Source organism: Gossypium hirsutum, chromosome D13, assembly GCF_007990345.1.
Source record: "Gossypium hirsutum isolate 1008001.06 chromosome D13, Gossypium_hirsutum_v2.1, whole genome shotgun sequence".
NCBI classification, from domain to species: Eukaryota; Viridiplantae; Streptophyta; class Magnoliopsida; order Malvales; family Malvaceae; genus Gossypium; species Gossypium hirsutum.
The window spans coordinates 53791774-53863217 of NC_053449.1; the positions used below are offsets into that span (position 1 = coordinate 53791774).

General features: G+C 32.6%; 6 protein-coding genes, 2 long non-coding RNA genes and 1 pseudogene across 13 annotated transcripts in view; 3 read left to right on the forward strand and 6 right to left on the reverse strand.

The window, feature by feature from the left end:
- The first annotated feature begins 5922 nt into the window (after positions 1-5922).
- Positions 5923-9634, forward strand: LOC107919778 (elongation factor 2). The gene is made up of 4 exons (XM_016849152.2): positions 5923-6101; positions 6469-6518; positions 6633-6720; positions 7020-9634. Exons 2-4 carry the CDS (start codon positions 6516-6518, stop codon positions 9458-9460), a joined length of 2532 nt encoding a protein of 843 aa, XP_016704641.1. The 5' UTR covers positions 5923-6101; positions 6469-6515; the 3' UTR covers positions 9461-9634.
- Positions 9635-10726: 1092 nt separating this feature from the next.
- Positions 10727-16046, reverse strand: LOC107919779 (serine/arginine-rich splicing factor SR45). The gene is made up of 12 exons (XM_041109127.1): positions 15635-16046; positions 14919-14987; positions 14305-14393; positions 13325-13371; positions 13168-13248; positions 12911-13076; positions 12606-12819; positions 12466-12525; positions 12027-12143; positions 11529-11595; positions 11347-11384; positions 10727-10943 (listed from the first exon to the last, which is right to left on the reverse strand). Exons 1-12 carry the CDS (start codon positions 15880-15882, stop codon positions 10880-10882), a joined length of 1260 nt encoding a protein of 419 aa, XP_040965061.1. The 5' UTR covers positions 15883-16046; the 3' UTR covers positions 10727-10879.
- Positions 16047-23128: 7082 nt separating this feature from the next.
- On the reverse strand, positions 23129-24427 carry LOC107918539 (uncharacterized). The gene is made up of 2 exons (XR_001690143.2): positions 23754-24427; positions 23129-23474 (listed from the first exon to the last, which is right to left on the reverse strand). It is a non-coding gene; the product is annotated as an uncharacterized lncRNA (long non-coding RNA).
- A 4857-nt stretch (positions 24428-29284) lies between these two features.
- LOC107919098 (uncharacterized) lies at positions 29285-35171 on the forward strand. The gene is made up of 5 exons (XR_001690360.2): positions 29285-29589; positions 29714-29802; positions 31057-31177; positions 34109-34486; positions 34565-35171. It is a non-coding gene; the product is annotated as an uncharacterized lncRNA (long non-coding RNA).
- Positions 35172-35908: 737 nt separating this feature from the next.
- On the forward strand, positions 35909-43580 carry LOC107919221 (protein PAT1 homolog; annotated as a pseudogene).
- A 506-nt stretch (positions 43581-44086) lies between these two features.
- LOC107919089 (BTB/POZ domain-containing protein At1g04390) lies at positions 44087-50098 on the reverse strand. 5 transcript variants are annotated; one of them, XM_016848613.2, is made up of 8 exons: positions 49815-50094; positions 49583-49709; positions 48429-48933; positions 48217-48350; positions 47671-48113; positions 46374-47492; positions 45990-46142; positions 44087-45017 (listed from the first exon to the last, which is right to left on the reverse strand). In XM_016848613.2, exons 1-8 carry the CDS (start codon positions 49925-49927, stop codon positions 44573-44575), a joined length of 3039 nt encoding a protein of 1012 aa, XP_016704102.2. In that variant the 5' UTR covers positions 49928-50094; the 3' UTR covers positions 44087-44572. The 5 variants fall into 5 exon arrangements, with proteins under 5 accessions (XP_016704102.2, XP_016704104.2, XP_016704103.2 ...); XM_016848615.2 differs by lacking the exon at positions 49815-50094 and adding an exon at positions 49217-49328; XM_016848616.2 differs by having other exon boundaries at positions 44971-45106; positions 49815-50098.
- Positions 50099-52560: 2462 nt separating this feature from the next.
- On the reverse strand, positions 52561-56151 carry LOC107919097 (uncharacterized). Of its 2 annotated transcripts, XM_016848626.2 has the most exons (5): positions 55387-56151; positions 53499-53613; positions 53324-53405; positions 53037-53088; positions 52561-52846 (listed from the first exon to the last, which is right to left on the reverse strand). In XM_016848626.2, exons 1-5 carry the CDS (start codon positions 55729-55731, stop codon positions 52784-52786), a joined length of 657 nt encoding a protein of 218 aa, XP_016704115.1. In that variant the 5' UTR covers positions 55732-56151; the 3' UTR covers positions 52561-52783. The 2 variants fall into 2 exon arrangements, with proteins under 2 accessions (XP_016704115.1, XP_040965063.1); XM_041109129.1 differs by lacking the exon at positions 52561-52846 and having other exon boundaries at positions 53032-53114; positions 55387-55885.
- Positions 56152-64410: 8259 nt separating this feature from the next.
- LOC107919094 (uncharacterized) lies at positions 64411-66323 on the reverse strand. Its single transcript, XM_016848623.2, has one exon. The coding sequence runs from the start codon at positions 65794-65796 to the stop codon at positions 64702-64704; it is 1095 nt and encodes a 364-aa protein (XP_016704112.1). The 5' UTR covers positions 65797-66323; the 3' UTR covers positions 64411-64701.
- Positions 66324-68530: 2207 nt separating this feature from the next.
- Positions 68531-71444, reverse strand: part of LOC107919092 (renalase) — a 3474-nt gene continuing 560 nt past the window's right edge. The window contains exons 3-9 of the mRNA XM_016848621.2: positions 71158-71341; positions 70208-70280; positions 69935-70114; positions 69357-69451; positions 69176-69264; positions 68887-69060; positions 68531-68807 (exon numbers count right to left, since the gene is read on the reverse strand). Coding sequence (XP_016704110.1) covers positions 68624-68807; positions 68887-69060; positions 69176-69264; positions 69357-69451; positions 69935-70114; positions 70208-70280; positions 71158-71341 — 979 coding nt within the window. The 3' untranslated portion in view covers positions 68531-68623. The remainder of the gene's footprint in view (positions 68808-68886; positions 69061-69175; positions 69265-69356; positions 69452-69934; positions 70115-70207; positions 70281-71157; positions 71342-71444) is intronic.

Below are 71444 nucleotides of genomic sequence, written 5' to 3' on the forward strand. Positions count from 1 at the left end.
TTCAACACATCCCTAAGAGGGAAACTTGCAGCAAATTGAAGAGAAACTCTAATTGAGTTAATTCATAGTCATTAAATTCTCCTTAATTCACGGACACGTTTTGGCTCCATTAGTCAAAGATTTCCAAAAAATTATTCCCTTGAATTTATTTTAAAAACCTAATAATCAGACAGGGAAGATACATACTGAAATTTTCCAAGTTTTCGAGATATCTTTTCCCTGCGTATTTTTTCAATCTGTTTTTCGGTGATAGACGAAGGCAAGGCTATTGTTCGTTGATCACTACAACCATGCTACTGTCGTACTCTTCTTGTTGTTGTATCCTGGGAGACAGTCGACCAACGTTTCTCCAGCACCAAAAGAGCAGTCGAATTTGTCTTAAGGAGACTGTTAAAACAGGCCTCAACTACTAATATAATATTTCAATCTAATTTTATTTTCTGTTTTCCAGTTTCATATATATATATGTATGTCTATATTTTGCTCTGGTTCGATCTTGTGATTTAAATAAATCTTTATATTACTATTACTTTACTAACATTTAGCAACAAATATAACTTATATATTAATTAAAAATTACTATATTTATTAAATATTTTACTATTTTATTGAATAATATGAATATACATATTACATATTGAATAATAATTATATTAAATTATGAATAAAGTATTTATTTTTATTTTTATTAAATTATATTTAATAATAAATTTATTAAAATTTAATAACAATAATAATTATCTATCTAATTTTTTTTGCTAAAGGTACTCTAATCATTTTAGCTTTTTTCTTTATGATATTACAAATCTATTTCATTCAACCAAATACAAGAATACTTTTATAGCTCTATTCTATTCCGTTCAACCAAATAATTGAATTACTAATTATAGTTCTATCCCATTACAACTTTATTCCATTTCAGTCGTATTCCATTCCAGTGAACCAAACATGGTGTAAGTGTCTAACTTGTGTCAAATCAAACCAATGACTCAAATGGTGCATATTTGGCAATTCAAACCTTCATAAAACCAATCTAAACACATGCTATTTCATTCATATTTGGTGCATCGAGATCGACGATCTACATGTGGGCCCCGAGATCATTACGTATAACGATGTCATAACTTGGGTTTCCGACCAAAAAGGCGTAATCATTTCCATCATCCGTTACATCGAAGTCACTAAAATCATCACCTTCGTGATTAGAACGACCATTATTATCGGATTCATCTTCACCATGCGCATCGATCTCAATAATGACTAGGGCTCCGATTGTTTCACTGAAAATGGTTTCTGGAAAATGATTTCTGGAAAATGACTTACTTTTCTGGAAAAGCTAATATTTTCTGGTGTTTGGATGAATCTGTGTGAAATGTTTTCTTTTGTTTGGCAGGTTCTTTAAAAATATTTCATAAAAGTCGTTTTCAATTAAACAAACATACATTTGAGATTTTTTTTTCATTTTTTAATTAAGTTTATTTTATATCTATAATTTCATATTTTACATTGTTTTTACATATATTAAAAATATTTTGTTAAATTTAGGTCCATTGCAACGATTATTTTTTAGTTACATGACTACCAGCTGAGTATTTTTTTACTTAAAATGTGACTTTAAAAAAATTGACAAAAAAAAATCAACAATGTCAGCAGTTAGACTTGGTTTTCAAATCTTTAAAGTAGAGGGAGTAAATTCTTGAAATTAAAAGTACAGAAACTAAATTGCAAATTTGTGAAGAGTATATAGACTTATGACATATTTTAACATTTATACTACAAAACATTTATTATTAATATATTTATAATTGTAATAAATATTTAGTATTAAAATATTAATATTGATATTTTCAATAATATGTGAATAATATTATTTAAAATTATTATTTTTAAAATTTTCTATTAAAATAAATTTTAAATATTAAATAATTTCTTAAAAATAATAAATTATATTAATTATATTAATAATTTATTATATGACTAAATATAAATAATTAAATACGTATGTTTAATAATATTTAAAAATATAATATTTTATATTAATATTTTAAATATTTTTAAAAATAAAAATAAATTTTATTATCAATATAATAATATTAAACTTGATTTAAGTTAATTTTTATATAAAAGTAAAATAATCTATTGAGGAGCTCTTTTCTGGAAAATGACTTACACTTTTCAAAAGGGTAAGTCATTTTACAAGGAAAAAGGCTCATTTTCCGTTGACCTGTAAGTCATTTTCCGTTGACCAAGTTGTTTTCTGTGAAACAAACACAGGAAAATGCAGAAAACATTTTTCGTAAAACATTTTACATGTAAACAAACGGACCCTAGATGTATCTGTAAAGCAACATGGTGTGGATTTTCGGTCCATGTCAATATGGCTCCACCACCGTACTAGTCCGAACATCCAACATTGAGATCGATGTTAAAACCGCGCATAGACAACCTCCTATCGACAGACACTCTAGAAACCTTTGTACACGGGTCTTTAACACCATATTATTAACTTAGCGGAGTTACATCTTCAACCAGCTCCGCATCGGCTAACTTAGCAAACAACTGAATTTGTTTAGTGTTCACCCTCTCTGGTAAGCAATACAATGCGACCATTGTCTCGAGGTCGGAAAATTTGATAGGATTTGACAAAACTAAAAATTTGTAGAATAGTTCCGACATCCTCCTTCCATAAGCGGGGAATTTTTTTCACTAATCTTTTCTTTTATATCATCGACGGACACATTTCTATCGAACCTCATTCCTATTTTCTAACGAGTTTCAAAAATACAAACCAACGATAGTTTCTAAAATAACACCATCGAAATTAATAGCTGCAAAGAATTGGTTCTCCACTTTTTTCTAAAACTGCAAAAATACAACCAAAAAAATAAACAAACACTACAAAATAAACCTACACAATTCTAATAATTTTCATAGTGAACATACCTTAGGACTAATAAATAAACTTTTGGCACAAATCTAAACTAATAATAATAATGATTATTACAAAAAAAATTAATATTACAAACTAAAATATAAATAATTCTAATATTACAAAAAATATTAAAATACCTTTTTTTTCCGACGGGGGACCTACCTCCTCTTTTTTTTTTCTGCTGTGGCTGGATGTTAGTTTTTTTCTTAACAGATTGTTGTTTTGTTTTGGGGGGGGGGGGCGGGGTTGGGGATGAAACCAACCCCTTTTATAATGAAATATTTAATATATATAATTTAAACAATAGATTTAAAAGAAAAAACTTGAAATATCAGGTTTTGAGACCTAGACCCGCGATTGACGGGTCACATCGGTGACAGGCCTTCAGGCCGGTGTCGGCTTGTCAATCACGGGTCCGAGTCCCAATACTCAATATTTTAAACTTTTTTTTAATTTAATAAATAAATAAATATTAAAATATTAAATAATTTTGGTGCTGCCTAACACGTCGTCGACACCATTAAAATATAATTTTTTAACAAGAGACGATATAAATACATGGGCAATATAATATTGGTGTCGTAGATTACTAAGGCGGAACCAAAGAAATTTTTTATATACTTTCCAATTATCATGTCAATCATCGCTGCTAGGGGGAGGTTGGTGCCGCCGATTGGTCGGGCAGCACCGTTTTATACTGTACATTTTGCCTATATCTATAAATAATGGTCCGTTTAATTTATTTTAAAAAATAATCAAAGAAAAGAAAAATATCCAAAGAAAGGAAAGTTTTCAAAAGCCCAATATATTTGTATATGTAGTGTAGCACTAGCAGCATTAAAGGCCCAGGAGCGAAAGCCCAAGATAGAAAATGTGAAAGGTCTAATTTTAATTTTAGTCCTTATTGATGTTAAAAATTTAAGATTTAATCATTTACTGTAATTTCGTATAATACTTTTATAACATTATTAGTAAGATTGGCTTTGGATGCCCAGTTGAGCATGGTTCAATGCGTTCAGTCCCTTTGTTCTCTCGATTGTTGTGTAAAATAGTGTTTAAATAAACTGTAATGAATTTCAGTTAAATCTTTGTATCGCATTGGACTTCTTAATTTTCACTAACGTAAAGAGCTTCGATTGAAAAAAGCTTCTACAGTGGCAGTATATTTTTCCTATACTAACCCTTACTTTTTTTATTAAACAGAAAAATTGCCAGCTCTCTTTAGTCTTTTCACTCCATAGTCATATGGAGCTTGACCCTTTTTTTTTCCTTCAATTAATTAAGTAAATATATAAAATTTAATCCAAGTATAATGTATTTTTTATGAAAATAATATTTTTTTATTGTTATAAAAGAATAACTAACTATAATAAGTAATTAAAATTGATTATCATTTTATAATAAATAATTTAAATTGAATATGTAATTAATTAAAATATTTATAATAAAATATCGAAAAATACATTTTAATATTTTATTAAATAAATTTATAAATTTACATATTTTTAATAATTTTGTAAATGTAAAATAATTTTAAAAAATTCTATTATATATCATTTCTAATTTAATGTCCCTAATAGTCATTTTTTATTCTCATCTTACCGCTACAACTGTGTTTGAATCCAAACACACACCCAACGCTATTTCTAATCTCATAGCTACAATATCCAATTTTGAACTTAAGGTAAAATATTATCAATTTAGACTTACTAATAACATTATAAAAACTATAAAAATAAAAACCAAATGGGGTAAAATTAAATAGGCTTAAAGGTGTAAAAGGCCCTCAAACTTTTTCAAAAAAAAGCAATTAAAGCCCTCATCTTTTTTTGCACTCAATTGAGCACTTAATCTTTCAAAATGCATCAAAAAGGCCCTCAAACTTCTTCCAAAAAAAACCAATAAAGTCATTGTTTTTTTTTCCATTCAATTGGGTGCTTGAACTTTCAAAATGCATCAAAAAGACCCTAAAAAATCTTCAAAAAAGCAATTAATCCCCTGCTTTTATTAAAAATTAGAAAAAATTGTAAATAAATAATAAATAAGAAATTTTATTTAATTTTAATAAAAATATAAAAAAAATTAAGATTTACTAAAATTAGAATTTTTTTTATAAAAATCGTAAAAAATAAAAAAAATGTAAAAGTTTATAAAAATCATAAAAAAATTATAAATGCATCAAAAAGTCTCTTTAACAATTAACTTTAACTGTTGATCGTTAAACTTTAACTTTAACGTGTCGCTAAGGGTGAGCAAAATCCGATTTGATTCGAAAAACTTGATAAAACTTTCAAATTTTGAATTAAATAATTTGAGTTATTTGAGTTAATCAAGTTATTTGGATCAACTCGAATAAATAATTTGAGTTATTTGAGTTAATCAAGTTATGTGGTGAAAAATAATAAAAAAAATAAAAATAAAAATCAATAAAAGTTGTAGAAAATTTATAAAATGTTTCTTTTCGTACGATAATTTTTATAATTTTTTTACGAAATTTATATTTTTTTACATTTTGTATAATTTTCTTATGAATTTATAAAATTTTATATTTTTTTACATTTCTATATATTTTATAATTTTTTACGATTTTTATAAAATTTTACAATTTTTTATTTTTTTACGATTTTTATATTTTTTTGTAATTTTTGATAAATTTTTAATATTTAAATTTTTTATTAAAATTTAATAATATTTATAGATTTTTTATTTTAACTTTTTGTAATTTTTTTCTAATTTTTAATAAAAGCAGGGGTATAATTGCTTTTTTGGAAAAAGTTTGAGGGTCTTTTTGATGCATTTTGAAAGTTCAAGTACCTAATTAAGTGCAAAACAAATATGAGCTTAATTGTTTTTTTTTTAAAGGTTTTTTTTTAAAAGGTTTTTTTTAATTTGAGGGCTTTTTGCACCTTTAAGTTTATTAAATAAAAAGATTAAAAATAAAATTGTAGCATAGTATAAGGACTAAAACAATAATTAGACCAAATAGAAAAACCCTAGCTGAATTGAGCTGATATCCCTCAGTTGCCTCCACTCTCACGTATTTCGTCGCCATCGCATCGAATATAAGTAGCGAATATCCTCCTTTTTGCGCCCTTCATTTCCAGAGAGAGAGAAAGAGCGTTCCAACAATCTTCGTCTCTTTCTCTCGCTTGCCGTTTTTCTCTCTTAGGTTTGCTCCTGTTGTCTTTCAATTTTATTAAGATTCGTCTCGTTTAGATCCTTGTACACTCTTTTCTTGTTCATGATCTTAGATTAGATCCTGATTTTGATTTTGGTTTTCTTTTCTGCGATGTCATAGGTTGTAAATCTGTATAGTAGTAAATCATGTAGTTAGTTAGCTCTGAAATAAAGTTGCAAGTTTTTTAACATCTCTGTATTGGTTATATCTCATAAATAGCTAATGTGATTTTAGATCTCGAAATATTCGTTTTTTTTTATGGTTAAATTCGTGTTTTTGAGATTAAACTTGTTTAGATGTCACTGTGAATGTGTACTTTTTGGAAGACCAGAGCTTATGTATTTTGTTTGCTTGGCAGGTTTTGATTCTTCTTTGTAGTTCGAGGTGTTTTAAAGACAAGTCAAGATGGTAAGTTGATTGAACCTTTTTCTTTTTGCCCTTTTTTCTTTTTTTGGTTTTTATTTAAGATTTTTCTGTGACTTCCTTTTGATTTGATTTGAGTTGATGTTGGATGTATTACAGGTGAAGTTTACAGCTGAGGAGCTTCGTGCCATTATGGACAGGAAGCACAACATCCGTAATATGTCTGTTATTGCTCATGTGGACCACGGTATGCAGGTTTTTCTTTTTTCTTTTTATTATCATTAACTTGAAGTAAAATGATCAAAGCTCATTTAATTGGTGTTTATGGGTATTTTTATGGAATTTCATCTGTGTTTGATTTTTTAAAAGATGGTAATGGTAAAATGAAGATGAAACCTGTATGGAAGTTAAACTAGATTAGTCTCAAATTGAGAGTCAGTTTACTGCAATAGCCCTTCAATTGTTGATGATTGTCAGGTGTTACTAGTTATTCTGTCCTTTGTGAAGTGTTGGCATTGGTTCTCATTTAGTTTTTGTGATATGCAGGGAAATCAACTCTTACCGATTCTCTTGTGGCTGCTGCTGGAATTATTGCACAAGAAGTTGCTGGTGATGTTCGTATGACAGATACCCGTGCTGATGAGGCTGAGCGTGGTATCACAATCAAGTCTACTGGTATCTCTCTTTATTATGAAATGTCTGATGACTCTTTGAAGAGCTACAAAGGAGAGAGACAAGGGAATGAGTACCTCATCAATCTTATCGATTCCCCTGGGCACGTTGACTTTTCATCCGAGGTCACAGCTGCTCTACGTATTACTGATGGTGCCCTTGTGGTTGTTGACTGTATTGAAGGTGTCTGTGTGCAAACAGAGACTGTTCTCCGTCAGGCTCTTGGAGAAAGAATCAGGCCTGTCTTGACTGTTAACAAGATGGATAGGTGCTTCCTTGAGCTCCAGGTTGATGGAGAGGAGGCTTACCAGACATTCCAGAGAGTGATTGAAAATGCTAATGTCATCATGGCCACCTATGAAGATCCTCTTCTTGGTGATGTTCAAGTATACCCAGAGAAGGGAACAGTTGCTTTCTCTGCTGGTTTGCATGGTTGGGCTTTTACCTTGACCAACTTTGCTAAAATGTACGCCTCTAAATTTGGAGTTGATGAGGCAAAGATGATGGAAAGACTTTGGGGTGAGAACTTTTTTGATCCAGCTACCAAGAAGTGGACCACCAAGAACACTGGCTCTGGTACCTGCAAGCGTGGATTTGTTCAGTTCTGTTATGAACCCATCAAGCAGATAATCAACACTTGTATGAATGACCAGAAGGACAAGCTCTGGCCCATGTTGCAAAAGCTTGGTGTCACCATGAAGTCTGATGAGAAGGACTTGATGGGGAAGTCCCTAATGAAGCGTGTAATGCAGACGTGGCTTCCTGCTAGCAGTGCTCTCCTGGAAATGATGATCTTCCACCTTCCCTCTCCTAGCAAGGCTCAGAAATATCGTGTTGAAAACTTGTATGAGGGTCCTCTTGATGATATCTATGCCAATGCTATCAGGAACTGTGATCCTGAGGGTCCTCTTATGCTCTATGTTTCAAAGATGATTCCTGCTTCTGATAAGGGTAGGTTCTTTGCTTTTGGTCGTGTCTTCTCTGGCAAAGTTTCAACTGGCCTGAAGGTCAGGATCATGGGTCCTAACTATGTCCCTGGTGAGAAGAAAGATTTGTATGTCAAGAGCGTACAGAGAACTGTTATTTGGATGGGAAAGAAGCAGGAAACTGTTGAGGATGTTCCTTGTGGTAACACAGTGGCCATGGTTGGTCTGGATCAGTTTATCACCAAGAATGCTACTTTGACTAATGAGAAGGAAGTTGATGCGCACCCAATTCGTGCAATGAAGTTCTCTGTCTCTCCTGTTGTTCGTGTTGCTGTTCAGTGCAAGGTTGCATCTGATCTTCCCAAACTTGTTGAAGGGCTGAAGCGTTTGGCCAAGTCTGATCCTATGGTTGTTTGTACAATTGAAGAGTCGGGAGAGCACATTGTTGCTGGTGCTGGAGAGCTCCACCTTGAGATCTGTCTTAAGGATTTGCAAGAAGATTTTATGGGTGGTGCTGAAATCGTCAAGTCAGACCCAGTTGTCTCATTCCGTGAAACTGTCCTAGAGAGGTCTTGCAGGACTGTGATGAGCAAGTCTCCCAACAAGCACAACCGATTATACATGGAAGCTCGACCCTTGGAGGAAGGTCTGGCTGAAGCCATTGATGAAGGTCGTATTGGTCCAAGAGATGATCCCAAGGTTCGTTCAAAAATTTTGGCTGAGGAGTATGGATGGGACAAAGATCTTGCTAAGAAGATATGGTGTTTTGGCCCTGAGACCACAGGTCCTAACATGGTGGTTGATATGTGTAAAGGAGTTCAGTACCTGAATGAAATTAAGGATTCAGTAGTCGCTGGGTTCCAATGGGCATCAAAGGAAGGTGCAATGGCCGAAGAGAACATGAGGGGTATATGCTTTGAAGTTTGTGATGTGGTTCTTCATACTGATGCTATCCATAGAGGTGGGGGTCAGATCATTCCAACTGCTAGGAGGGTTTTCTATGCTTCTCAGCTGACTGCCAAGCCGAGGCTGCTTGAGCCAGTGTACTTGGTGGAGATCCAAGCCCCAGAGCAAGCACTTGGTGGTATTTACAGTGTTCTTAACCAGAAGCGAGGACATGTGTTTGAGGAGATGCAGAGGCCTGGTACTCCACTATACAACATCAAAGCATATCTTCCTGTTATCGAGTCATTTGGATTCTCGAGCACCCTGAGGGCTGCAACATCAGGACAGGCTTTCCCACAATGCGTGTTTGACCACTGGGATATGATGTCATCAGATCCATTGGAACCTGGTTCCCAGGCAGCCACCCATGTTGCTGAGATCCGTAAGAGGAAGGGATTGAAGGAGCAGATGACCCCGCTCTCCGATTACGAGGACAAGCTGTAAGCTAAGCTACAAAATAATAATTAATTGAAGAGGTTGGGTTACCCATTTTATGCAATGCTGCTAGTTAGTTCCTTCTATATTTTGTTGTCCATGGTTCGGACTTTTTAGATGGTTTTTACAATGGACACAATTGTTATGTTTTTTTGTATTCAAATAGACAATTGGCTTTGTTAATGTTTTTGACCTCCATAATCTTCATTGCTTCTATTATATCTTTATTTATATTTTCCTTAAATTACTTGTAATATTTTGACCTTCTTTAGCAAAATGCCAACATAATTATTGGTGATGGATCAGATCATTTCTTTTATCAAAAAGACCTCCGAATTTATAGTAGTTACGTTTGTATTTGATTTTTAATATCTAAAACATGATTTATATTTTCAAATTAAATTTTACTTTTTAGACTCTACCAGTATTAAAAAAGACATTAATTTTTTAAAATTGCTTGTTGTATCAAATTCTCATCTTTTTATATGTCATACTATTAATAAACTTAAGTTTCATTTAAATTAAAGTTATTTTTTACATTCCAACATCGTCTTTACTTTTGATACATGAATGTCTAAAGTTGTCTTAGTAAATATCTAAAAGTTAAACATCTTAATTTTTCACAACACTTGAACACTATTGAACCATTGAAGTTCTAAATTACATGCTAATGAAAGGTGTAGTATCCAGGTTCAAAATTCACCATAATTAAAATGTTTAAATCTTTAAATCGCACTATAAGTTTGGTAGTTTTAATTCAATTTATTAATTCATGATTTGGATTATTTTTAGTTTAATTCCTAATCCGTTTATGTTAAAGTAATTTATTCCTACACCAACTAATTACTCAAATATATATTTTATTCTTGTAAACTCAATAAAAATTCTCAATCACTTTTCAAACCACTTTCAAGAACATTCCAAAATCACACTTTGCATCTGATTTCTCTCCTTTTTCAAAAGTTCCAAACGTTTAATAAAATTTTATAGTATTACTTGGTTGAGTAAATAAGTGGAAAGAAAACAAATTAAACGTGATTTGTAGAGAAAACAGTACTAGAAAAACAAATCATTCTAACTAGAAGTGATCAAGAAATCTATTTTCATTTTTAAACTTTAAAAAATAATAATGAAAACAAGATTACTTTTTCTTTCAACTTTTACACTTTTCCAATCACTTATGAAAAATAAAAAACTATAATTTCCTCTTACTTCTCATGTTTTCAATTTTCTTTCTACTCTATCAAGCAAAGTCAGTTCCTATTTATCAGGTAATTTGTAAAAAAAACACATGCAATTACTTGGGAGATTCAGAGCCGACAATTTGACATTGTTGAGATCCAATTAAAATAGATAAAGTCAAAACTACAACTCTGATATCACATCATTCACAACTAAAACTAAAATCCATTTCAATAACCCTACTGTTTACGGCTTACGAGGCGGAGAACTATTGCTACTGCTGTTGCTGCTGCTTCTTCCCCTCAATGGCCTGCGCATCAAAATACTATCCCTTAATATTTTTCATCTATTGGATTTGAAAACCACATTACTCTTAAACTCTGCAGTTCCCGAAATGAGGCCATCTCGGCCAGCCACACGCAGACAATTTTCATTAACAAGTCCATCTGTTTTAATGACTAGAGGTCCAGGTTAATGTGTTTCGCATTAATCATGACTTTCCGAGTCACAGACTAATAGCCCTAGTACTTCCCCCTAGAATTCAGATATCCTAAAATAATCTCTGTTAAAATTCCAGCTTTGAATAAAAGCATATATCATCCAATTACTTGGCCATAATAAATCAATGTCCCATTAGAAAATTATAAACATTTTCAATGCTTGCAAGAGTGTATGTTGGGCCATAATAAATCAATGTTGCATTAGAAAATTACCTTCTAGGACTGCGGCTCCTAGAAATCCTCCTCGGTACCTGTTATAATTGACAATACAAAGGCCATATATTAAATAACACTAACAAATAAGGTAAAGTACTCCTTGACAATACAAAGGCCATATATTAAATAACACTAACAAATAAGGTAAAGTACTCCTTGAATAAACAATAATCACAAACCTTCCGGGGGCTAGGTGATCTGGAATAGGATGATGACCTCCCATGTCTTGCTGCTGGTCCTTTACCTCTGTTTTAAAGATAATAACATACAGAAGTAAGATCCCGAGACATGGAAACGCAAGGTTCACGTTGTCTTGTTAACGCGTATATCTTCTTCTACTAAACTCTAGCTTTATAATTAACGAGAAAAAGAATACAGCCAGAAAGGAATATTACTAGTACTAGCAACACTTCTGACCCTGAATACATCATTACTTATAGTTACAAATTCTCAAGCTGCCCAAGTCCAACTAAACATCAATGAGAAGGGGCATGAAAAGAAGCTAGCACAAGCTCAAATTTTAACCAAACTACAAGAATTTTCACCCCATATAACTAAATTTACTAAAACTTTGCTTTCTTTCTTGTAACCAAATAGAGAGAAATAACAAAAGAAAAGACAGATAATTTAAAAGCAAATGCACCAGATGGAAAGGTTTGGGTACTAAGGTATATTACCTACGAGGTGAGAATGACCTTGAACGAGAACGAGCGGGTCTACGAATTGGAGAACGGCTCCGTCTACGACCTAGAGGAGACCTTCTTGGAGGACTACGTGCACGTCTAGGAGGTGAACTGTAATAAAACAAGATAGCATAAGATCCAAATTACAGTAAATGGTATAGTTCAAGTAATCCGTCTCAGCTCATCCACAGTTCATACCAACAAAAGATCAACACAAAAGTCTGTGATAACAGCCTACAATATAAATAAGACATAATATGACTACATAACAAACAATTCTTAGTTAGTGTTTGATTCCACTATAACCTTCTTGATTCCTCAGATTCACTACGATCTTATGCATTCATTCATTTGTTCACAGGTTGTGATCAGTTCACTTATGCCTTAGGCAATAAAGTTTAAGGCACGGGAAAATAACTATATGTTTTATTACCGGCGCCTTGGAGGAGGAGAACGTCTTCGGATTGGACTACGCATCCTGCGAGGAGATGCCCTGTGAAGATTAAATGGATCAAATTCTTTCAAAAGCAGCTCATAATTACACAAGATATTAGCCTACTACAACTATAAGACCTTGGGGGAGATCTAAGCCGCCTTGGAGGAGACAATGGAGAACGACCTCTGACAGGAGATGCAGGGCGGCGCCTGGGAGGTGTTTCACCATTACGACGAACAGGAGAATCTACTCGACGACGTGGAGACTCTGGTGGTCGTCTGGGAGATCCACCTCTTCGACCAACAGGTGATCTCCGTCTAGGTGAGGGAAGGGATTTCCGTTGAGGTGAAGCTGATATCCATCAATTAACAAGTCGATAAACATGTATGTAATATACACATCAACTATGAATCAAGCAGAACTTTTACTGTGTTTAACATACACTCCCGTGGTCGCTTTGGCCCACCCCTCTCAATATCAACACTGGCATTATCAGATTTAGGAACATCTCCTTTAGCAGCAGAAGAAATTGGCTTTGGGGGTGGTGAAACTTTTGGTCGTGGAGGAAGTGTAAACTTCGCTCTTACAACATTGCCATCAATCTGAGCCTGCATTAGAGCAACAAATAACATCAATTTCACAAAATACTCGTTCAGAATACTGTTAATAATCTTACTTTGGCATCTTAGAAAAACCTACACCATCCATGTAAAGTAGAGCTTTTTCAGCATCTGCTCTTGTCTTGAATTCAACATAGCCATATCCTCGCGGAAGATTAAGCTGTTAATGTGAAGCATGTCAAAATAATTCAGTATTACTAATATCGAACACTAAAATATGACTGATATGAACTTACAACACGGTCCATGGCTAGATCCACATTTACAACTTCACCAAAATTACCTACAAAGAGATGAAGACGAGTATGAACAGCATTGAACAGTTGAATTGTCCAATGGTTTAAAAATATAAAGGAAATAAATTCTCATCCAAACAAAACGTTAACAAAATGACATTTACTTAAGTACCAAACTACCATACAAATTATATACAATTATATGAATATAATAGACATGCAAATCAAAAGAATGCATAGAAGATGAATTCCTGTAAGATTGTGCAAATTTGTCAAAGCCTAATCTCCACCTACTTTCTGTTGAAACCCTAGATAAAGTCATAAATAAAAAAATTATAATAATCTTCAGATAATGCAAAGACAAACTGATGGTCAAAAGCTCTAAATAAGCTCCCCCCTAGAAGCATCAATCCGGAAAAAGAAGCTGCTTTTGTCACCTGATGGTCTCATTGCCACAAAACCAAGGTGGGACCTATTAAACAGGTTTGTGGAGTACAAATTTGGCAGTTATCACAGTGGACCATTTAAGTTAATCATGCTCTCCATGCTTCTACATCTTTGGAACCTTGTAATAACTGTGGGCATAATTCATAATAGTTTTCCAAAAGCAATTTTTGGTATCAAAGAGAGGATAAAGATTTTGGAACACAAGGACAAACTCAAATACAAGATATAATCCCACAACAGAAACATAGTTCAACATATATGATTTGTAGAGACAAAACTAGAGCATATACAATAATTATCAAAGCTTCTAGAGAAGACCAATTGAATGTCATGTAATTTTACAATATACCTGCAGAAATACCATGCCTAAAAGTTAACATGTGATCACATTCTTGGGGATCATATCATGTCACAAAGTATTTAACATGCCAACCCTTCAATATAGATTTTTTGCGTACCTACGCTCTCAAGAAGTATCAACTAGTCTCAGTCATGCATTTAACTATTCAAAGGTTAAATGGTAAAGCATTTACTGAATATTTCTCTTAGATGGCCTTCATTGACATTCCTGCTCAGTGAGTCAACATAGAGAACCAGAGACTCACGGATGGGAGAAGCCTTCCTGAAATCAGGGCAAGCAACAAACTTGAGCATCAACTTCAGTCCTTCTCAATTACATATTATTTCATTGTTTTTGTTAATCTGGAAACATAATCATGCACTTAAATTTATATAAAACATTGAAATTCAAATCAGGTCAAAGTTTCTCAGGCAGAATTTGCTCATGATAGAACAAAATAGGAAGAAAATGAAAATTCCCCATAAAAGAAAACAAACATCATTTGTTTCCTGAGAAACTAAATACAAATTAAATAACCATTATCCCATGGAAGCATAACTAACTTAGAAACTCTTAAGCACTGATTCTCTCTACTACTCAATTTCGAAAATATAAAACAGGTTAAAAACAAGCTTCATTTCGAAAACATTGTCATTTTATAAATCACGTATTTTAAACCTTCACAAACTCAATTTTCCTAGTTGCTAATATTGTAGAACATATTAAATACATATAGAATAAAATAGAATCTTCCACGGAAATATAAATTGAAAATATTTGGTAAATCTGAACCGAACATTGCTTTACCTTGGGGATGGAGATGGCTTTTTAGATTGTGGTGGAGGGGAATTACCTCGCCTAGATCCAGGCTCAGGACTGCAAAAGGAAAAGAAGAGAAGATATGAATTTAAAACTTTTAAAAGGATGACAGCCACATTTGAAAAAAAAAAGGTACAAAAGTTAAAAGTATCTTAAAATTGGCACATCTATATCAGTAAAGAGGATGGCATTGACAATTGAAGAAGACACTTTGATCCAAAAATCTAAGTTTTATTTCGTTAGATTGACAGCTTTACCACCTATCAACTCGTAATTTTGATCCATATCTCGTACATCATACAAATATATGAGCTTCTAACTAAGCCAGCTGCCATGAAATCTTTGAATTCACACGTACTATTCTACCATGCAACCATATCTGAATAAAGTTAAATTATTGCATAATAGAATTGGAATAACTTGAGCCCCATGAACCAACTTTCTGAGTGTTTATTATTAGGTAGCCGTAGAGCATTCATTTTCGGCTATTAGCAACAATAAAGTGCAGTAACTTCAACAATGCCAACACTATAGCAATCAAAGAGTACCTAATCAGCTTATAACTAAATTCTTTCGTATCTTTTTAGCTATTAACAATGTAATCTTAACAAAAAAAAGTTTCAAAAACTTCAAATTAGTTAAATTCTTGAGAACAATTTCAAATTTGCTAAATTCTTTGGTTTCCTTAAGCGAAAAGAAATGACCTTCGGCGCTTAGGAGGGCTGCGACTTCGAGAGCGACCGCCACGGGAAGGAGAAGAAGAGAAGGAAGATCTGGAGCGAGAGCTAGAAGGAGAAGCGGATCTCGACCTGGACACAGAGCGAGAACGGGAACTAGACTTTGAGTCTGAGCCGGAATAAGAGCGGGAACGAGACTTGGACCGCGACCGAGAACGGGAAGAGGAGCCGGAGATAGAAGGTGAGCGACGGCCTCTCGTTGTCGGCTTCGCCATTGCGGGAATAGAGAGAAAGGAAGAGTCGAAATTCGAAACCCTAGTGGGGCGTGGGTGATGGTAGTAGAGAGTTCGATAGCGTTTGGTTAAGTTTGAACCCGCGATAGACGTAGAAAGTTTTCTTATTTCCAATAGTATTTGTCCATGTAGGCAAAAAGCATGCTTCATCATTCGCCTATTGAGGATGAGACAATTTTATCCCACGGGGCATGCCGTGTCATGTTTCTTTTTAGGTTTTTCTGAGAGCATGTTCTTGACACCCTTTTTATTTCAATTGGTTGAGCATCGTTCTTCATTCCTCCCTTGTCTATTTCGTGGTGAGTTGAATTAGCACTAAAATTAATTTCATACTCGCCAGAATTTATTATATTTAATAATTAAATATATTTTATATATCGTTTGGCTTACTCACAATTTACTTGAAATTTAAAGCGTGTAAAAAGATGAATTTAAAGATTAAATGAAATGTTAAAACTTAGAAATTTGCTTCGCTAAAATATAAGAAATCATCACAATTTGCCAATATTTTCTCAGTGGACAATTTTGACTTGCCTACTTTAGGGTCTTATATCTTTTAGTACAGGACTCGTACAAACGAGATAGAAATTCAAAATGAAAATACACACTTCATACTATGAAAAACATCTAAATTTTGAAACATGAGCATTTAAAGATAGATTTCTAATGTAACAAAGTTAGTTACTCGAAACTGTCAAAACTCATACCTTAAAAACCTCAAATGTTATTTTCTCTTGGGTAAACTTTAAAAATAGTCAATTTTGTTTGCCTCAGATTACATTTTAGTCACTTATGTTTGAAATATTACGTTTTAGTCACTTATGTTTGAAATGTTACGTTTTAGTCACTTACGTTATCATTTTGTTACGAAGTGGTCACTCTACCATTGAACTCCATTACCTCCCTAACGATAATCCTACGTGGCAGTCCAAATGGGTTTTAAATGTCAACTTGGATGTCCAGTTGTTGGAATGAAAATAGGTTTTTAATTAAATAAATTCAATTTGGATTGCCACGTAGGACATCCAAGTTGGCATTTAAAACCCATTTGGACTGTCACGTAGGACCACCATTAGGGAGGTAACGGAGCTTAAAGATAGAGTGACCACTTCGTAACAAAACAATAACGTAAGTGACTAAAACATAACATTTCAAACATAAGTGATTAAAATGTAATCTAAGACAAACAAAAGTGACTAATTTTGCAGTTTACCCTTTTCTCTTAAATTACTCTATCAAAATGGATATCACATAGACCATTTTAAAGATCTTGAAATGGAATTTCATCTGGTACTAACAAAGTCGTCGCAACCTCACCAAAAAGCCACTAAAATTAGGTAACTATTAAATTAACCCAAATGAAATACATGAGTTTTATGAAAAATATATTAAAACACAAAGATTCCAAAAAATCTAAACCAAAACTCACTTTAATTACTAAAATATAAAATCAATTTGCATTTTTTTCTTTTCTAGGGTTATCTTCCCCCAAATTCCCAAAACCACCGTCTAAAAAGAATACAATAAATGATTATATCTTTATTCTTCTTCTTCTATTCTTTTATATGAAAAAAGCCTATAAAATACACATAAAATTGGACTTTATGAAAAATGGGCTAATAGATCACATAATTAATTCGGCGTTTAAAATAATACCTAATTAAAATTTGTGGGTTGTAACACCCCTCACCTAGTTCGATCACCGGACCCTAGTTTCAGGATGCTATTATAGTTATCGAAACATTCACATGCAAATCATAACATTAAATTCAATTTAAATCAAGTTGTTCTAAATACATGCATAATAGAAGTTATGAACCAAATAGAGGCTAATTCGAACATACAAACATAGTTTAATAGATTTGAGCATGATTAAGGACCAATTTCAAAATTTGACATTAGGTATTGATACAAAAGGAACAAGTACTGATATTTTTATCAAAGGTATCGATACAAAAATATCAGTATCAATATTGTTTTGGCATTTTGCCATTTTCAAAAAATTGTTCATTTGGTCAAGTATTGATACTTTGGTCCCTAGTATCGATACTTTTACTTAGATGGTCAAAATTACAAGTTTAAAAGTTCAATTCATGCCCAATTCAACTACCATATTAAGAATGCATGCAAACACACACAAACAACTACATGAACTTATTCAATACATCCCAAACAAACATAATTAATGTCACACCCCTAAATCATCTCCATCGCTAGAACAGGGTCACGGGATATTATGACGATTAACATATCCGATAATATTTAAATAATTCAAAAATTAATTTAAAGATCATAATCAATGTCCAATCAATAATCATAGCGTTCATACAAAAATGGAACTTGAATTAAGCCTACAAAACCTAAAAATCAATTTAGAAACAAGTAAGGATTAATCTAAAACAAAACAGAAAAATATGAAAATAATGTAAACAAGGGTCACACGGCAGTGTGACAAAACCTAGACCATGTGAACATTCGAAGTTTGGACACACGATCGTGTTTCAGCTCGTGTGTCCGTCCGTGTGGGTATTCGAAATAGGGCCACACGGTTGTGTCACAAGTTGTGTGCCAAACCATGTGTGCATTCGATGTTGAGTCACACGGTCGTGCCGTAGGCCGTATCTTAGACCATGTAGCATACTGACTTGAAATACACGCCGTGTGGAGTGGCCGTGTGCGGCACACGGCCGTGTACAGCATAAGTTGCCCCTAAAACAAGCTAAAACATTAACCTTTCCTTATACAACAAACCATACCACTTCTAATCATTTTCACATGCTTAAAACACTTTAAAACATACCAAATCAACCATCCTATAAACCTAACTAATATGGCACCAAAAGGCACCACAATTCATACACCAAAATAAATCTAACCAACATTTCAACTACATTAATTAAGCACATATCAAACATACCAAAACCATTTCAGACATACATGTCATTCAACCATGGTTTACCTATCATCACAAGGCATGCATAAGTAGTATTCAACAACTTATCAATTTATACCATCAATTACAATCCATTATCTATAAACATTAAGGCATACATAAGCTTGGCACAACTCAAACATACCAAATCACCAAACTACAATCAAGCCCTATTACATGCCAAAACACACATATATCGTTTAATCTAAATGTTTATCCCATATACCCTCATTAGTACCACAAGTTAACATCCAAATCAACTCAAACTCAATGCCATAAATTCATACTTTAAACTTACATCACACATCTACCATTTAACCACTTCATTCACACTTCAATGAACCAAAAGCCATCTAAATCACAAGGCATTCACAAGTGATCAAAACACATACTTACATATATACATTTATAAGCCAACATCAAGGTATATAGGCAAATAAACTTAAACCACAACACATTAGCAAATAGCATAAAATAAACTCCTATTACATGCCATTTATAACTGTTAACCAAAACTACCAATATGACGAATGAATAGTGTGACGGTGCTCCGACGAGATTCCAACCGGTCGAGTTTCCGATAATCTACAAAAAAAGGAAAAACAACTATATAAGCAAGTAGTGCTTAGTAAGTTCGTAAAACGGAAACTTAAACTTACTGAAACACATTATGTTTAAAACAACTAAGTACAAATTCATTAACCATGAGCATAGTATCCTTTCCTAAACACACCACATCACAAGGTTAAAAAAATGTATTAATGTATGTGTAATCCAATCAAATCATGAAACATATCATAACAAGTTTTCAATATGAATTTCATTATTCATATATTACACTGACACTATTTTCATTTCGAATACATATATCAACATTTTCCCTTTCATCTTTTAATAACTTAAATCATTCCATATACATACATATTCGATTTAAAATTTAATCACCCGTTAAAGCAAATGAAACATATGACTTTATTATGGCATAAAACATTACCACTACACATATTTAAAACTCAATTAAACCTTTTAGTCACATAATAAACTTCAATCCATTAATTTAATACTCATAAGTTCTTATTCACATACCTGACTGTAGAATATTGATATAATAGCCATTCATTTGCTATCATTTTCAACCTTTCCATTGTTTCGAGGATGCCATGGTATCTTTCAACCAAGGTCTTTCACTCTCGAAATGATGCCATAATATCTTTCAGTCATGGTCTTTCTCTCTTCTCAAATCAAGTAATTTGATGAATCAATCATAAATAGACAAGCATTAAATTATAAAACATAATCAAATAACTACGAAACTAACTTACGAGCTTACCTAGATTATGCTTTTGGTTGACTTGTAGGGACTAATTTGCGATTTTTTCTTTTCCCCAATTATTCTCTATATGATTCAATTCTTAATATATATAATGATTAAATTCAATATATTAATTTCAAATATACTATCAAACTTATTTCTATGCATATACACTTAAATTTTCATTGTTTACATATTTTCCCTAAACTTTTACATTTCTTTCAATTTAGTCCCTAAACCCGAAATTCCAAATTTATAAAAAATTTCACAATTTCTAATGCTAGCCGAATTTCTTCCTACACTAGTACAGTCCATATCCATTCAAAATTCACAACAATTCCACATTAATTTTAATATTTTATCAAATTAGTCCTTTAACTAAAAACTAACAAAAATCATTTCATAAACTAGTTTAAATCAACAACCAATACCACAAATTCATCATTTAACATCAAGAATAACTAAGATTCATTCATGGTAAAATCTAAAATCTTTAACAGTTTTGAAAATGAAGATAAAAGTTAGCTGAACTTAATTGCAACAATCTCAAAAACATAAAAATTATAAAAAAAACAGATGAAAAATGGCTTACCATGCAAACAAATTAGCTTGACTGAAACTTCCAAGTTACAACAATGGTGGCTCGGCTATAGGATGAAGAAATGAAACAAAAAATGAAACGTGTTTTCTTTACTTTTTGTTTTATTCATTTTATGAATTATTATATTTAATAATTAAACTAAATATAAACATATAAAATATAACAAATTTTAATGTTCCACTTTCCACACTAATTAAAAATGGCCTATTTGTCATATAAATCCTTCCTCATTCACTAATTTAACCATTTAATCATTGAAAGTCAAAAGTGATTAAGTTTAACATCTTTTACAATTTAGTCTTTTTTTTCTTTAATTAACTATCTAAACAATAAGATTTCCCATCCGAACCTTCACATATCAAAATAATAACTCCATAAATATTTAATAAAAATATTTACGAACTCGGTTTACAGAAATGAAGTTCTGATACCTTACTTTCTAAAATCATTTGACTTAAGGAATTAACCACTTGAACTTGACCATACGATAAATTAACGAAATTTATTAAATCAAAATTTCAATGTAATTCTATATTTGGCTCGTAAATATTAAATAATAATGTTTATAGACTCACTTGTCTGATTTGTGGCCCTGAAACCACAGTTTTCGACACCACTAAAAAATTAGTTGTTACAATTCAACCATTCAAACACATTCATTCAATGATACTTAGACATACACACTCATCTATACATGTTATACCAAAGTGTTAAATATTAGTTTAATATATATATTCATCCTTACCAACCAATGAACACCAAACCAGTTCTCCAAAGCATTTCATCATGGGCATCTATACTCACATGCAAATTTCATCAATTGCAAAACATACACTTCCCAAAATTCAAATGCATGCATGCACCTATCAAGGGCTAAGTGCATACCATGCCCCATTCAACATATATATACATGTCATTCCATCATCAATCCAACATCCACTTCCGCCTAACAAAAGACACACACGTATATATATGAAGATATCCTTAAACATATTAAAAGTAAATGATTAATTTCATATGGACCAAGACCATTTACATTCAAGAGATGTTATTGTTTAACATTCAACCTATATGCATTTATAACTTTTTACATATGCCAAATTATCATATATCTCACTTTCAAAACAACTAGTTCAACATTTCAACCATTTGGTATTTTCCAATAAGCTAACCAATATGCCTCAATAGGCAACATACCAAAATCACTTATTCAAACTTAGTCTATACTTTCATACTTTTAAACCATTCTTCATCAACATATACCATAATTCAAATATTATCCAAGTGCAAACCAAACTATGCAACCAACGTAAACATATATAAGTACACCTATAAACATGCCACAAAATCAAGCTTTAAACGATACAAAGACTATCGAATCAATACCAATATAGTGTGAGCTTCTTGATGATCCACCTGACATGTTCCGCAAGTTAATGATCTATAGGAGAATGGAAACAACAAGGTAAGCATATCAAATGCTTAATAAGTCCACATGAAAATAACTAAACATACCTTGCCATTTCAACTAGTTAAAGTAATTTGAAACACAATTGTACAAAACATGGCACTCATTTGGCATCCTTATGCATACATATACAACTTCACAAATTCATCACTAGGTTAATCTATTTAAAATAAGATCATATTGTCTACTTCATACACAAGTACAATCATGCTATTCAACTTTGTTCATTTATAAACATATCAATCTCATAACTTAATACAATTTAGCCTGATATAGCATTTTACAATATTAAGATGAGTTCAACGTATAACAGAGTAATATAGCATTATAACATGTAATATATTATTCAATATTTTACCACTAGTATCATTTTTTTTCATCATATAACCAATTGAGCATGTGACTCATATCATTTCACCGTCATTTCTCTTTTTCATTATTTTAGTAGCCCAATGAACTATAATAAATAGATTCGGATTCACAGGTAATTACACCACACTAGAATGCTCGTAAGAGCTCAAACTACAACACACCAGGGCACCAAAGTGCAAAGCCTATAGGCATCATATAATCAGTATCAATACATATCTTTACCACACCAGTGTAATTCGATAATTCGTAACAAATGTTGGATTCTATTATAATCAGTAATATCCCCGTACCAACACATATATCCCATACAACGCACAAATAACCTTATTGGCATGCCAATCGTATCCTATCCTTTAATACATTCACTTGGGCATTTTTACCATATACTATTCATTACGATCCCAACAACCATATACACACTTTTCACTTTTCAAATAGCAATCCATTTACAATTTTAACCTTGTAACATCATCATAAACATACTATCCAATCATATAACAATGTCACATTCATTCAATATCATTTATTTATCCATATTTACCATTTAATTTATATTTTATGATTTAGTCCATTTGATGCCAAAAAACAATAATTACATAACAATTCAAACTACAAGTAAAACAATATAATACAAACATATTATGTGTAATACCAATTTTGGCCTGGCCTATTAACGAATAAACCCAAAGAAAAAATACAAGCCCAATAAACGGGCCCAATAGCTAATTCCCAATCCAGGCCCGAAACTAATGGAAAATGGAAGGGTTGAGAAACCCTAGCAGTAGCCGCCGCCTCCAGCAGTCCCGATCGGCGCACAACTCGGAGCTAGAGGCCTCCTCCGCGAGAGTTGCGCCTCCACATGCGCGGCACCCCTCAGCAACCTTCATACCTGCGGCAAAAGCGGACTTAAACGAGAGTAAACGCAGTAAATAAGGAAAAAATAATTCTTTCATCATTTTTTGTGGGGTTTACTCGGCTATATCAGGCCGATTTCAATCTGTAAATGGGGGAACAGAGAAATAGACAAAGAAATCGAAAGAAAAACAGAGAATACAAAGTTTTTTTCTTAAGGTGAATCGGGTTCCTATAGTTTTATTTTTATTTTTTTCTTTTGCGTTTTATGGTTTTTTAAAGAAATAAAAAGAAGAAAACGGAAGAGGAAACTTACCTTTTCGCTGAAATCGCCGAGTTGGTGCCCTCTCCGTCGCGATTGGAGACCGGGCATCGACGGAGGCCGTGCGTATAAGGCTGACCGACGGCGCTCAAGGGTTTGGAGAAGCCCTAAAAGAACATATAAAAGAACATATGTTCTTTTTGCTTAAGAGAAAAGAAAAATAGTTTAAATTTTTTTTAATTTTAAGAATGGACAAAGCAGGCGCCGTTTGGTTTGGGGGGGGGGGGGGTCCGCGCATATCAACCTTAAATGAGAGATTTGTGTTACTAGTCCCTCCTGGTTGCGACGCGCTTCAATCAAGCCCATTTTGTTATTTTTTTAAAATTTAGCCGCATATTTCAATTTTGTTTCGATTTAATCCAATGCTGCGCAACGTTTAGGAGAGCGGGATTAATTTCCCTTTAGGTCCTCCATTGTTTCCTGTGCATTCAATATTGGTCCTTTTTTAATTTAATTTATTTCAAAATTTCCCCTATTTTTTCGTATTTTGTTCAATTTAATCCATTTTTTTAGAATTTTTTATTTATTATTATATTATATATTATCATTATTACTATTATTATCTCCATATTCATTCGCATGCATTGTGTTTTTATAATATATATGCATGTTTTACAGAGCACGTCTACCTATATATATCTTATACATATGTTTTTATTTTATTTTATTTTATTTTATTTTTATTTCCTAACTTATATATATTATATTTTAATTTCAGAAATCTTTTTTTTTACTTTTGTAAATATGTATACGTATACCTTTTTGTATTATCCTTCATAAATATTTTTATTTCTTTTTATTTTATCTTTTATCTTTTTAACTTTTGTATACCTTATATTTTATATGTATATATATACTTACACATTTTTATTATTTTTTAAATATATACACAAATACATATTTTTATATTTTTATCTTATTTTCACGATTTTCAAACACATATATACATGCATTTTTCATTAGTTTTTTTTTGTTTGATATATTTCATTCCTTCTTTTTATATGTATACTTGTATATGTGTATTAAATATATGCATACACAGATTCTCAAATTTACTTGTATATTGTGCATGGATATATATATTTTGTAAATACATGTACATATATATTTAAATTAAAGTATTTGTTTCATGTTATACATTAATTTTTTAGCATACCTTTTAGAAAATATGTATTTTGGTTTCGTCAAAACATTAAAATCATCATATTTTATAAATTTTCAACATACTTGGTGTACATGATTCTCGAGAAAGACCGTGTCCTAACTTACTGGATTGCGATTATTCTTCGATGAATTTAGAACGCTAAGTATTCATTTTGCATTAAATTCGCAAATTTTAAATAAAAGCTTATTCTCGGGAATTCAATAATGTTGGGTCCTAACTTACTGGTCCTAATATTTTGACTACTCGAAATAAGAATTTTCAAAAGCAAAAGGCAATATTCAGGTATTTTGAAGATTTAAAAATATTGTGCCCTAACTCACTGGGTGTGGTGTTTTATTTATTTGAAATAAGAATATCTTATTATTTTGATTCATTCATGGGATAAAAAGTTTCCTCTTAAAATCTTTTCAAATTTTCGACACCAAGGCATTAAAGAATCAATTTGGTACTGATTTTGGGCGTTACGAGGGTGCTAATCCTTCCTCGTGCGTAACTGACTCCCGAACTCATTTTCTCAAAGTTCGTAGACCAAAATCATTTTTAAGGTGAGCCGATCACACCTTAATCAAGGATCGGTGGCGACTCCCATTTTCGTTTTTAAAGTCGACAACTGAATTTTTATTTTACAAAAAGATGGTTTCGACATTATGAATTAATAAATTAAGTATCATGTGAATTTACCTAACCAAAACAACCACTAACACGACTTTGAGAACTAATCTGTAATTTTTCCTTTTTGCACTTATCTACTGATTGGTTCAAATCTCGATCTATAATATAATTTATCAATTTCAAACATCTCAAAATAGCCTATTGTAATTGTATAATAATTAACTTTAAATTTTCAAATTGCCCTAAAATTTTACATTTTATTCAATTTAGTCCCTAAAACCAAACTTATCATATCTTCCAAATTTGAACTCCAAATTTTAAACCCACTTAAATTATGTTCATATAAAACCTCCTATTATCAAATTTTACAAAAATTTTATACCAATTTCAATATATTCATAATTTAATCCCTAACTCAAAACTAACAAAATTTATTAATAAATTAATCTTATTTAATTTCTAAACTTCAAAATCTATCATAAACATTAAAAAATTTCAAATAACATCAATGATAACTTTTTAAATCTTTGACAGTTTTAAAAACAAAGATACAAATTAATTGCACCTAGTTGCAACGACCTCAAAAATATAAAAATTACAAAAAAACGTACTTGGTTTACTTACCATGCAGGAGGAAATAAGTTTGGCCGAATGTTAAGAACTCAAACATGGCTTCTTTGCTTTATTTTCTTGTTTCGAACGGTGGGGGAAAGAAATGTGGAAGATGGTGGCCTTATTTTGTTTTGTTTTGTTTTCTTTTAACTATTATAATTATTATTTAATAATATTTTAACATTAAAAGATGACAAAACCATTACCAATCGTCCACTTTAATTAAAAAAGTGGATAATTACCACATAAGTCCTTGAATATTCTTCAATTAAACATTTTAAGTAATAAAAGCCAAAAGCGATCAACTTTTATAATTTTTACGATTTAGTCTTTTTACCGTAATTGACTAATTAAACACCAAAATTTTTGGACCAAGCTACAATACACTTATAAAATAACTTTGTAAATATTTAATAAAAATATTCACTGGCTTGATTTACAGAAACGAGGTCTCGAAACCTAATTTTCCAAAACCACTTGACTTTCGTACGCACCACTTGTACCTTAACTAATTAGTCAATTAATAAAATCTATTAAATCACGATTCGCTATTATACTATATTTAACTCATAAATATTAATTAAATATATCTATGGACTCTCTCGTTTTTCAACATCATTGAAAAATGGATTCTTACAAGGGTATTATAAATACCATTCAATGTAGGGAAAAACATATAAGCAATGTGCATATGCTAAAAATATGGAATGTGCACGAGCCTCTAGTGATATTATGGCTGCAATCTATTTCACCAATATGGCATCCAAACAAATTACAAAAAGGAAAGTATTACATTTAAGTTCTATTATGAAGTGATATTGATTAAAGTAAAAGAACTCAACAATATAAAACACAACTTATCGAAGCATTACATTGTGTATTAATTGATGCTCATATTTCTAGCAAGCGGTCTTTCTAATAAGTTTTACAATCTCGATGTCCTAATCACCTATCAAAATATAAATGTTAGTACAGATATAAAGCATTTAGAAAGTAATAGGTTGAGAAGGTAAGAAACAATCCACGAAATTTGATATCACCCTACGATTGTAAAATCGTAAGACAACCATTTACTTATTCGTTTCTCATCCGACACGCATTACATAGCACCTTGAATAAGTAACCTAAAATAGTAGACACCCAACTATATTTATCAATCATTTGCAAGTATGAAAAGACGGGAAGTGCATGGTATGAACTAGGTAGCTAGACTTTTTTTTGTCATCAACACACCTTTGTTCAAGCAAAGACTGTACGCTCTAGGTTGACAATCAATATTATCGAGTGCAAGATTCTTTAAAAGATGCTCAAAATGTGTCTTCAACTATATCATCTTAATTTAATGTCCTTAAAAACCAAACTTAAGGTTAGTACCTATTTTGAGCACTCAATAAAGGCTTTTCCCTAGAATGCCCTCATAACTTCCTGTTACAGGATGTTTGTTCACTAGAAAAATCTCGTCAACAATGCTACATCCTCCAACATTTTTGTCGAATAAGACATGAAACACATGAGTCTCAAGTCTTTATCATTCAATTAGAGCAAATAAGAATGACGACACGAAAGTAACTTTCTCAATTTTGCTAGTGTGATAGAAATAAATTTGCTTTAACTTAGAAATGATTTCGTCGTTAGACAAATCTAAACCCATATTACTGTGATATTACTACAACATTGCTACATTGTCGATAACATGTCCTTGTTCTAATCTCAATAAGTTGACAACACTTACAATATGCTTGAAAATTGAAATTTTGAGATACTTAGGTATGTAAACTTCAGTATAATGTAGAATACGATTTTCTTTGGTTTTATGTGAAAAACTAACAAGTTTGACTATTGTCTGTTTAGAGGTGTGCTTGGGCTGGGCTCAACTAAAAATTTAGGCCCGTTTATTAGGCCCGGGCCTGGACAAAAAAATAAGCCTAAAATTTTGCCCAAGCTCGACCTGGATAAAAATGTTAAAACCCGGGCCCGACCCAGCCCGTAAATATTAATTTTTTATATAATTTTAAAATATATATAATACATCAAAAATACTAAAAATATCAAAATAAATATTTCCCAACAAATTAAAAATAAATTTTAAAAAATATGTATACTTAAAAAACACTAAGATAAATGCAACTTAACAAGCAAATGCCTCTAAAATAATAACAAAATTAATAAATGTCTTTAAAATAATAACAAAATTAACAATAAAATAAGTTTTATACAATATCCAAACAATAACAACAAGATAGGAGCAACATAATAGTAAAATGGTAGCAAAATAGGGAGAAAACAATAAGAAAATAATATTTAAAAAAAAAGATTTTTGTGCCCTTTAGTGAATTCGGGTCGGGCCAAGCTCGGGCCAAAAATGTCTTACCCGAGGCTTGGCCCATTTTTTAAATGGGCCTTATTTTTTTATCCAAGCTCATTTTTGGGCCTATATTTTTGCCCAAACCTTCCCACATTTCAGACGGGCCTTCGAGCCGGACCGGGTGGCCCGACCCATGAATTGATCTATGTCTACTTATTTATAGATTTTAAATTTTTAGGATTCTATTAGGGATTTTAAACGAAACTCAACACCCACAAGTATCGATGTTCATTTAATTTTCTATTAAAATATTTTCAGATTACATATACTTTTTTCAAAAAAATATTTATAAGTCGATATTAATGGATGTCAAATTCATAATTAAAATTATCCTCTATTGTTTCAAAATTAAATTATATTGCACAAAGAACTCAGCACCCATAATCTTGAGTTTCTATAATTATATCATAATAATTACAATGATTTCAATGAGAGTATAAAATTTTACGATGTTGATATATTCACTAAACTCAATACTCATGGATATCGAAAAGAAATATTCTTAAAAATAACATTTACATTAAAAATATATTATAATAGATTGTCAAACCTTTAACCTAGTCTAGAAAATGTCACTAAGATATCAAATAATTATCTTAGGTTAATGAAATAATGAAATTTAAAAAAAAAAAAGCTTTTTAGTACACCTTCAGATTTTGTGAATTTTTATTTTTAAAATTTAAATAATTTTACATGAAATATGAATGTATGCCTTATAAAATTTTATAAAACTTAGGGTCCGTTTGTTTAGGGTGAAAATATTTTCGAACAATATTTTCCAAATTTTACAGTGTTTGTTTGCTGGAAAATGAATTCTTATAGGAAAACATTCTCCAAAACACGGGTAATCATTTCACAATTTTTAGAAAAGTGTAAGACATTTCCCATTCTCTTCTCTTCACTCTCATCGCACACTGCTCATCTCTGTCCATCAGCCTCTGCCTCTCCTCCTCATCTCTATTCGTTGGCCTCACCTCATCATCTCTGCCTCGTCTTCTCTGTCGGTCGACCGTCGCCCTTACCAAGTCTGTATTTTGAAGAAACCCTAAAAAATTAACAGCCACAGTCCTATTAAGGTATAATCTCAATCTTTTTTTTATCAAGGTTACTTCATTCGAAATGGGTCTGTTAAAATTTTAAGTGAATTTTTACTGAATTTCTTTCTTATTTATACTCATGATGGTTCTCTTCTAATGGCAGATTTGTAATGCATGCTGGTTCTCCTCTTCTCGTTAGCTTGCTAAAAAATTATAGCCTCCTTTGTCACCTCTTCTCGCGATTCATCGAAGGTAGATTTCTACTCACATTCTTGATTGCAAGGTTTAGGATTTAATTGTTAGGGGTTTTTGCATATTTGTATTAGTGTTCTTCTGTTCGAGTTTGGTTATTTTGCTGAAATTTATTTGTTGGGCTAACTTTTTTGAACTATGATTCTATCTTAAGTCATCATGTGTTAATCATATGGTTGTAAAGGTTTATTCCAAGGCCAAAATGGCGGTTACTTATTGTAGAGATAAAATAGGGTTGTTAATGGAGAGGCATTGGCCAATGGTTTGTAGTGGATGTGTTGGTTTCTGCAAGTTTTGAAGCTGGTTTTGGTTTATTGGATAGATTGTTTAGTGAGAGGGTTTCAATCATGTAGCAGATTGGGTTCGGCTTCTTTGCTTGTAATAATGTGGAGTTGTTTCCTTAGCTTGACTTTCATGTCCTGCTTGCTTTATGTGCTTTTAAGCATGGTAATGTATTGTTTCCTTAAAATCTTGTGTTTTGCTTTTATTTTGGGATAGTTGCTTGTTGATTTTATATGGCTTGTTGATTGGAGGGGTTGAAAATGATTGCAATTTTCAAAATGAAGTTGAGATGATTGATTTATTTGGATTTGATGCTTGTCAACCTTGATCTATCTTTGAAATTTGTTTGATAAGGTCATAGAATTAAGCTTGATTTTTCGATACTGATTTGATGTGTTTAAGGTTAGATTCTTAGTAAAGATGCTTGAATTTTAGCTTAATAAAAGTTTCATTTCTAGAATCTAATGGCTGTGTTGATTGGAAATCATACCCTGAAGTAAGATATATCAAAATGTATGATATATACATGTATGTATGTATGTATATATATATTTATTAGAGATTCTTGAATATTATCCTCAGGTTGTTGTTCTTGAATATCCGGCCTTGTTTCTTTTGTCATAAACTATTTATGCATAAATTAATCTCGAATGAGCCATCACTTGCACCACAAAATGACCTCAGGGAAGTTAAAATTCTTCTTTTCGACCCTACAAGTTATGTTATTCAGTTTAATAGCATTTTCTTTGATGACCGGACATGAAATTCAAGGAGCAAAAAGTTACCAAGAGGTTGTTAATTATGGATATTTTCCATATGTTCGGGTAAACATGTACTGTTTAGGTTTTTCTAAGACTTAGGTGGATTTATGCTATCCCGTTCCAACTTTATTCTACTTTATGGCATCGATCTTATCAGTACACAATGAGAAATTTTAGAATGATGCTGACAGTCCGGTCTCGTTTATTTCAGGGAGCTGCTCTTCAGTACTTGGGTTACGCACATTGCCTCTTTATTGTAGGACCGTTCGGCATTTTGGTATTATGGATGTATGCTAACTTTTGGATAACAGGAACACTACTTATAGTTAGAGGTATGGCTTGTTTTTTTGCTCTATTGAGTGAAATTTTCCTGTCGGTAATATGGCGTTCGTACTTTTTTCTTATTTTATTTTCATATCCACATGACACATGGATAGCTCTATCTATGGTTTCGGTGACATCTACAACTATAGCTAATCATATGTTTTCTGTTTGAAAAATAGTTTATTTTCACAAAATTATCCACCTTAAGCTGTATGAAAATGGATTATGGCTTTCTTTTTATCGAGCTTGTTCATGAATGATGATTTTGAGGATTTTCTGTGACTATCCATTATCTATTACCCATTTGATAATTCTCGGTGACCAACCAAAGCTCTTACCTGACCTTTAATGTATGCAAAAGAGTACTACTTTATGTAATCCATATATTGTCATCTAATGTCTGGCTAGCATGTGAATTTACTTCAGATATACATATTTATTTTATGTTCTCAATGCTAAACAGGGTATGAATTGTATCTCATTTTGGAAGATTCTTTATGCTTACACTTGTTTGATGGAGTTATATGTATCTGCACAAGTTATTTGTTCTCCTTAAGCCATGCGAGATTGATAGTCTTAATGGCGACTGCATACTCTGTGTATTGTGTCAAAGTTCGAGTTGGGTGGATTGGTGTTTTTTATAAACTTAACTATTCAATGTTTTGAAAAGAATCTAACCATGCCTCATGAATATCCATAAGCTCCAGTGACGTTGCATAGGGGTTATTTTTATTGATGAATATTTATCTGAAATGTTTTGTAGGATGTTTATCTACTAGGAAAATATATTTGTTGATGAATTTTCAGACTATGAAATCTGAAGAAAGAAAGACCTTATTTAATTTTTATGGAGGGACCAAAATTGAGTTATAAAATTTTGTAAACATTATAATATAATTTTATTATTGTACTACTTTTATAGCTTTCAAATTTTTCTATTTCTGTTTCTATTTCTGAAGAAAGAAAGAATAATTATTTTTTTATATTTCTGAGGGAGGCAAAAATACTTGATAGCCTCTGTCGCCACCTCTGTTTTTATGTATCTAACTTTTTAATAAAAAATGCTTTATTATCAGTTCCATTGGGTTCCATTTTGATAGCTAATATATGTCCAAGAATATGCAATCTTTAATTAAAAAATATTTTGATTACGTGATACCAGAAAATAATTAAAATAATATATTTAAAAACTAAAACTGATATGATTAATATTTTAACGAACTAACCATTGAATTCATCAATATACTTGTACTTGTCATGCATGTAAAATTTTAAATAGATCTAAAATATTGTATATATTTATATTTATTAAAGTATTGGTACAAAGAAAGTAGTTTAATTTCTCAAAAAATTATTAATGCAATTATAATTAGCTTGATATGTATGTATGCACTTTAGTCATGGTAATTTTTAGTCATATATGTGATTTTATGAAAATCTTGCATCTTTTTTGTAGTGATTAAATATTTGTGTGACATTATTGTGTGTAGATTGATCGTAATCAAGATCAAAATGCAATTATCGGAGTCGTGGCTTCAGTTTTAGCTTTTGGGGCTCTTTGGATTAAAAAATTAAAAACTAGGAAGGAAATTGCTTCTCACCCTCGTGTGAATCGAGATTATGAAAGAGAAAATTATATTAATAGTATTTTATATAGTGGTGACCAGTATTGTATTAATGTAATAAGGATAAGACCGATCGTCTTTTTTAATTTGTGTGATATTCTTAGTAGGAATAATTTGTTACAATCAACTAAATTTGTGAATATTAGGGAGCAAGTAATTATATTTTTACATATAATTGGTCATAATGTAAGGTTTTGAGTGATTGGATCTAGATATTATAGATCAACTGAGATAGTTCACCGTTACTTTAGGGTTGTATTGAGAGTTATTTTGAAATTGTATAAACTAGTTATTAGATTACCAAATGAGTCAACTACTAGTGAAATCAGAAACAATCCAAGGTTTTATCCTTATTTTAAAGATTGTATTGGAGCATTAGATGGAACTCATGTTCGTGCATCCGTTCCACTTAGCATTCAAGGAAGATTTCGTAGCCGTAAAGTGGGAACGACACAAAATGTATTGGCTGCCAGTACATTTGATTTGAAATTTTCCTATGTTCTAACTGGTTGGGAAGGTAGTGCACATGATTCTCGTATTTTAAGTGACGCACTTTCACGCCCAAGAGGATTAAGAATTCCGGAAGGTAATAATTATCATTAAATATCAAATAGTTTTAGTAAGCTCATAATTTATTAGTATTAATTATGTTTTGTACAATTGTAGTTAAATACTATCTTGATGATGCTGGATATGGCATCCGAAATGGATATATTACCTCATATCGTGGTGTCCGATATCATTTAAAAGAGTTTAGTGCTCAGGGGCCTGAAAATGTAAAGGAACTCTTTAATCTTCGTCATTCATCATTACGAATCACTATTGAACGTGTTTTTGGGATTTTGAAGAAACAGTTTCGTGTATTAGATGCTGAACCATTTTGGAATTTTCAAACTCAAGTAGATATAGTTTTGGCTTGTTGTATCATTCATAATCATATAATGGGAGTTGATCCTAGTGATTTACTTTATCAAGGATTATACGAGGAGCTTGAGTCTGATTTGATAATACCAACTGTTACGGAGCGAGAAGAAAGAGAAGAAACAAGAGAAAGGTTTGCTAAGAGAGACGAAATTACACAAACTATGTGTACTAATTATATGGTTAGAAATATTAGGTAGGTTTAAGGCTTAGGGTTATTGTTTCTATGTTTTGTATATTTTAGTATTAAAATTGTTTTTTTTTGTTAATGTTGGTTGGATAATGATATTAGATATTGAATTTATTATGTTTTAAGCTTGTTGGATATTGAATTTATTATGTTTTAAGTTTGTTGGATATTGAAATGATTGACAATGACAATTATTAATGTAGAATGGGTACGGGCAACAAAGAAGGGACCTTTAAGCAATTCAGGTGGACAAAACCGATGGAACCTCTTTTTCTTGAAATTCTAGCAGAGGAGGCCAAGAGAGGAAATAAGCCTTCTATTTTTGAAATTCTAGCAGAGGAGGCCAAGAGAGGAAATAAGCCTTCTAATACTTTCAAAACAGTTCTCTTAATCGAGTTGCCGAAGCTATTTCTGAAAGATTTCAAGTCTAATGCGATGTGAAGCATGTGGAAAATCATTTGAGGACTGTAAAAAACCAGTGGCAGATTATATGCACAATTCGAGGTGAAAATGGTTTTGGATGGGATGATAACATGAAAATGATCACATGTGATACAGCGACATATGATACAGCAATGATGGTAATATATGTATATATATGTTAAGTATATTTCAATTATTTTTTACTTGTTATTCTAATTGTGTATAATATCCAACAGGCACACAAGAAGTATGAACCATTTTTGAATAAAAGCATTGATCATTATGATGAAATGGCTTTGGTTGTTGGCAAAGATATGACAAAAGGGAGTTTTGCCAGAATATTTGCTGACATAGATTTGGATGATGGTAACCAAGATTCAGTGCCCATAGTTTGCGACAATGAAGAGACCGAAGAGGTAAGAACAAAAGTATCTTCATCTTGCACATCCAAACTTAAAAGAAAAAATGTTCAAGAAAGTGTCGTTGATGAACAAATTAAATTTGTGGGTGAACAACTTGACAAAATTGCTAATGCTTTGGAACAATTTATTGCGGATAAGACACCACATCTTTACGAAGAAGTGATGTCGATGGAGGAAGAAGGATTTGATGATGACTCCCTGTGTTTTGTGTTTGATTATCTAGTGAGTCATGAATCCGAGGCCAAAGCTTTTTTAGTTAAAAGTAAGAAGTATAAAAAAAATTTGGCTTTAAAATTTTTTTCAAGGATGAAGAAATTGATACTTTTAATGTGGTGTAATATTAGTTATATACTTGGACAATGTTGTTATTATGTGGTGTACTATTAATTATGCATTTGGATAAAATTATTAATTTTTAGTATTAATTGTGGTTTGGAAGCTAATTTATAATTATTCAATCCCTTTTTTTTTATTTTTTTATAACACAATTACAAATAATTTATTTAACTTTGGTTGTTTTCAATTTAGGATAGTTAATATTCTAACTTAATAATTGAGTATTATTATATATTTAATTAGATTTATTTATAAATAAATAAATCATTGTAATATATGTAAAAATAATTTAAAATATAAATTTATTAATATATTTAAAAACAAGACTAGAAAAATAAATCATTTTTAAAAAAATAAATTATTTTTCAGAAAATATTTTAGTTACAAACAAACTGAGCCTACTTTAATTGAATATATAACTAAAAATTGAAATTAAATTAAATTAACAAAATAAAACTTAATCTGAAACTCCTTTTCGGTCGACTCAATCACTACAAGAAATTTCCTTCGTTATCTCTTCCGAAGGGTTCCTCTCTCTCTCTCTCTATTTGTCTCAACAAATTTGATCTGAAAGAAACAAAAAAGAAAACTATTTCCTTTCCATACATACAGATCTTCTCTCTACCAAACATTTTTTCTTTGCTAAGGGTTCTTGCTTTTCAAACCATTTTTTCGCCATTTTTCTTGTAATTCTTTTTCTTGTTAGAGTTCAGATTTTAGATTTTTTTAAAAAGAAACGATTAGATTGTGAGGTTCAGTTAATTATTAGGTTTTTCTGTTTTGGGTTTCCCTGTCGCGTGGTAATTTTGAAGTGCATATAAAATGGATGCTTCTGAGGATCTTAAGCAATTCGGCGATACTGATAAAGGTTGATATTCGATTCATTTTGCTTTAATTTACTTGGTTTATGCATTTTGGGGATAAAATTAGCTTTGTTTTCTTCTCTTTTGGTTGGCTTTAAGCTTAGCGTAAAATTTGAAACCTTTATGGTGGAGGAGTTATCGTTCTTCTGAGATCAAATGTATAACAGGTTAGAAGGAAATGAAATTAGATCCTTAAATATTGTGTTTTCAATGCTAAGGGCAGGCTTTTGTTGCTAAAACAATTGTGGTAACACTGTTTGATTCAGTTAGAAGCCAAATGTCGTTTCCATATGTGAACAATTTCTGGTTTTTAAGTTGCGACTTTATTTCATGTTGGCCTGGACATTTTCCAGATTAGTAATTATAAGTTTGAATTTGGCTACTAAATCACGACAGTTAATGATTTCAATGTGCTGGTGTTTCAGACTTTCAGTTGAATTGACTTTGGTTTCGAATATTTTTAGTGATGGAAATAAGCACGATTTATTTGAATTATGATTGAATTGGAGAAACTGCTTTTGTACATTTTGAGAAATATCAGGCCTTTGGATACACAAAGGGTGTTAACTTGCGCCCATCTCAATTACCCCATTCTGCCCATTGAATTGGAGAAAGTGCTTTTTTTTAATGATTCTGTGTTGCTACTGATTTTTAGTGAAATGATATTTTTCTTATGATGTGTTTTCTTTTTTATGAAGAGCTCATTTCAGTAAAGTTAACTTTTCTATTGTGCAGGAGGTGCAGTATTTGATGCATCACAATATGCATTTTTTGGAAACGATGTTCTCGAGGAAGTTGAATTGGGGGGATAGATGATGAGGATGAGGATTTACCTGCAGCTGGACTTGATGAAGAGGAGTTTTTGTTTGATCAAGAGGAGGTTAACATTCTTGTTTCTTTCAGTTTTATTTTTCCTGTTTCGATTGTTCTTGCAAGTTTCTGCAGCATAGCACAATCAGTGACTATTCAATCGGAAAATAAATGTCTCCCTTCCAAGTGTCGTGCTAAAAAATAGCCTTTTGGATTAGTGTTGGATTTTTTCTCCATGTTCTTTAACAGATAGATTCCACTGCATTCAATTAGTGGTTGACATGCGAGTTTTATTTGTGGAATAAAGCTCTGTGGGAGTTCATATTATATATTGTTCTATTTGTCTGTGCAAAACATTGTGAACCTTGTTCTCTGTATTTATAAGTTGACAATGTAGCCATCTTGGTTGGCTGCTTTCCGAAGTCAATTTATTTGATTCGTTCTCTTTGGTCTTCACAATGAGAGGTAGCTCTTTTGTACTTTTTTAATAAAATCATATTATACATGCTCTTTTGCAATGGTCTAGTGGTTTAGTATCTTGTTAATAAAACCATATTGTATATTTGAATAGTTTGGAGATTGTGTTAACTGTATTTGGTGCATCTTGAAGTAATGTTTGTTGTTTCTTATATGCTTCCTGAAGCAAATATGGTGAGAAGGTAGTATATGGAGTTTATATTTTCAAGTATTTTTCACACAATTGATTTATCTGTTCCCTTCATTGAGGGGAAAACAGTGGAATGAATTGACTTACACCTCACTTCTTCCTCAAACACCTTTTGTACCACTTATTTTCATAATATGATAAGGATCTTTTCAGATTACAACTTCCAGAGGTCTATGTCACCTTCTTGACAATCAGGTTTTTAGGAATCCTTTTACCCATCATGCAGAAGTTTTAGACGAAATCTTGTTCCTGGTTGCTGCTAGATGCATGATACTGCCTCATTTCCTCTGTGGTGGTTCTTCGCTCTCCCCCTTCTTAGTATTTTTGGTTGTTGAGTCTTGGAGGCAGTTGTATTCAGTAATGGCTGGCTTGCTTTGAGGCATTGCTTCTGTAAATCTTTGTAGAAAATGAATCTGTATCTATTATTAGCACAAATTTGATTAGTTCATGCCAATGGATTTTTAAAGTTAATAATTGGTGTTAGAAATTTACTCTTATGCCTGGAAGGAGATCTGGCTTACAGATCAACTACTGGAGTTAATTGTGGAAATTTGTTTGATTTGGTTTCTTATAAAATTGTTACCCTGTACTATTTATGTTGGAGTAGCTGAAATCTGAGGTTGCATTTGTCATTAACAAATAGAAATCCAAAAAGAGAGGAAATTGATATCATCCCCTCCACTTTTTCCTTGGAATTGCGTACTTCAAATGTTCACCAATATGGTTAAAAATTCATGTTTTAATCAAGAATTTTCATCACTCTTAGGTGTTTCTTTTGGCACATCTAACTAATAAACCTGCCAAGGTTATTCATTATATAGCTGATTTTATTAGACTGGTCATGTGCTAGATGCTTCATCTAATTACCCTCCATATTTGCAGGGTGGAGTTTTGAGGGCCTTATCAGACATAGATGATCTTGAAAGTACATTTTCAAAGGTTAGCCCACTACATGATTACTGTATTTTGCAACTAGTACGATTGTTAAAGATCTTTTCCCTTTCTAAGGATTAGCTACTAATATAATCTGTTAACGAATTTCTTTTTTTTTTTTTTCATATTGTCATGGGGCTTAGAACAATTTGATCCTTGCCATTATTCTAACAGTGGATCTGTTGAGCCTTCTATCCTTTAGAGGTTGGTGAAAATGCCCTGGGACCTTGTTGACTCTTAGCTTTAGAACCTATTCGCATATGTGAATTAGAGGGAATGAAATCTAAGTGTCTGACCAAATCACCCCCTAGCTTTTGAGTGCATGTCTGTCTGGTTTCTGAAGATACACTAGAAATGTTTTACCATCTCCTTCTCTAACTCTTTGGACACTGTTCTAAGATGATTGATCCTCCAAACTTTTATTGTAACTCTGCCACAACGGCACTAGTATTAATCTACTTTTAGAATGAACCTTAATTTTTGCTTGATATTGGCTTAGTTTTTGTATAATTAATTAGGAAAGATAATTTCCTTTTAAATCATGTCTCCTTGTTCGCTGGTGCCAAGATCAAAATTTTGGACTATAAAAAACCATAAAGGACAAAGTTCTTATCTTTTTCTTTAATATTTCTTAAAATGACAATTCACCAGTGGCATTTACGGAGATGCATGTTTTTTGGTGGTTAGTTCTGGCTGGGCATTGGTGGTGGAGTGTTTGCTGATGGCAGCTTGTGATTTTGTTGCAGTTGAACACAGCTGTTAGTAGACCAAGAGGCTCAGGGATAATTGGTGATAGGGGATCCCGAGAAAGTGAGTTTATTTATCTCATTACTTTCTTCTAGTAGTCAGTGATGATTGATATTTTTTGAGGTCCAATCTTTTTTGGATTTATTTATTGTAGAAGCTTTTCATGTGTTTTATTTAGCATCAGTGCTGATTGTTGAACTTTGACATAAGCATCCCCCTGCCTGTTTGAAGTGTGGAGTGTAGCTGTTTGATTCCTATGCTTTAATGGAAAATTATGTTCAAGTTCAGGAAAACTATCAAGTGATATAATAAGAAAATAAGATATCCCTGGATCAAGGGGAATATATATCAACAATTAGATTGAGTTAACCATTGTCATAGAGTTTTGGGTTGTTAATCATTTAACAGCTAGAAAAAAAAAATTGATAGAGCACGGGTTATTTGTATCAGGATTATGATTTGAGTTTTTTGGTGGAAGCTCATTACTTGTAATATTTGAGAAGACTCCAATATGTTTAAGAGTATAAACGCATAGGTGCAGTGGGCATGCCTTCACTGTGACACAGTCAAGCAGAGACATGCAAGAAGTGCATTACACTTGCTTTGTTTCCCCCCTGCCATCCTTTTTTTTTCCTGCTTCATATGATAATTAAATCATTAAATTTTGCATAAATTTAACCTTAAGCATCTCAGTTGTGAAATTCATTGATATGTTTGAAGTTCTGAATACCCTTTGTGCCATGATATGAAGTTCTTGTTCACCATATTTATGAGACGGAATAATTGGTCACTGATTGAAGGAAGACGTTTTGTTCTTTGATAGCATATGCTTGTTACGTGATTTGTGGAAATCCATTTCTGATGATTCTAACCTCCATTAAAGTTCATTTTGATGATGCTAACCTCTGTCAAGCTGTGGAAATTCCATTTGCCACTGTCTTGGAATTTATTATATGCAGCTCTAAGCTAGACATTTGAAGGAATCAGATCCTGGTAGATAAAAAAAAGAGTTTAAATATAGCATTGATAGCACTATAGTTCATGGCATCTATGGTACTAATTGGTTAAAATGTTGGATTGTATTATTGTTGTTCACAGAGTTATTAATCAAACCTCTTATAATCTACATTTAATTGTCCATGTGGCATAGGACTCTCAAAATCTTCTACACTTTTCCCCTGCCCTTTAGCTAACACTTCTCTATCTCTCGTTTAGTCTCATTTTAAGTAGTATGATCGGATTGAGTTAGTGAGGTGTCAAATCTGCAAGTTGCAAATTGGTACTCCTTCCATCTTCAGAGTGAAGTGAGGCATTGATTCCCACAAACAGACGGATATACATGTATATTATGATTTTTATGTATATCTAATAAGCTTAAAATATATAAAACTAAAGAGTTTGATCCATTCCATTGCCAAATGTGTTCCATAATGATGCATTATCATAATTAATAGTCATCATCTGACCCTAGGGCAATGTTTCCTTTGCGACCATTTATGACAAAAAGTGTCATGATCTGTATTACCATTATTTCTCTTGTTGGAATCAATATCTTAAGCACAAGGACCCTACACCATCAAAGTGAGTTCAACAACTATACAGGCAAACATACTGACATATGTGACATTATTCTGACCACGTTGTTCCCCTTTAAGGTTCATCTGTTGCTGAGTGGGCACAAGGGGAGGAATTTCCTTACTGGCTCGACCAGCAAGCTCTTGAAACTGAAGGTATTCCTGAACGCTGGTCATCACAACCATCAACCAATTTGGACCCGAAGCATCTCCTCAGAACATCCTCATACCCTGAGCCACATCAGCAGCAACCACAACAACGCCACCAGCTACATTTCTCTAGCGAACCTATTCTGGTTCCAAAATCTTCCTACACTTCATACCCTCCCCCTTGTGGCAGGTCTCCTCAAGCTTCACCAAATCAGCATCCTGGTCATCTGAATATTCCATATATGGTTGGTGGATCACAGATGACATCTTCTCCAGATCTCTCTTCCTTCTCTAATTCTCAGCCTCAAATGCCAGGTTTGCATCATGGGTCACATTATGGTGGGAATATGAATCATTTGGTTCCTGGTCTGTCTGTCAATAGTCGTGCATCGGATCAATGGGGGAGCCAGCCCAAATTATATGGTGGAGATGGTTCAAGTGTTTTGAACAATATGTTGCAGCAACAGTTATCTCATCAAAACGGTTTGATTCCGCCTCAATTAATGCCCCAGCTACAGGTGCACCAGCAGAGACTGCAACATCCTGTTCAGCCATCAGTTAACCGTTTGCCAGGGATTCAGTCACAGCTGTTTAATCCCCATCTTTCTCTATCCTCACCTCCAATGAACCAGTTTGAAGCTGTACTTGGTATTGGTGATCTGAGAGATCACAGACCTAAATCAGCTCATAAAGGAAGGCAAAATCCACGACTTTCTGAGCAAGGTTTTGATATTGGATGGCCTCAATTTAGATCCAAATACATGTCACCTGATGAGATTGAGGGCATTCTTAGAATGCAGCTTGCTGCAACTCACAGTAATGACCCATATGTGGATGATTATTATCACCAGGCTTGTCTTGCAAGAAAATCTGCAGGGGCAAAGTTGAGACATCATTTCTGCCCAACTCATCTTAGGGATCTTCCCCCCGAGCACGTGCAAATGCTGAGCCACATGCTTTTCTCCAGGTTGATGCTCTTGGGAGGGTTCCTTTCTCTTCAATTCGGAGGCCTCGTCCTCTTCTGGAAGTTGACCCTCCAAATTCATCTGCTGCCAACAACAATGATCAGAAAGCTTCTGATATGCCCCTGGAACAAGAACCAATGCTTGCTGCTAGAGTTACAATTGAGGATGGTCTGTGCCTTCTTCTTGATGTAGATGATATTGATCGGTTTTTACAGTTTAATCAGTTACAGGATAGTGGAGCACAGCTGAGACAAAGACGGCAGGTTTTGTTAGAAGGGCTGGCTGCATCACTTCAATTGGTTGACCCTCTTGGCAAGAATGGCCACACAGATGAGCTTGCTCAAAAGGACGATCTTGTCTTTTTACGAATAGTGTCCCTTCCCAAAGGCCGGAAGCTGCTTGCAAGGTACCTTCAGCTTCTTTTTCCAGATGGTGAGCTTATGCGGATTGTCTGCATGGCCATTTTTCGTCATTTAAGGTTCTTGTTTGGAGGCCTTCCGTCTGATCCAGGAGCAGCTGAAACTACTAGTAACCTTGCAAGGGTTGTTTCCTCTTGTGTTCATCACATGGATCTTCGTGTGCTTAGTTTCTGTCTTGCAGCTGTGGTTTGTTCCTCAGAGCAGCCTCCTCTTCGTCCTCTTGGAAGTCCCACTGGAGATGGGGCATCTTTTATTTTGAAATGTGTTCTTGATAGGGCAACAAAACTGGTGACTGATTTTAAAGCTGGTGGGGATTACAATATAAGCAATCAGTCCCTTTGGAAGGCCTCATTTGATGAGTTCTTTAACCTTCTTACCAAGTATTGTGTAAATAAATATGATACGGCAATGCAGTCCTTGCGTATGCAGGTCAAACCAAATATGGTAATTGATGAAGCAGATGCTACCAAAGCAATTAAACGAGAAATGCCAGTTGATCTGTTACATGCGTGTCTACCCCACATTAATGAGCAGCAGAAAAAGCTGATATGGGATCTCTCTCAGCGATCCATGCTTGTAGGACAGTCATGATAAATAAATGATAGTGGGAGAAGCTTAAATTCATTCATGTTTAGACAGCCACATTGAAGTGATGCCATGTGCTGAAAGGAACACGCTTAGCTTATACCATTCATCCCAGTGGCTGATGGCCATGATGGAGCACCCAAGATGGGTTCATTTCAGGTGAAGCTCTAGATAAGTTAAGGTCCTATTTTAGTTTTACTAGTTTAAGTATTTTAATCTTTAAAAATAACATGCTTCTGCTTTTTTAGCAAAATATTGAAGTGGGTCTAGCTATGTGTATTTATGATAGAACCTTGCAGAGATTTTCCTTTCCTGGGGTTCTTTTCCATAGATTGGAGCTTATGTTGAAGATCCATTGTGAAATATGTGTATGGAGATGTAGTTAGTGTGTAGGGGGTTAAGTGCAGAAGATATCCCGCATTCCGACTGTCATTTTTTTTTTTTGTTTAAAGGAGGTGGGATGGATCGTCTCTTAGTCTGTTGGAAGTGTCTCTGCGCGATATAGCAGATACTGAATAAACAGTCAAATAATGCCAGCATCATGGGAGGGGTGTGATAGCTTCAATTAAAATGCTAAAATTAGCTTTAATATTGGTAATGTCATTGCGTTTGATTCCTTGTTTTTGTTTTACTTTTATGGAGGAAAGATTGTTCATATCCTTCTTTGCCCTTCACTTGTGGCGTGGGTGTAATGGTGGTATAAATTATTTGGAGCCTTTGAATGGCTATGAACTGTTACTAGTTAACTTTCAAGTGTTAATGGATTTATGTATTTTTGTCACTGTGCAGACTTTTAATATACAACTGGTTTCTACCCACGTTACGCTTTGGGTTAATTATTTATTTTTCAATTAAATTATAGTGTAAAAATTTGAAAGTTTCAATTTGTTCATGCATTTGAAATTTAATTTTCATATTTTTTCTTTTTAAATTTAAGTTCATGAATTATTTTATGTTGGTGTGACATTTTGAAAAAAAAAATAAAATAAATTTGATATTTGTATAATAAAAAGGATCTGTTAACAATTCTTAAAAAATTACATTATTATTTTAATTAAAATAAAATATTTAAATGATATTATAAAAATTGAGATATCAATTAAGACATAGCTTAAATCTCAAATTTGAACGAAATATAGAGATAATTGAAATTTAATCATTCTTATAATTTGAAAAATCGAGTGGCTCATCATCTAATGTTGGGATGAAAAAATGGACGATAGATTACTGATGCTAAGACAATTGTTTGTATGGCAAAAACAAAAGATACATAACCAGAACCAATGGTTAAAGAATACCCAATGAGTATACATTTAATGTTTCTTTACCACACGATGTCATCTAAATAAGAAAGTATACATATGGATGATATAATTCTTTAGAGACAAATACAGATCAATCCTTAGCCAAAAACTATGCCGAGCTAATCACCAAACGGGTCACTTTGGACGCTACTACAAGAATCACATCCTTAATACTACACATTCACTTCCATCATATCAAAAGTATATCAATTACAACTAAAAGCTACTTGCCAAATTCAGAGTTGAACCGTCCTGTTCTATTAGGAACCGGACTAGACAAACCAGGTTGCCGGGGCTTATGCAGTTTTAAAGATCGGCAAAATAGTGTTTGTAAATCCTACATGCAAAGAGAGCCGGTATCTGCTGCCGCATCAGATGATTCTGGCAGTATGAGAAACAGTTTGAAGACTTCTTACCCTAATAACAACGGATTCAGTAATCGCCTTCATCTATTATAGATGAGGTGGTATCATCCGGAAAAACCACCACTCCCCTGAGAAAGCCTGACAGAAGCATCACGAACCAGTTCAATTAACAGTTCATCAAGTTGTTCAAGAACACCGGAGTCTCGCAGTTTATGATAAATAGGGGCCATATAATCTGCCGCTACCTCCGCTAACTTCCACAGAGAGAAACCAGCTGCAAGTTTCATAACTTCAAGAGCTAATTGTCTATCAGAATCCAAGCAAGATATAATGGTTGTGAAGCAAGCTTCTTGAACATCTTCCAAAATCCAAAACTCAGCCAGCCAGTACACTTCTACATAAGGTTTCAACTCGTATAGCCTTTCCTTGGTGTCCATGTTGTCCCACAAACATCCAAAGGGAGGATCTGGCAGCTTGCGACTATAAATCAATCGAACTAACTTGATTAATGCTTCCCAACTCACAGGAACCTTGATGCTTTGCGAATGGCTGCAACCAAATTTAACCTTTGCAGTGAGTATAAACCAGAGACAGTAATGAAAATACGAAGTAGCAAAACAAGGCACATAAATCATCTCCTGTTTTGAAAAAGAAATTCAACACAGTATAAGAATCAAGAAACATCAAAATCAATACACTACCATGCAAAGCAATCAAGGAATGAGTGATTGGAACATCCAATGATAAACAGGACAACATTGTTAAAGTGGTCAAAGAATCACCTACATTATTCGACAGCAAGATTCCTAAATTCCCTACACCTGAAATTCTTCTAAACTGGGACAACCTGGAAACAGGAATTGCCAAGCTAAATGTTGATGGAAGCTGGAATCAAAGAGAATGAAAGGCATGAACAGGCAGTCTATTCAGAGGAGAATGGGAAAATTGGACGATTGGATATTTGTTTCTTAGGTGATTTTCCACTCGACTTGGCAGAACTTTGGGCAATCTATCATGCAACTAAAGTTGCAAAGAATATGGGATTTGAAAAAGTGGACATTTCAATCTGACTTGTTAAGTTCAATTTAGCCAAGTAAAATAATCAACGGGATTTGCAAAGAATAAATGGGACAACATTTGGTTGAATATCAATCCATTTGTCAAATAATCAACATTAAAGAGGCTAACATATATTCAAACTAGTCCAAGTAAAATAATTAACTATTTAGCCACAGGAATGGAATAGTCAAACAATAACATAAAAGACAATAAAATATTAATGGGCCAATATAGAATAGAGAGATTTACCTATTTTTATTCAACCCTTAAACCAAAAATGTCATAATATTTCTAGGTTTTCAACCTGTCTAATATTTGCTGCCAGCAACAATTAAGGCTACCATGCTAATGGACAATTCTTATATAAAGAAACACCTAAAATCACTTATCATGACAATGTATGCAAAAAAAAAAAAAGATTTTCAACATACAAAAAAGAAAAGTGAAGTGGTTTCTGCGAACCTTTCCTGCATTCCTGATAGAAACAAGGCTTGTAGATATTTACACCTTGACTGCAGGATGAATTTGTGAGCATGCATGTGCGGCACCAATAGAGAGCAAAAACTGCATGCCCAGGGCATTTTTTCTGTCTCTTCAGCTTCCAAGATTATATCCCTGAAACAAGAATATAACAACTTTGATTCACATTACAGAAACATAAATGATCAGTAGACTGCAAATTAACAGTTCATTAGCATATCCTTTTGCTCGTGTACTTTCAAAATGTTATTTGCAATGGAGCCACTACACCAGATGCAAAAATTGAGATCATAATGGCAGAAAATTATACTGACATAATGCAATAAGGGCATCACTAAGCAAAGAGAGAGACAGAGAAAGACACACGCGAACTGGAACCCCAAAGGGCCAAGAGCATCAGTGAAATCAGAGCTTGGAATTGGAGTACCCCACTTAGGTATCTTTCTGCAAAGCATTAGAAATAGAGGTTGCATGTTACAAGACTTAGCTAGAGTTTTCAACTTCCTGGCAAGGTCTTCTCCAGCTTCAACATAACCAAAGTAAACATAGTCCAACAACTTTAGTAGTGCCTGCTGATCAACCCGAGCAGACAAACGAACTTCTTTTTGCAACATTGGGCAGCACTTACTTGGAACATCTTTCACTAAAAAATTATCAGTTGTTTCTGCACTCTGAGGAAATTGCTCAGGAGGTAGCAATGATGGACACCGGACTGAAAGAATAATTTTGTGAACACTCACAGACTCGCCATTAGCAAAAAGGAGCTGCAGATCAGTATGCTCCTTGTCTTCAAGTGCTCTCCCAAAGCCTTTGTCATGTTTATTGGGAAAACCATAAACTCCAAAATAACTAAGAATATTAGCAGCCAACCATCTTGGTCCAGGAGCAGATACATTATCTAAGACTTCTTGTACTGTCTTTATTAAATTAGATTTGATATGACTATGATCTATATCAGAGGAATGCTGTACCAACTCGGCTAGTCCCCACAAACTGTAAAATAAAAGAGCATCTTTTCCTTCCCACTCTTCAGCAGTCATCCAGCAACATGTCCTCTCATAAAACACATTATGATAAAAATGAAGGGCAAAGCTTCTCCTGCTAGTACAAACTTCATTGCTCAAGCAACGTCTTATGGAAGTCACTAGTGTCCTTATTCCATCGCCTCTAGTAACATTTTTTTGATATTCTGGCAATCCAGAATAACAAATCAAACAAACCAGTTCAACAACAGTTTTAGGAATGTTTGCTGAGCCAAAGTTGTTTGCAGATGATCCATAATCTAGTAAATACAGCAAGCGTTTCAGACACTCATTTCCCTTTATCTCTAGAACACCAGAAAGGATGAGCCTTACTTTTGATGCAATATATGTGCTGCTAGAATGCATCATAACTAAAACTGCTCTTGATGATGATTCACTTCTAGAGGTATCATCATTTTCAGAAATTTGGCATCCTTTGCAAATTGCTTCTACAAAAGACAAGCTATCAAAAAATATCAGCATAGGCAAGGAGAATATCTGAGTAAACTAAAAAAAAAAAAAACGAACACAACAGTATAAAAAAGATTATAAATAAAAATGTATATCAATATAGAATAAAAATATGAAATGCACATAACTGGATAGGCAAAACAAGAGTTTTTGATGAAGAGGAATATCACCATGCACATGTGATAAGCATGTCAATATAGAGCTCATTTCGATCCGCGCTTGGTCTAAAATCTTTTCTACAGTGCACTGCAAGCCATCCAAAAATCTCCCAGATGTATGGCCTTAGTGCAATAAGAAAATTAGTATCAAGGCCTTGCTGAGCAATAGAGATTCGTGCCTGAGGAGTCAAAGGGTGCTCCGATGCTTGTTTGTCAAAATTTTCAAGAAGTAGATCAAGAAGAACTTTGTCAATCCCTTGCTCCCAAAAGTGATTGTGATGTTCTCCTGGCCAGCGAGTAATGAGAGCCAACCGACAGGCCTCATCTAGCAAAGACACCAGATCATTTACACCCTTTCCAGAGCCCAACCTCCATACTCTCATTCCTCCTATAATGGCTTTAATTAGAGGCCCAGAACATAAGCTTGTCATTTTTATGCATCGTTGTTCATCTGCCTAAGTAATGAATGCAAAAAAATTAAACAAACAAAACACACACACACACACATTACACACATTTGTTGAGGATGTCCAAAAGAAAACAAATTATAAGCATTACCACCAAATGTTGGGCAAGTCTAAATCCCTCGATTCTGACTGCCAGAGGCTCTGAGACATCCATGCAAGAAACCATCATTGTTAGAATTGTTTCTCCATTTCCCAGAAGCTCCTTGGCTACTTTATTGCATAAAGCTGGAACAAAGAGGTGAGAAAATTGTTCAATCCAGATATTAAGGGATAAAACTAGCAAGTCAATAGATGTTTCATTACCTAAAGCAGAATATAATTTCAACACCGCAACTTTTGTAGATAGATGAGATTTAATGCGAGAATCTTCTAAAACTTTGATCAAAATAGTATCCTTCCACACAAAATAACGAGATGGAGGCCACCGCCACAATATTGTATACAATAGTGAAACCATCTCTTGAAAATTCTCAATTGGCTGGGTGCCACCAGGAAATTCCCGAATAATCCTAATAATTTGAATGAGAGTCTTTGCTTCTTTGACTATCTCCCAAACTTGTTTCTCCCTCTTAACACTTAGATTGGAGAGGACCATGTTCAAAGCAGTTGCACAGGAAGTAGCAACTTCTAAGTTGTTGGAACATAATAATGATGACAAAGGGTTGATGAGATCTGTCAAGTACAATTGCATCATTGAACTGTTACTGCTGACCAACTTCACCACCACATTTACTGCCATGCCTACTATGGCTTCACTTTTACAATGCAGAATCCACACCAATGCCTCAACAATATCAGCTAGAGAATCCTGGATGTCGAAGCAAAACATGAGAACGATTTAAAGGAGGAAAAATGGCGTGTGATACTTACTAACAAAGTAGACTCATATTGACCGACTTCTGGGTAGAAGTACATATGTCCTACAATCAAACACTGCAGCATAATTGAACACAAATAACCCCTGAAATAACAGTCATCAACTATTCATACATCCAAAGTTCAGGGAAACAAGGAAAAGATCTAAAACAAAAAAAAAATTGGGGGGGGATTTAAGGCAATATAGCCATCTACTTCAGATATGTAATAATTACCTATATATGAACAAGCCCAATCTCCACAAAAGTGTTTTTGTTTCATAACGAAGTAATGGATTTACTTGCTAGTTTTACTATTCTGCCTTTTGGTACTTCTTTCATCCACAAACTATGAACCAAGAAAGCAAATACTTTAAAGGCATAATCAAATTTGAATAAAAATTGAGAGCAAATGGCTAAACTTTTCCATTTCTAATTATTCAAAAAAAATTATGTTTTCTTATCCTAATAACACAAAAATCACAACCAGGCACTAATTTGCAGCAACATAGTGATTATTCTCAATAATCTAAACAGCCCAGATATCAAAAGATATAAATAATCACATGTAGAATTAAATCATAATCCCTTAAAAAGAAAAACCTTGAGAAGCCGATAGGTCGAAGCATGCCCCGAAGAAGAATCAAGAAAAGCAGCAAGGGAACGAACCACATGCTTTTGAATTTCTAAATCCGTACACTTCCATTTCCTTTCTTTATCATCACTCACTCTGCCCATCAACGACCCGATTTGATAAATTGATCAGAAACCCCTCAAAAAAATAATTTTATTAATAAATCATCGAAACCATTAAAAAGGGGAGGGGTAAAATTACCTGGTGGTACCAAGACTTAAAGCATGTTTGAGACGTTGATGAAGGGTATGTAAATGGTCAGTGCTGCTGCCTCCTCTACTGTTATCTGCAGCTCTCCGTTTTGATGATCCCATTAGTTTTGATGATTTCAATTTTCCCAAAAGAAATTTCTAGGGTAAGATTGGTTGGTAATAATAGTTCAATTTCTTCATTTCACAATTTTAATAATAAAAGGAAGAAGCCTATTAAAAGGGCGGTTTTAAGGGCTTCTAGAGAATTGCGGGAAGAGAAGGGGGTTCAGGTTTTTTAATTCATTTATCGCCAATAAATTATTATTTATTTATAAATAACAATTTTAAAATTTTTAATCATTTTTTAATATCTAAATTGGTAAAGAAAAAATATGAATTCGTGTTTATTAAAAATCTTTTTTAACATATATAAAGTTAAAATTATAAGCGCTTTAGAACCGTTGGATTCAGCTCTTCAAATCTGTATCGTATTTACTAATGGATATTTATATACAAAACCCGATTTGTAGTCTCTACGCAAGCCCTTTGAACCAATTAGACTAAAGTTGCTCTAATGATGTTTTCTTTGTCCGCAAAACACAAATCCAAAATATTACCAATAACCAATTATATTTTTTATTTTAATTATAATCATTCTTCTTACGAATTTTGATTTCATTTTGTTAGGCAATTTTTTATGAAAAATAAGGTGCACCCCATTCCAATTAAATTATCTTAATCTCGTTTTTTCCCTCTAATCTTTTATTTAATTGCACAGTTAATAATTAGCTATTGTTATCGACAACTTGTGAGTGTATAGGTAATACATATTACAATTTCACATATAGAATTCAAGTTTAAACTTTGAAAATAACATTCGCAAAGAAAATAATTTCTTTCAATGAATCGTAAAATAGATATAAAGATATTGTTGTTGAGCTTCGATGCTGATCTAACTTAGGGTGGGTTTGAATGGGCGATTGAGTGCGGTGCGGTGCGTTTAGCCTACTTTTTGTCTCAGGCTACAGTATTGCTACAGTATTTAATCTCACCGCCACCGTTGTTTTTACACTAACCGCAGGTAAACGCACCGCCCATCTAAACTCACCCTTAAGCTTAGGGCTAGTTTGGATGGGCGGTGTGTTTACCTCCGGTGAAGTTAAAAACAACGGTGGCGGTGAGATTAGTTATTGTAGCGGTGAGATTGGATATTGTAACGGTGAGATTAGAACAATGGTGGAGTGTGTGTTTGATTTCAAACGTAGCTGTAGCGGTGAGGTGAGAATAAAAAACGACTATTAAGGACATCAGATTAGAATTGATATATAATAGAAGTTTTTAAATTATTTTAATTTTTTTAAATTATTAAAATATGTGAATTTATAAATTAATTTAATAAAATATTAAAATGTATCTTCCAATATTTTAATGAATTATGTAATTAATTAAATTATTTATTAGATAAAATGATAATTCTTTTAAATAATAAATGAAAATACTTTAACTTTCAAGGATAAACTTGTAAAATAATAAATGAAAATATGGGCATTTTTGTCTGCAATAAAACTTGACTGCCCACTGTGTTTAAGCTGGAGCTTATACCTCCAGTTGGAAATGAGGCTGGCAGTAAGGTTCAAACCTTCAACTGCACCTCATCATTGTTTCTCCAAACACCAACACAGTGCAAGGAAAAAGAATATTCCTTCAAAATTCTATCTCACTATGACTGATTCTGCATCCAAAGGAAGCCTTGGTTTGGATGGGCGGTGTGTTTACCTCCGGTGAGGTTAAAAATAGCGGTGAGAGTGAGATTAGTTACTGGAGCGGTGAGATTGAATACTGTTGCGGTAAGATTAGAAACAATAGTAGAGTGTGTGTTTAGATTCAAACGCAGCTGTAGCGGTGAGGTGAGAATGAAAAATGACTATTAAGGACATCAGATTAATTTTTTTTATTTTTAAAATACACTACATATATATTTTTATTTTTAAAATACACTACATATATTTTTTATTTTTAAAATACACTACATATATTTTTTTTATTGAAGCAAAATAAAGCCAAATGAATTAAATCCAAAAGACGCAGCTTCGATCTTATCCATTTCTCAAAATCCATCATCAAAATTAGGGTTTGTGTAAAGTCAAAAAAAATTGAAATCAAAATCGTTTTGAAATCTTAGGGAATGCGGCCGAATTGTTGTCATGTTTCGTTTGCTTTTGTTCTGAAGTTCTTGAATTTTCTCCAAGCTTTCCTTGGAGTGTCGATTTTACTCTACTCGTTATGGATGTTGGATCAATGGAATCATCACGTCCCCATTTCTCCTCCGCCGTCAGCTCCGTCGCTGGATTCTTCTCTCTCGGTTCTCTTCATTTCGAGACCGGAGGTTGGAGGAGCTTGAGCAGCTAAGGTTTTCAATGATTTAGCTGCTGTCAGCTAAGCTTTTCTTTTCTTGACTGCCATTTTTTGTATTTGTTATAGAATTGGTGAATGAAGGAGGGACAAAATTAGGAGAAGGTACTCTTTCTACTAAGGTGATATTGTGATGGGTATTTTTGTCTTTTAAAATTGCTTACTGCTCCAGCTCCAGCTGACTGGAGCTTTTAGCACCAGTGGAGATAAGGCTATCCAGTGCAGCAGAAACATCTCACTGTCCAAACAGTCAAGCAATCCACTGTGGTGCAGTGAGATTGAAATTCAAGGGAAAAAAATTTAACGCACTATAATGCGTTGGCATCCAAAGGAAGCCTTAGATATGATCCAACTTAGATATGATTATTTAGCATGAATCTGTTGTGATTATACAAACAAGGTTTTCATTAAGTGATTGACTAGTTTTGCAAGAATCTGTGGCAGATAATTGAATATGGATATCTCACCATTGGACGCATAACATACCTGATATGATATGATATAATATAGCCAATCTTTTCTTCCTTTGTAATGCAATTGAATATTCAGACTTCAGCATAGCTCTCTTCACAGCTGATCTGCCAGCTGAGGAAATTGTTGTAACACCCATGTTACAGCCCTGATGGCACCCTGTAATAAAAAAGAATCCCCATTCATCATCATAAACAAGGAGATAATAACGATTCCATGTTGTCTATCAGTAATGGACAATTCACATGCACGTCTACATTTGATTTTGGTTTCCTTCTATTGGGGTATATGTGTCATGCTCCATTTTTTTTTCAAGTTGGTTCATATGTTAGGAGGGTGATTTTCATACCAAAGCTGCCTTCCCAGGTTTGATTGCAGGTTCAACAACGTCTCGTCCATAGCTGTTCAAACGGAGTTTGGACAGAATCTTTAGCCAAAATGTGTGAACACATTGAAGATATCAGTCAAAATGTGTTATATAACACAAAAATGATACAAGTTTGTACAAATAGTTTAAAGTTTATGGAATACAAATGGTTAAATATATCAAAAGTTGTAAATATAATTATGAGATGAGAAAATAAAAGGAGCAATGTTGAGTATAATGCATACAAGAAATAATCAGTAATCACTTACAGTATTTGCCTTTTGCCATCCACCATTTGTAGCCGATAAAAGCTGCAACCTTTGCTAAAGGGAAAAGCCTTACCTTTCCATTCTGTTTATATCAAATAGACTATTTAATTAAAGGAAAGCAAAGTATTATTTAAAGAAAAAAATATATAAGAAATGGAAAAGATGGTAGAATTACCTAAATGCCATGTAACACCAACAGCAGATGAATCCTCGGCTGAGATGTCATCGATAACAAATTGGAGGTCCTTGCTTATTGAATCTATGAAACTTTTGAAGAACCCTAAAATTTCCTATACCCATCATTCTATTTGCTTTAATTTTTCACTTCACTCCCAAAAAATAAAATTAACGCAACCCTATATACTTCAATGTGGCATTTATATAGTTAAACAGGTGCATGAATCATGATAATGGATTTTTTTTAATTATTATACTCGATATATATATATATTTAAATATGAATATCAACATGAAAATATATAAGTTTTCCACCAAATTTTTAAAAATAAATTAAGTAAATATACTTAATTTCAAACTCTCTAAAATAATTTACATTTTGGTACAAACTATATTAATAAGAAAAACATCCAACATTTAGCTATCAAACATTTACTTTGTAAAATTAATAACTTAATTGAAGTATTAAGAATTTTGTTTTTTTTTTAACTCAAGTTTGAATATGTATAAATATAATGTGTATCAATTCGAAAAAATAACATTTACTTTGTAATTGAAAAAAAAATTACTTTGTAAATTTTAAGGGGTTGTATTTAAAATGAAGTAAATTATTAAAATAATCATTTTTGTTTACTTCATGTTGCATTTTATTCACTTATATTTAAAATGTTACATTGTCACTTACGTTAACGTGTTATAACATTTTAGTCACTAAGCCGTTAATTGTCATTAGCAGTGTAATGGTAAGCTAATGTGGCACGTTAAATCATCATTTCAAACAAAAATTTTAGATTAAATTATAAAATTGGTCTCCATATTTTTCGTTTTAAGTAATTTAATTGTTTTCTTTTATATAATTTTAACTTTTTTTTTCATTCTCTTCTGCTTCTCCCTCTGTTTTCCCCTCTCATCTATCTCTTTTAGCGTAGTTTTGCTATGTTTTCCATTTGTTAAAACATTTTTATGTTTATGAAAAAAGAAAAGGCGGAAGTTGAAACCAAAATAAAACTTACTTCACATATTCTCACCCTACAATTATTAACCCTCATCGTCCATCATTGCTTTAACGAACCAATTTGGATCTCGCAATGACCTAATCCACAAGCTTACCTCACTCGAAGACCTCGCCAATCTTAACTCATGGCAGTCCACCCTCAACAAAGTCTCCCTATCCTATTCCCTTAACCTCCTAACTAACCCCCACGACCATCTTATCAATCTTACCTACAACATTCTCACCCTATCAAAACTACATTGTTTCATGTATTCTTTAAATGAGCTCTACACTCTCCATGATTAAAATGACCACCATATGAAACTTACACTTAACTTTACCCAAACCAGTTTGGTTCCATGCTTGGCTTCCAATCAAGCTTGATTGAGAATATTTAAGAAGGCTTAGATAAATTTTATCGTTTGCTTAATTTTATTCGTCAAAAAATAAAAGAAAAGGAAATGAATGATCTACATGTTGTCGGTTTACCGTTAGACTGTTAATGACAATTAACACTCAATGACTAAAATGTTACAACATAACAATGTAAGTGACCAAAACATAACATTTCAAATATAAATGACTAAAACGTAAACTGAAACAAATAAAAGTGACTATTTTGATAGTTTACCTTATTATTAAAGGAGCAAAACTGAAATATTGAACAGCTAAATAACTTTTATAAAAATATATATCTTGAAAGAAAATAAGAAAAAATTTTAAAATTTTGTGTTTTTTTTTATAAGTGCAAACCAAAAAAAATTCATTAATTTTCCAACAATTACCATAATTTATTTATGCAAATAGATTTAGTTTAAGTAAAAAAGAAACTCACGTGACTTGCATGAGCAGAATGGATGGAAAATAAGAGTCATAGTAACAGTTTATTTACCTCCCGACCAACGAATGGACGAGGGAAGATAAGGTCCTCGTAGACGCATTTCTCGGCTATTAAGGTTTCCACCGACGCCAGATCACGCCGGTTGATTCCATCGTAGAACCTCCTAACAACCTCCTCCGCCGCACCCTCATCATGTGGTTGTGATGCAACGTCGAAGACCGCCGCCTGATTTTCCGATGATGAAGAGACCTTGATAAGGGTGCGTGATGTGAAGGATCCTTTCCCTGTGGCAGTTAGCGTTGTTGAGTACGGTAAAGCTTTGGTAAAGACGTTAGGGAGATCGGGGATTCGACAATGAACACTACAGAGGGGTGTTATTGTGGAGTTGAGCAACATCGTTGCTGATGCTACTCTGAGTCTCTGATATTGGCTTTATTTTTCTTTTCTGAGGTTTTTTTTTTCCTAAGGAGGTTTTTTCATTCATCTAAAATATTTTGTCATGATAGCATCAAAACGATGAAATCTTAGTAACATTTTATTTTAAATCTTAATATAATTATATTTTAATAGTATATAATATTTTCATAATCATTTAATATTAATATTATAGGTGGGTATTTTAAATTATTTTTTATAAAATTTATATAAAATAAAAATAAAACAAAAATATCTCATAATAATATTTATCACTTTTTTTTAAAATGTTTATGGGTATAATTAAAATTTTAATACTTAACCAAAAATCATATGACTATCACATAAAACTGTTAATTTTGAACGCCACACAAATTGGACAAATTAGAATTGGCCTACCACATAGTGAAAAGAAATATATTCATATCTATTAAGAATGATCTAAATAAAAGAATTTATTGGTAATTGTTAAAAAGTGTTATTAGTTTTATTTAGAAAGTAAAAGACAAATGTTCTTGTGGTTTTTTATATTATACATTAAAGTCAATAATTAAATTAGCACTACGGGTCAATCAGATATTAACTTAATTTTACATTATTTTGAGAGTATATTTAAATTTTTTTTAAAAATAAAACCATACACATAATATGATTTGAAATAAACCGTACTCTAATGTGTTGGGTTTCAATTTTTTCGTTCGACCAAATAGCCAAATATCTTTTAAAATTTCAAAGTAAGTTCGAGGAGACGTGCCCTAATGTGTTGGGTTTCGATTTCTCGTTTGACCAAATAGCCAAATATCCTCTTAAATCTCAATCCATGTCATTCGAGGTTTTTTTTTTAGGATCGTACTTTAAATCTCTTTAAAGTTTTTAACCTTCGACATTAAGACATTAATTAATCAACTAGGTACCAAATTTGGGCGTTACGAGGGTGCTAATCCTTCCTCGTACGTAACCGACTCCCGAACCCGTTTTTCTAAATTTCATGGACCAAAATCGTTATTTTAATAAAATTAAATTATTTATTAAAAACAATCACTTTTCAAGGTGACCAGATCACACATCATCAAAAAAAATTGGTGGCGACTCCCATTTTTGTTTTATTTTTAAAAACCAAGTCAACCCAGTTTTATCAATAAAATGGTGTCAATATTATTCTCACCCACATTGTTATAATTTAATATATTTATATTTATTTTGACTTTACCTATTAGTGTATACTTAACTTATAAACTTAAACTCAAGCAGTTTGCTTCTTATGTTTTGTTTTTTTCCAACTGCGGTGCTAGTCTTTAGGTTGGCTATCGCGCCTTTTTCTTCTCCCATCAACCTTTTCTTTCTTTTTTCTTGATGTTCTCTCTTTTCATTTTGCAAATCTATTTTGTAAGTATCTTTGTTGTCTTCACAAGTTGTGATGAATAGATGACGGTGTTTGTCATTCGCTAAAACTCCACCAGCCACTAGCAGTTTTTCTTGGAAAGTGGGTGGCTCTTCGTCAACTTCTTAATTTGTTTCTATTTTGAGAGTATTTTAGAATAATAAATAATTTCACGTGTCAATTTGGACCTGTGTTGTCTTAAGTTTTATATGTTATTTGTTTATTTTTCCATTGTTTAATAAGTCTTCAGTTTTAGAAGTTTTTGTTTGCTCTTATAACACGTTTTTTAGTCTTGCTTATGCATGTAATCTTAGTTTTACAAATGATTTTAAGGGTGATCTTGTTGTCGTCCTCTCTAATTTAGTGAATGCTCGAATCTTTTGTCGATTTTTGCTCGCCACTTTGGACCATCTGGGACTGGTTTCTTTATCGTATTAAATGATTGCAATCATTCCAGATATGTCGTGCTTGAGTTGTGACAAAGTCAATTGTCAACGTGTCATGATATTTTATTGATGCTGAGGCTAAAGCCTTTGTTGTGTTGATAGAGGTTGTCCTTCACCATCTATAACGAGTATTTACTTTTTTTTTCTCTATTCATTGGATGAATGAATTCACCTTTCAAAAAACTTATAAACTTAAACTCAAATTTTAAGTGAATATAGATAATAGATAGAGTGCAAAATATATGATAAACGAAAAATATCTTAAACAGGGTTTAAATAAAATTTTAAGATGAGAATGAGAAATTAATTTTAGATTTGCGATAGGAACGGAGAAACGAGTTGAGAAGGAGTTTTCCTTTTTTACGATCCAAGCCAATAATGTGACCCAAATAATTAACAAAGCATGCCCTCCCTCCAAGGGCCTAGCCTCATTCCTCCTCTTTCTCCTTCATTACCAACCCCACCCAAGTGCATATGCATGTAAGTCATAATCATTCTTCATGATAATGGAAAAATATTTTATGAAGCTTTTAGATTTTATAAGGAAAGTTAAGGGTTGAAAATTTTTCTATAGATAGATAGTATAATGTTGAAAAAACAAGTATTAAAAATATATATATCAATTTTTTAAGATTTTTTTAGAATAAAAAAAATACATCGTAAATGTACCAATTATCAAATACTAACCCTATGATAATTCATATGTTTTGCTTTTCTATACTTTTTTTCATTAGTTATAATCTATAACTATGTATTAAAATATCGATAGGCATCAGTATTGTTGCTAATGCAGGAGGACGTGGGTTCGAGTGCGTCGAAGTGCATTATGCTTCTATTTAAAGGTTGGGGAGGGACTATGAATAATTTTAAGTATATCAAAAAGAGCAAATATGATAAAAACAATTTATGTCAAAACAAATTATATATTAAAGTAGTGTCCAAACCATGCCTCTTTTTGATGTGTTAAAGAAATAAAGGAAGCTACCTTTTCTTGCTATTGAGATTTTAAAGTAGTGGTATAATTTCGATTTTAGTCCTTAAAGTATGCTAAAATTGTGAATATATATCTATATACCTCATGTTGGCACGTGGCACAGCCACTATGCCTCTTTTCTTTTTTATTTTATAATAAATGCTTAATTTTCAAATTTAGCCTTTCTAATATGCTTTAAATTGGGATTTAATTCTTATACTTCAAATTTTAACATAATTTGATCTTTATATTTTTATAATGTTGTTGATTAATTCAAATAATTAATATAGTTAACTTTTCAATTAAAATATTACGTGGTTATATACAATTTGAAATTAGATTTTTTTTAATCCAAAAAGTAGAGGAGTTAATTTATTGAAAATAAAAGTAGGAGGACTAAATTCTAAATGTACAAAATGTAGAGACTTGGAGTCATGGTTGTTTGAACCGGACTAGATTGGTCGGGATATCAGTCTAGAGAGAGGCATCAGATCAGTTGTGCCGTGAATTGGTACAAACTGATTGAACTAGGCTAAAAATGGATTAAGTCGAGGTTTTTTTTATGATTTTTAATGATTTATTAAATTGAATCATACAAACCAATAGCATGATCAATTGACCATCAGTCCAGTCTTGAAAACATTGCTTAGAATATATTTTAATCTTCAAATTTTAATTCTATAATTTGAAAAAAATAAATAATCAACCCAACGCAAACGGTGGGTTAACCATACTAATTATATTAACGATTTATGTTATATAAATTTTATGATCCTCATCTTATATCATTTCTTTTTTTAAAAAATTAGAGGTTTAATAAATTTTTAAAAAATGTCATGGAATTTAATAAAATTGTCAAAAAATTAAAAAAAAACTTAATTAAAATATTCAAATTTTAATTAAAAATTTCCAGCCTATTGGAAGGTGAAAGCCTGTTCTGGCTCCAACATAGTTCCGCCATGGCGTATTATTGCCCATCTTTAAAAATGGAATCATCCATATACATAATTCCTGGTGTCCCTACTAAACTTACTATTTTTTCTTTTCCTACCCTACTGCTTCTTATCATTGCTTTCCTTAAAAATCTTTCCTTTTTTTTTTTACCTTCTATTTCTTTAGTAAATAAGTTTATTTTTTTAAACCTTTCATATGAGATTTAATATTAATTATATTTTTTTGTTTAAAAAAAACGTAGCTTATTCATGAAATATTAAATAAAAATTACCATTCTTTTTAAAAGTTAAAACTACATTAATATATTTGTCAATATATTGATAAATGTTGAGACCTTGAGACTTTAAGCCTTCATCGTGGTATGTAAAAATTAATGTAAGGCTAATTAATTTTCTTTTTGCCACAAAAGGCCAATTAATTAGATGAGTTAAATTATTAATTTAAAACAGAAATAATAAATATTTAATAAATTATAATTGACTTAAAACTATGCAGTCAAAGTGCATAGCTTCCGTGTTTGCAAATATTACCAAGTTATTGAGATAAATATTTAGTGATTAAAAATAATAATAATAATAAAAAGATCAATTCGATTAGTCTAATCGATTTAAAGAAAGCTGGGTTTTTTATAAAAAAAAAAGAAAAAGCTTACAGAAGCGAATCTGGTGAAGCAAATGCGTAGTGAAGATGGTAAAAGAAGTAGAAAGAAAAAAAAAAAAGTTGGCGGGGGCGGAGAGGCAAAAGTTGCAGAGCGGAAGGCAGAAAATCACGTTGTTTCATTCATTGATGCCCCTATTCCCAGGCTTTGCAGTCAGTCTGCCTCCTATTATTATTATTTCATTACTTGTTTCCCACTAATATATTCATTTATTTGGCTGCAAGCCTGTGATGCAATCAATGGATTATGCAACTGCATTTCACCATTCTCTCCTCTTCTTTATTTCTCAATTTCCAACTTTCAACAATATGAAGGAAAACCACCTTCCATTGTTGATGTCGGTTTCTTCTTCTTCTTCTTCTTCTCGGACGACTTCTAAAACCTATTATTGTTGTATATATATAATATATTTTAGATAAATTATAAAGAATTTTCTGAACGGAAAAAAAATTAAGAAATTCCAAATTTGATACCAAATAAACTTAAGCAAATATGTATTTGGATGGAAAATTTACCAAATAAAATTTCAACAGTTGTGACTTATTTTCTCCCAGCTCATTGTTTCGAGGATTGATTTGTTTACGTGAAGAGTACAAGTTTTTGGTGCTACTAAAATCAACGCAGTAGGCTTTTTTTGGCTCCAACCATCCGTCTTGTCTTCTTGATGATGATTGTCCTTTATGGATTTGTAAATGGAGACATGTGTTTCTTCATCCATGTTTAGGTTCATTGTAATCTCCATGATTTCTACGTAATTACGTCTTCTGTATCGTGGGATTATTCATTGAGGGACTCTCAAATGCTTGATTAAAAGATTTCAAATGAACTAAAAAAAAATGATAGATTACATCTACAGGATGGGTTCAACAGCGGCAGCCGACGGTTGCGTCGAAAATTGGAAATAACAATGGATTCTAAAAAATAGGATGAAGATGATGAAATTCGCTACAGCAAAAAAGGAGTAGAAAAAGAATGGCTCAGGAAAAAATATTTATATGAAAATTGAAAATGATTTTTAAATTTTAACATCAAATTTTTTAAATAAATTGTTAATGAATATATTTAAATAGATTATTAAAATTAAATTATTTCTTATAATTATTTATTTTAAAATATTTACTATATTGATATACACCACTAACATTTAAATAGATTAATCATAGTTGTTTTTTTATAATGGTACATTACATTTTCAGAGGGATACGTTAATTCAAATTTTAGAGTCGACATTATTGGGAGGAACAGTCACGAACTTCAAATATGAATCGTAAAATTTACTTAGTTTTAATTTAAGGTGGCCAGTAGCCTCAAAATAAAAAATTGATGATTTAATTCCTTTAGTATAGAGAAAATTACATTTTAATTTTCGAAAAATGAAAAATTCTAAAATTCATGAAGCTATAAATTAATAAATAAAATTATATTTTAACTTATTAAAAAAGTATGATTTATTTTCAATTTTTTAAAAAAATTAATTATCTAAACATTTCATCGTTTGTAGTACTTTTCCTTGACTTGAACGAAATTTTTATTTGAAAAAAGACTCAATTTATTTAAAAATTAAATAAATAAAATTAAAATGCTGTAATTAAACTGTGTCGAGAATCATGCATCAGTAACAAATCTGTTGCGCATAAGTTGGTTTTTTCTTTCTTTAAAAATCCATTTGTTAAACCTTAAAACTAATAATAAAAAGAGAATGAATAGATGAAGGTAGGAAAAGAAAAAGGCGGGAATTGCGATTTGTGTGGAAGAGGAAGAGACAATGAGGTTGTGAGAGGAGACTGAAGAGATCCCTAATGGGACAGACAAGCAGAGCTGGTCTTGCACTTGGTTCCAAAGAGACAAGCAGGTTGACCTCGGTCAAACTAAACATCATCATTCATATTCATAATTATTCATAGCTCAAATTTATGTCTTTTTGCATTGACACCTATGTTGGTCCCAATCGAACTAATACTCAATCGACTAAATGCCGATATAATTTTATAGACTTTTTTGTATTATATATTCTTTTACGGATTTAACCCTTTTATTATAGTCTTTTTTATTTTTTAAAATGTGTATTTCCAATTTGAAAACATTTTCTGAATTTCGTCAAATAATTTGGCGTGTTTTACAGCTTTACTTTTGTAAAACATGCAGTGATGTGATATATACATATTGTGTTTTTTTTTAACTTAGACAAATATTATAATTTTTTTAGAGGTGCAAAATATTTGTGTAAGTGTACAAAAATATCTACTTTTATCTCATCACATGTTTTAAAAATAAGATATATAAATCAAGAACGCTTGGATTTAATCTTAGACAATCCTAACCCCTACCTTCAATTATTTAAAAAATAAGATATGTCAAATTATTTAATAGAATTAACGAAAAAAATTTACCTTTGGACTCGTAACAAATATTTCAAAAAAAGTAAAGAATTAAAAATGATGAAATTATAGTGTCTAAAACCGTCAAAAGCTCAAAGTACAAGGACTTCATAAAGAAATTGACCCTTAGAAATACCTCACAAAAGGGATTTATTCACTATTTTTCACATCTTTATTTCTTTTTCTTGTTTTCAGTGTAGGGAGAAAAAATTATGAGAAACAGTGAGGGAAAAAGGTCTTCATAATTTTTAAACAGCTCAAAGTTTGATGGTTACCAATTTGGAAAACCCCAAAACTTGTTCTTTATATTTACCCTTATTATTACATAATGTTTTATTTTTCATGGAATATTGTCACAAAATTTGTAAAAGTATTATAGAGATCTTGTATTATGAGTCGGATTGTATTTTATTTTATTTACTTAAAAAATAAATAAATTAGTCCTTATACATTAAATCAAAGAGAAAACTAGATATTTTAGTTGATATTTTCATCTATTTCTACCATTAAAAAGTGACATAGCTAATAAAATACCCAAAAAGTTACACAGAACATGCCACATATACATCATGCCGACATACATGGATCAGTTTTTAACAATAGAAATAAGTAAAAATTTTAACAGAATAATTAATTTACTATTTAATTTATTTTTTAATATAATTTTCATCACAAAATTCCATCTTCAACTCATTGCATAATATGAATTGGAAGGTGGGTGTTAAAAAGTGGGTTATTCTTTATTTGGATAAACTAAGGTAGGAAAAGGCCAAAAAAACCAAGTGGGGCCAATGGAACAAATAATATGACATTAAGATGGAAACAGAGTTAGCATCTGAATAATTGAAGTATTAGTTGAAGATATCCCACATGTTTGGTTCCTCTTAGCTAAATGTTGATACCTCATGTGGTCCATTTGCCACCCTAACATTTCACAATTTAGGGCAAGCAGGTCGCATATGTGCCCCCAAATTTTGAAAAGAAAATAGATTGTACTAATCAATGAGGAATGTGATGAAATAGGAATAGGAATAGGAAAAAATCAGATATTTTCTTTTATTCAAAGATTTATTATTGATTCAATAATTTTAAAGCAGATTTGAATGTTTTTATTTTTTTTATAGGATACTTAAAATTACGCATAACTCTTCATTAATTTTTAAGTTAGAGGATAAACGATTGAGTCTTAATTCGATTGGAATAAATATTGTTGCCAATGTAAGAGGACGTGAATTTGAATGTGCTTTAATGATTCTGAAAAAAAATTACTTAATGTTGTTTTAAAGAAGGAAAGGGCAAGGCAATATATATTCCGTGCAATTTTACAAGCATGCCTTTTTTAATTTTATAAATATCACATAAATCAATTTAACCTAAGTCTTTAAAAATTGGTTAAACCAAGATAAAGGAACTAACTTTCTAAATTAAAAGTAAAAAAGAACAAAAATTAAATTTGCAAGCCAACAAGGACCGGAGCTTCGAGATTCATAAAAAGAAGGATAAATTATATTCGAGATCATTAAATTAGTAGTAAATTTATATTTTGATTATTTAATTTTAAAAAATTACAAAACAGTCATTATTTTGTTGATTTATTCTAAAATTTTTATTTAAATCACTGAAACCTTAAATTTTATTTTAAAAAAAATAGATAGCTCACATATTTATGAGATTGAGGCTATATAAAAGAGAAGTCCTTACAAAAATAATTTGAAGGGGCCCAATAATTTATATAAAAATAAAAACGAATGGGTGTAATTTGGCGAAAAGAATATAAAGAAGTTAAAAAATTAGTAGGAAAGCTGGCATCATTTCCCAAGCTCCACACTTAAATATATGTATATTTAAATATTGAAGGGACAGATAGTCACTAAGAGACAAATTAGATCATATATTAGATAAGAGGTGTAACATGAGTACCACCAAAGACTGGAAAATGAAATCACGATTTCAAATCCAGCGCGTGAAATCCAAAAACTCATTGCCCATAGCCAGAGTGAGTGTGTAGTCACAGTCTCAAAACTCATCAACAGGGAAAAACAGAGATTCCATATCTTTCAGATCATCAAATCCAAAATCCATGTCCATATGAAAGAAAAATGGGTACTATTTACGTATAAATTACAAAAAACAAATTAAAATCTCAAACAAAAAAAAAATGTCTACGTTTTGTTTCTGATGCCGCTGTTATTACATTGACGCGCTTTGCTGTTGTTGTTTGCTCCATTTGCAGTCTTTTGTGGGGAAGATGAGAACAAGTTTCCGAATCCAAAAACGTAGCCTGATTTTGAAGATCCTCGTAATGAACACACGGGGACGTTAAGTACTGGTGTGATCCTTACGTTAGCTGAATATGACCTTTCCATCCCTCTTTGTTTAAACCTGGGACCACCATTGAAACTACTTGGACTGCTTGAACTTCTCTCCAGGCTTTGAAACACTATTTTCCCTGACGAGTTCATTCTTGGACTATCTACTGATACTCCCCTGCTTGTCGATGCATCCCTCCGGCTCCTACTCCGTCCTGTTCGATCCCCACCGGTAGTTTCACACCCTCTCGGTTTAACCATCCTCATCCTGGGTCTGGAAGGAGCAAAAGGGTTGGGGCTCGGCTTATCGGAATCAAGGGACAGCCTTGGGAGATCTTCGTGTTCGTGTTCATGTTCGTGGCTTGATGTTGAAGAAGAAAGGGATAACCTTGATGAAGATATGGAAACGGACTCGCTGTCTGAGTCTTTTAACAGTGGGAGGTTTAATGAAGATGAAGACTTTGAGCTTCTATGGAGGAAATGTTTGAGAGATTTGGCGCATTGGGGCTCTGGTTTATGGGGCTGGTTAGTGTTTTGGGACAATTTTTTAAGACCCAGAAGTTCCCTCCACCTGCTGGAACACCTTGGAGCTCTGGGAGAAAACAAGTAAGGATCCATGTCCATTCCACGGCAAGGCTTGGCAGTTTCCGGCGACTTGATCTCAGACGAAGGATGATGTTGTTGTTTGAGTGATGAGAAATGTAAAGGCAGGAGCTTACCATTAGAGAAAAGCTCATCAGCTGGAAGCATATTAGTGACTGGATCTTCAAGCCTGAACTCAAAGTCACCAGTCGCTGGTGTCTCTTGGATCTCTGGTTCAACAGGATCTGCCAGAACCGACTTAGGTAGCTCCTTTTCTCGGCTCAACGACATCCTACGACTCAACCAACCATATGGTTGGAAACTTTCCGGCGAGACACCCATGTTGTTAACACAAGCTGAAGCCATCAAACCAAAAACTAAAAATAAAAATAAAAACCCAGTTAAAAACAAAGGAAAATTTACATTAAATTCACCACTGGGGTTTAGATCTCAAATGGAGGGAGGGGTATTAGGTCTGTTTTTGGGCTTGGTTAGGGTTTTGAGGGTGAAAAGAACCTGTTAAAAAAGAGTGAAGAAGGGGGGAAGGGGGGAAATGTAATATATAGGGAGTAAAAAGTTGAGGCTTTTGGGGGGTTTGGGTGTGCTCCAAAATTGTTTATTATAAATTGTTGACCTTTTGTTTGTTTGGGGGTGTGTCTTTTTGAATGTGATTATGGGAAATGTTTAGGGTTGGTTTTGTTTTTGGTGACATGATGTTTCATCTATTGGCTTTTAGTTCTTGTTATGTCGGGAAGTTTATACTTGCAAATTATGATTATGCTTTGTTATCCCATTTTCAATGTATTTTCATGATTGAGGGGAAAAGGGGAAATCTTCTTGCTTGTCAGAAGATGCTGTCAATCACTTTATTTAATGAAATCCTTGTATTTGTTGTTACCATACAACAACAAACTCTTGTGACTTCAAAATAAAATTAAAAGATTCTGGGGTAAACTTTACGGTGGTCGATTGTGTCATACAGCTTTTAAATATTTATTTAAAATTTTTTAAAAATACTTTCTTATATCTACGGTAGTCCATTATGAGTATTTTTCGAGGAAGTAAACGATTAATTATGAAATATACTTCATTCTCAATTATCAAACTCTCATCTCATTCTCATGGTTAAAGAATAAGGTGAATAATAACCGCATCACATCTCATTATTAAAATTTTTAAAATTAAGCGATTTAATTAAAATTTTAATAAGACTAATAAGTATTTTTAAAAATTTCACACGCATAATTAAAAAAAAAATTGCACCATCATTCACTCAAGTTATTTAACTTTTGAAAAATAACAAATCAGTCATTAACATTATCGAAAAGAGAAAAATCAATCACCCATTAATATTTTCTGTCACAGGCTTAACAAGACAGCTAACGTGGCCAGTTAACTTGTTACGTTGGACGATGCAAAGTTGAGTGACTATTTTTTTTCGTCCTTCCTTTTCTATTTTTTAATAAATGGCCCAATATTTTCATTTTTTGCATAAATGGCCTAATATGTTTATGCTTCTTCTTCTCTATCCCAACAATCTCGCCTCCGCCACAACCCGTCATCAAGACCAAACCATTGCCGTCAAGCCCCATCATCAAGCTTTAGCTGGGAAGAAAAGTTTACATCATCATAAGCTTACCATTAATCGCCAAACAAATCCTCAAATACCATGACACCATATTTGCCAACCGAGACATTTCGGTGGCGACTATAAACGAAACCTTCGGCGGACTCGACATTGTGTGGAGATCCAACGGCCCAAAATTGCACAAGTACGTAAGCTCGTTGTACGTGAAATCATGAGCAACAAAGGCCTCGATGCCTGCTACGAGTTTCGCCGACTAGAGATTTGACAAATGGTGAAGAATATCAATAGGAAAACCGGGTCGCCCATTAACATAAGCTAACAAATATTCTTAACAACGCTGAACGTTACGATCAGCATGTTATGAGGTGGTTCGTTGAACGGAGAAGAAGCAAAGCTTGGGCTTGAAATTAAGGATCAATTAGAGGAAATTGTGGGATTGATGGGAGAAACTGACCTTTCTGACATTTTCGATGCTTAGGCCATTCAATTTACAAGGAATTGAATCTAAAACCAAGAAGCATTTGTCGTGGTTTTATGGGTTTCTCGAATCAGTGATAGAGCAATGAACAAAGCTCGGAGAGGAACCAAAAATGGCGGACAGTAAGGATTTTATTTTCCCCAACAATTGTTGGAGCTGAACCATTTTTTGTAGCAATTATAATTACCATCTTTTTCCAATTTTTGAAACAAGAAAAGAAGAAATACATGGATAAAAAACATTATTTAGATTGTATTGTTTTTTCTCTTGTTCTTCTTTCTCTTCTCCGTCTTCTACTACCCAACTAGGTCTTTAAACGACAGCTAGGATGCCAACATGGCCAATTAAATGACAAGTCAACTTTCTATCATATCTATAACGAAAAATGGTACGGATGATTGATTTAGTATTTCTCAAAAATTGAGTAACTGAATTAAAATTAAAATAGTTGTTTTGTCAGCTGCATCACCTTCGAGGGAAATGTAAGGCCCCTCTAGCTCCAACGATTGTGCTAGAATAAATCGAGTTAAATAATTACCTTTTTTGGAGGAACAAAATTGCAATTTTTTCGTTTGGGCATAAACAAATTGAACTGCTAATTCTCAAAATTAAAGTGCAATTGCATCATTTAATTAAGGAGGCTGCCCCTTGCTTCTGTTGGTATTTTTTTATAATAATTTACAAATTTTGATGAAAAATGATTAAATTAAAAAAATTTAATCAATAAAGAAAAACTAATTTTTAAATTGTTAAGTACAAAAATTAAATCATTTTTCAAAGTACAAAAACCAACAAAATATTCAACTCTTTTTAAACTAACCTAAATAAACATATAGAACTTTAATAAATTGTAAGCTAATATGTGAATGTAAATAAATATTGATGATCACATGTTTAATATAGGGTAAACAAGTGTTTTGACATGATTAAAATAATGGGTTCATTGAAGAGATTGTATTGCAGGGTTGATGAGATGAATGAAAATAATATGCATTGAAAGCAAGTAAATTAACAAAATGGTGAAACCCTTGGAATAAATCCCAAAGCCCTTGCTGGTAATATTAAAATCTTGCCCTTCCTACATCATGTTTAAACATGTCATGCAGCCAACATCAAGGGAAAGCAAATCAAAGGTTATAGTATAGGGTACTGATTAAGCCTTTAAGCTTAGAAGCAGCAGCCAAGCCACTAAGAATTGCACCTTCAACATTTGGACTCAAACAGAAATCCCCACAGATTGCCAGTTTCTTCTTTTCACTCCACACACATTTCTCTTCCTTGGCTATGCTTGCTGCTGGGAAGGCACTTCCCCTGTAAAATATGCCAATTTTTCAAAACCTATGCAATGAGAACAAAGTGCTTGCTTTTTGTGTTTGATTTTATGCCTTACCATCTATGAGCTTTCATGAAAAATGGCTGTGGAATACTGAGACCTGTGCTGAGGAATTCTTGGAGCATCTCATTCCCCACTTTCGATAATGTTTCTTTCGAAGGTTTCTCAAGGCCAGATTGAGCAATCACATCCTTGGCATACTCCGTTGTTGAATGCAATACCCATCGTTCACTGTGCATTCCAGAAGCAAGCCACGTAAGAATGTGCCAAAAACTAATATCAATAATACAAACTTCAATTGCTTGGCTCAGAAATGGGGTCATTATGCAATATATAAAAATTGTGCCTTGTGGAAGAGCGCCCTGGCTTGCTGCTTTCACATTGTGCACGGCTTAAAACCTTAGAATTGGCGAATGACAACCCTTTTGCGGGTACCTGAATTGTCAAACAAAAACTACGTGTCAAAGACCATATTGGTCAGTTTTGCAGAATAAAATCTCTTTTCTTCCAGTTGGCGAATATCTCACCAAAGACAAAGGTTCATTGAATGCTAGCATTAGAGCAAAACAAGGATAAATGGGAATATCGTGCAGTTTCACTAACTCCGGAGCCAAACTCAAATCTGTATGGAACACAGCAGACGAAGGTGAGGATAATAACTTGTCAATAGCATATTCCATTCTTCTTTGTGTCTCTTTTTCCTTTAAAATGATAGATAAATATAAAAACAGAAAGATTCCCAAACTATATATTTGTTTAATCTCATAATATATATATCTGATGTTTTGTTGGGAGTACAATTAAATAAAATTTTGGCAGCTACTTAATGTGAAGGAGAAAACTTCCCTGTCCAATAGATGCAATGATTTCACCCTGAATTACCTCCTAAGATTATGCTTAAATATTCTTTTACCTCCAGCTTGGTAGAGTTGACTTTTGTGATAACCACAGTTATTGCTGAGTTCTTGTATTACCTTCGTGATAATATATAGTCATGGTTGCATAAAATATTACACATGGTACATAGACCATAAAGGATTAAATAACATGCACAGCTGGATTTGCAAGAACGGGTTACAAAAAACCTAAACATAAACTTTCATACCAAGAGGGGGTGGTTGTCCTGTTATCGCTGTAAACCTTGGCAAAGCAATGTTTTTGTCTGATGCCACCACTCCCTTAAAATGTCCAAGATGCTGTCCGTCCAAACCTATCAATGACCATAGATTCTCGTGTTCTAACCATTCAAACTTCCCGATGCCCATATTAAACTTACTGTCTACTCCTGAAGAACAAATAAAGTGGAAGCATGGAAGTTTAGGTGTAAGTCCAACCTCAATAAGTAGTTGAAAAACAAAGCAGTCATCTTGCTACCCACCAGGCTCGTGGCACAATGCTTTGCAAATGGAATTCATTCCAGGCACACCAACATACTTCTTGCTTTCTCTTTCCTAAAAGGGAATTAGTTCAGGAGAAAATTATTTGAGAAGAAAGCTTAATAGTGTTTACCATTTCCTTTTAAGGATGAACATGACAGATGTAATAAGACTCACAAATTTAGTTTTTCAAGCTATTGAAATTAATGTTAATGAACTATGCTGATTGCAAACAAGGCTTACAAAAATAATTTTACTTTTTTTTTCCTTTTCAAACAATTATCATTTGGCATGAAATTATAGACATATATGCCAAAGTCCACAAAACAGAATGGAATAGTTCCCCCTCCTTTTCCTTACTTCCGCAAAGATTTCCAGTGTATCAAACAGAGAACTAAAGCAATAATACCAAACAGTAGAGTTTAAAACATATCACCAGTTTTTATTTGTCTAAAAAATGGGCATCTGTGAGAATATATATATAATATAAACATCAGAATCAATACTAGAGCTGGACGTTGACCAACTATGCAACACTTTACATAGATATGCTGACCTTTTAATTGAAAACATAATACAATCATACACAGCCTAAGCTGATGAAGGGTTAAATGAAAGAACCCTACAAGTGAATCAAGCTGAAGAGTGCATGACCATAAAAAAGAACAATATAGCAAGCAAGCACTTACGAAGCAGCTATAGCAAGGATCATTAAAGTTTAACAGTATCCTATTAACTTAAAAAAAAAAAAAAGAGAAGTTCCAAGCTTCTAAGAAATCAAGAAAAAAGCATCAATTCATGCACATAAGCAATTCAAAAACATCGTTGCCCTCTCCTCATAAGCAAGTTAAGATATAATTAAGATAAAACCATGCAAATAAACAAATAATAGTACCATTAGGTGGAGCAAAAAGAAGTGAAGAACAAATAGTATAATAATAGTTACAAGAACCTGGTGTTCAGTGTTGACAAATTTGTTGGTGAAACAATCAAAAGACCCAAAATTCGATTTCCATTCCGCAACAAGGCCTCTTGATTCCCACTCAGTAACAACACTCAACACATCGGGATTTGTCACTGTGAAGTAAGGAGCACCATGATCGAATAACAGCTCTCTCCCATCTTCACTTATCTCTCTAAATTCCCAAAGTTACATATTACCAAAAACAACAAAAATTCATTAAACTATGCACTTTAAAAATTTATTTCTGCTTCCCAAAACACCAGCAAATAATAGAA

Excerpts from the sequence above, each read along its gene's own strand:
- LOC107919778 (XM_016849152.2), top strand. Across the intron at positions 6,721-7,019 it reads TATTGCTCATGTGGACCACG|GGAAATCAACTCTTACCGAT; the intron begins GTATGCAGGTTT and ends TGTGATATGCAG.
- LOC107919779 (XM_041109127.1), bottom strand. The coding sequence starts at position 15,882 with ATGGCGAAGCCGACAACGAGAGGCCGTCGCTCACCTTCTATCTCCGGC. Across the intron at positions 13,077-13,167 it reads CTCTACTTTACATGGATGGT|GCTCAGATTGATGGCAATGT; the intron begins GTAGGTTTTTCT and ends GCTCTAATGCAG. Across the intron at positions 11,596-12,026 it reads AGGTCATTCTCACCTCGTAG|AGGTAAAGGACCAGCAGCAA; the intron begins GTAATATACCTT and ends TCTTTAAAACAG.
- LOC107919089 (XM_016848613.2), bottom strand. The coding sequence starts at position 49,927 with ATGGGATCATCAAAACGGAGAGCTGCAGATAACAGTAGAGGAGGCAGC. Across the intron at positions 47,493-47,670 it reads ATGCTTATCACATGTGCATG|CTTGTCTTTTGTAGAAGCAA; the intron begins GTGATATTCCTC and ends ATTTTTTGATAG. Across the intron at positions 46,143-46,373 it reads CCTTTGGGGTTCCAGTTCGC|GGATATAATCTTGGAAGCTG; the intron begins GTGTGTCTTTCT and ends TTCTTGTTTCAG.
- LOC107919097 (XM_016848626.2), bottom strand. The coding sequence starts at position 55,731 with ATGTTGCTCAACTCCACAATAACACCCCTCTGTAGTGTTCATTGTCGA. Across the intron at positions 53,614-55,386 it reads GTCCATTCGTTGGTCGGGAG|GAAATTTTAGGGTTCTTCAA; the intron begins GTAAATAAACTG and ends TGATGGGTATAG. Across the intron at positions 53,089-53,323 it reads GATGGCAAAAGGCAAATACT|CTATGGACGAGACGTTGTTG; the intron begins GTAAGTGATTAC and ends CCGTTTGAACAG.
- LOC107919094 (XM_016848623.2), bottom strand. The coding sequence starts at position 65,796 with ATGGCTTCAGCTTGTGTTAACAACATGGGTGTCTCGCCGGAAAGTTTC.